Raw genomic sequence first — 72089 nt, forward strand, 5'->3', positions numbered from 1 at the left:
GGTATTTTCCCTAGAGTCCAAGTAAAGCCATGGATGTGTGACTCAGTGTGGTATTTGGAGAAACTGTGAAAGATTTAGTATTTCTAGACCTTAAATATGAGTCAGGGTGAAGTGGGAGATGAAGTTGGAGAGGTTGGTGAGGCAAGCTCGCTGAGGCAAATTATAAAATGTGAAGGAGCTTGGACAATACCTATGGTTGCAGGAGCCATTAGAGGGTTTTTAAGAAGGGGAATGATACGGGTAGATTTTTTTAGGCAGATTGTTTTGAAGAAGATCATTTGAGGGTGACAAGACTAAATAAAGGGAGACAGACATAGAGACTGTTAAGTAGACTGGCTTCTGATTACTAGGGCTTTAAATAAGGGAGCAGCGGTGGGAATGGAAAAGAGGCTACGGTATTCAATACAATTTTAACTGACTAAGTCAGAAATATTGGATTGACGTAAAGAATGAAGGGGGCAGTCAAGGATGATTCCCAAGTTTCTAGTTTGAGTGTCTCAAGGGATTATGGTGATATCAATGTTGAAAGAGAATATAGGAGGAAGAGATGGATTTTGGAGAAGATGATAAATGCCCTTTTGGACATGCAGTTTATGCTGGTCTACGGGACATCCAGGTAGAGTTGTTCATGAGGCAATTAGATGTATGAATCTGAAGTCTAGGGGAGAAGTCAGTGGCGAGGGTAGAGAACACACCCACTTTTGTGTGATAGTTGAAGTCACAAGGATGGAAGCGATTATATAAGGGCAGAGGGGGACTAACGCTCAGCGGGTGAAGAAATACCACTGCAAGAGTAGGCAGAGGAAGAGGAGTCCATGTCAAAAAGAGAGAAAGACTAGTCTGAGTGAAATGAAGAAAATCAAGAGAAGATGGTAGAATTAAAGTCAAGGGAGGATAGAGTTTCACTGAGGAGAAAGTAATTATCAACATAATTAATATGTTGATATAATTAATAATATGTTGATATAATTAATTAATATGTTAATATAATTAATATTATTATCAACATAATTCAGTGTAGCAGTGAAATATAGAACTATAACTACTGAAACAAGGACAGTTTCAGTAGAAAGGAGTGTTAAGAAAACGTTGCAGTGGAGCTGTGAGGGAAAATGAAACTGCTTTTTTGAAAAGCTTGGCTGGAGATATGGTGGGGGGAAGAGAGAGGCTGGGCCACAGCTGAGGGAGATTTAGGGACAAAGAAGATAGGAAATCAGGAGAGATCTAACAATTTCTTTTTCAAATGGGAGCAGCTTGAAGTTGTTTATAGGCTGAAGAAGAGACCGTAGGGAGAGAGGAGGTTAACTTGAGATATAGGTGTGAGAGAGTTCAACTGATTAAATGAGGTCCCAGAAGAGGGAGAGGAGTCTTAAAGAAAAACTTGTCTCATTCTCTGAGTCCGGAGGAAAAGGGTCAGTGCGTGTGGCTGTAGACACACACGTGGGCTGTGGTGGCTATGGTGGCGTGGAAATCTGGAGGATGAGATCATACCTACAGATTCAATTTTCCCAGTGAGGAGGGAGGCAACGTCAACTGCTGTGAGAGGTGCAGGGTTGAGCCTCTGAGGAGACTGGAGAAGTCTGGAATTAACAGTTACTTCCAGGAGTGGGAGAGGGAGATGATTATAAGCAGATAAAATGCTTATCAGAGCCAGAGGGCAGAGAAATTCAGAGACCATGAAGGTGTGTGATGCCCTGCTGCAAGGTTATATGAGGTTTTTTTCAGGCACTACTTAGCTGTCTATAATGAAGCTTGTATCTTAAATCCGCAGCCAAGTTTTTCATGTGTGGTCATTCAAATATGCATTTTCCTCTTTGGGTTCATTTCAAATGCAATTTTGAAATGAGACTTGGGAGGACTTCACACCGAGATGATGGCATTTGGCGTGGGCACTGTGGAGTCATCCTTACCTCTACCTCATATATTGTTTCATTTTCCAATTCATGCCATATTCTCTTGTGGAGAACATATATTTGGTGTTTAAATAAAGCAAATTCACATTTGGGGGGATATTTTAAGGAATTTATTATCATCTCTTGGGCACCTTGGATTATCCAAGAACCAAAATCATTGCTGCAGGTGTTGCCAATTGCTTCCTGGCAGAAAATATATTCAAGCATTAGCTCAGGCACCAACACCTAAAACAAGAGGATTTACACTATTTAACACTTGGGCCTAGCTGATTTGCTGGCTGTATCATCATCATTATCTGTGTTAACTCCTAAAAACAGAGAAATAATTTTGTATAAAATAAAGGCTTATCTGAAGCTTTGCTCTCAGCTCCAACTGAATGTCCAATTTCTCTGAATATGAAAATGCTAGCAGAAATCTTTTTTTTGTAAAAATGTATCACTTTTGTTCTCTTTTTGCCCTTCTGCCTTCAACCTGGACCTGGGAAGAAACGTCAAAACAGCTGTAGAGAAGTTGTGTCAGAGGTAGTAATGGCTCTTTTAACAGCAGAGAATAGAAAGATCTCAAAGTGAAGCCTATTGTCGGGAGACTTGCGCCTGTCCTGGCCGACTTCCAAGTTCGAGTTAGTTTGGATTAGACTTGGGTTGGGTAACATTTAATTTCTTAAGGGAAGATTTGAATCAAATTGTTAACCTCTCAAAATTTAACCACCCAGGTGTGATGATGGTGTTAAAAAAATTAAATGCCTGATTCTTGGTAATAATTATAATAATACCACATTTACTCTTCTCAAATTTCCTGTCTTTAAGCCTTTGCCTTAAACACTACTCAAAATTTTCACATGTGGCTATTTGGGAATAGAATTCTTTTTTGCTGTTATTGTGTAATAAAGTAATTGCATACATTACTTTTAGATATGCAGTTAGTTTGATTCGAAAACATTTACCAAATAATTTGCCTCTAGATTTCAATTAGCAGAAGACTTATCTACATTAGCCTTGCAAATAGAGTGGCCAGACTATATTGATTATCAGAATATAAGGAATTATCTATGACACAAAGACCACACCAAAACAGATAAGTGGCTTGTCATATAAACATTTATGAGCCCATGGAATGACAGTCCTCATTTGAAAGCATACAGTATAAATTCGGCCCATACCACAGTGGGTGTGAAAATTGCAAGGTAAAATAAAACAGACGAGACCATTTAAGTTTGAAATGGAAGAACAGATCACTGGCAACAGCTATTTACTTTCACAGTCACTAAAATAGGGTGTTTTGTTGTGAAAACTATCAATACAGGGTGATGGATACCCTGCTTAAAGTGCCAATATGATGCCATTCTGAACTGCAAAACGATTTCATTACAAGTGTATGGGGAATCTTTAAACATGACATTACGATACGACTATAATGTAAGATAACAATGGAAAAACAATTTCAGAGTAAGTGTAAGGAGACTCTAACCATGCAGTTAGAAGGGCACTGGAATGTGAGATTATAATAGCTCAACATTAAAATGGTGAAAAGGATATGGTAAATTGCTTTTTTTTTCTTTTAAAACTGGGATTATCATAGACAACATTTATACTCGTGAATAGTACAGTCATGGGATGTATTTTAGAGAGGAGGGAAACCCAGTACCAATATATCCAGTTCTTATCCCCATTCTGAAGCATATCTCCACATTTTTCCCTTTTCTGAGGTTAAACTGGAGATCCTTTTGTCTGACCTTATCATTCTCCTTCAACTTTACCACTTTGAGACACTGTTCCAAGTTCATAAACATTTTCTTTCTTACTCATGTCTAGCTCTGTGACTTGGTTCCATTAACCACTTATGGGGTAAAATCTGAGTTCCCTAAGGATGGTTTCCTACGGCCCATCTTACCTCTCTAGCCTCTAGTTATCCCTGGACTTCAGCTGAAATCTCATCACTAGAAATTTATTCTTTTGGGTCTAAATGGAATTTTCATTTTCAAGAGCATCTAATAAATTGAAGTTGAAGAAACACTGATGAATTTATAAAATGTAGCTATCTGTTTGAGGGATAACACATTAAACTTGAACAGTCTAAGAAGCACAGACTGTCCTCAGTCAGACTTGAGTTCATATCCTGGCTCTTCCACCGAGTAGTGTGTGAATCAAAGACTTTTTCTAAGCCTTGCTTTCTTCATCTGCATAGTGGGGCTAATAACAACACTTAATTCCTAGGCTAATTGTAAGATGAAAAAGATACAGTGTGTGAAATGCCTTTCACAGTACCTGGCCTATATGAGGGCTTCTGTAAATATTATCTCTGTAAAGATATAGAACAAGATAAAGGAATGGATCAAGACCCTGGAGAGTGAAGCAGAGGAGAGAGAATGGGGTTTAGTGACTAATTTAAATTTCTTTTTGAACCGCTTCAGTTCAAATTACAGTCTCTTAGTCTCGATTATCTAAGGCATACTTGAGTTTTCATAGCTCTTCCTGCTACTCTGACTCTTTAGGTTATTGTGTTTGTCCACAATTAACACCTCACTTAGTGCTGCTGTTTCTAGGGTGGTGGGAAATCTGTCTTTGGGACATGACTGCGGCCACTGCTTGAGGTGTCTGTCACTGGGCCTCTTTCCTCTAAGCTTCTAGCTTGCCTGGTGCTACCTTAAATAAAGTTATTTCATCTAGGATCACAATCTGGAGCTGTCATGTTCCAGTTGCTGAGGTTATACAAGTATGTAAACAGGTATTTTGCTGTGTCCTTGAGCCAGTTTTAAATCTATTTATCCCTGTTACACCTAAAGGACAAACTCACCAATAAGATCAAACACAATTTTGTGACCATAGAATAAAATCTTTTCTCCCCAGAGTTTTCTTCTGTTAAGGATCTTGATCTTAACTATGGTATTAGTTTTTGTCTAAAGCCCTTATAACATTAACAGAGTGTTCTCGTGAAGAAGTTACCTGGCTCTAAAAATATGTTCTTAGATGACTCAGGTTTAATGGCTTCATTCAGCATACCATTGGCTTATTTCCTTAAAAGTCCTTCCATAGGGATGAGTCATCAAAGGAATAACTCACTAAACTTGAACTCCTTGAGAGCAGGGCCCATGATGAACATACATTTATGGTCCTAGGCCCTAGCAGTGCCAGACATTGAAGGTGATTAATGAATGATTTTTGGAATAGAGTTTATGTAGGCTACAAACCAAGCCAAATTATCCAAAGCAGTATTATCTGGAGTGATCTGGAATGCAATGCAACTGCTTTGCACTCAGTGCATAATGGTCACTCAGCTATGTGAAAGATGTGAAGATAAATATTAAGGATATAACATGGAGATGGGATTGGGGAAGAAATATATTTGTTATGTGTCTATTGTATGTTAGACTTCATATGTCTTACTTAGTTCACTTAATCTTTAAACCAACTCTAAGATGTAAGCATTGCCATCCATATTTTATAAAGAACAGAAGCTAAGAGAGATTGGGACTCTTGTTTGAGGTCACATATGTGGAAGCGCTAGTAATTGAACATAACTACTTGTTTGACTACAAATTCTTTGCTATTTCTACTGTATCACATTGCTGCCCCACTGTGGGAATTTAATTACAATCTAATAGAGGAGAAGAGACAAGAACATAAAGGACTGACAGCAAGGTAATCCGTGGTAAGTATCATATGAGTAGAATGAAGCACACCAAAGGCTTTGAATGAGGAAAAGATCACTTCTGCCATTTACCTCCTTCTTGCATCTGCTCCTTTGGGGATGTTGTTTTTCCCAACTGGCTTGCCCTCTATCTCTATGATCAAGAGTCACCACTGACTTCATAACTTGCTTAAGCCAATAATTGTAGCCTAATAAGAAACCCTAGTCTCTAGGCCACTTGCTATGTTCCAGATCCCTTCTAGTCTCATTTTTTCCCCAGCCTGGATGATCTTTCTCTCTCCACCAAGAGTTCAAAGCATACATACTTTGTCAGGTCCCGGTCAATTCACTTTCTGGGAGTACCGCCCACCCCCCCATCAGAGTCAGTACCACCTTTTCACTTTTCTGCCAGCACATTGGTCATACATCTCTTTGGTACTTGTTAATTACTGTCAAGCATGGGGTAGTATCCTAGTGGCAGATCAAAGTGTGTCTTCCTTTGGGATTTGAACATTTCTGAGCATATGTATCATACTTGTGAGGTGAGCCTTTTAGGAGTCCATTTATCTAAGCGTTGGAGAAGTCTCAGGCACAAGGGATAAGGTTGGGTAAATACAGAATCAGAAACACATGCTTTGTGCAAAACACATTACCTTTGTGGTAGGAGGATGGATTTCCTTTATGAGTCCAGCCTTCCTCCTACCCCCATCCAGTTGTGTCTGAGATAGAAGGTGGTGGGATGTGGAAGAGGCTATAACTAAAACATCTGAAAACGGCTTTCATACAAACTCTCTGTGAGATTTCTCGGATAAGAAAGTAGTGTTGCTTGGAACTGACATACAGAGTAACACTGTGTGGACATGGTGTTATTCTAATGGCATAATTCAGCAAGTGCATCGGAACTGCAGAAATCACAGTCTGGCTTTAGTTCATCACAGGCTTTAGCAGAGAATCTTTGTATCTGAAGGCTGTAGATTCCTGGGTAAAGGGTTAAGCTCCGTGGAAAGAGAACCACAATTCCATATGCATACAGTGTATTGTAGATGGGCAAAATAGTATATCTCCCAAATGGATGCAATATTCTGTTTCAAATGTATGTAAACGCTATGATGAATACATACAAATTTATCAAAAGGATTACTAAATTCCTAGTAGCTTGTATCATTTTATATATTTGCAATTAACAGAAACTAAAATGTACTTATTTTTGAATAAATGCGGGTGAGTATGAAGATTTTTAGTGTTCGAAAGATGTTCTTATACTCACCAATGCTGGGAGGGGTGGAGTTAGTGACATCTGATGGTGGTTGCTCCCACTAGATGGATTAGCTCCATGAAGACTAGTACTGACTAATCTTTATCATTACATGCACAAACGTTGGTTCCTGGCATTTAGTAGATCAATATTGATGAATGAATAAGTGAATGAATGAATAATATTTGGGCTGACAAATGTCTATCCTTCTATCACTGCATCCTGACATGTTATATATTGATAGAACTCCAGGTATAAGCTAGTCTACATGAAAACAAACAAAAAGGTAAAAAAGAGAAAAGTCTACCAGTTTCAGTCAGTTGGTACATAAATACTATGGTAATTTATGTTTTTTTCAGTGATACAATCATGTGGATCAGCCCACATATGGTGTGTGAACTTGTTCCCACCCAATGAGTCAGTTGGGATGGGAATAATAATTTAATTTAGTGCACTTCACTTGTGAATTCACAATAAAACACCAATGTATGTTAGTTGCAAGAAAAAGGTGATCCATGTAATTTGAACTTTCTTTCACTAACTCTAAAGTGTGATTTGTAAAGAGTTTTGATTAAAAATGGAAAAACTCTGGTGAACTCTTCAAAGGGAGTAAATGATGTACTTGGGATGATTTTAATTAAATCATTTTACATAAAGCAGTGTCAGGTTGTGTGTGACATGAGCCAGGTCTCCTAATTGGCTTTCATCCATGGGCTAGAGATTTTGCTCCAAGCTCCATGGGTGAGATCAGTAAGGCAGTTTTTAAGTTTCACTTTTTCCTCACTTCTGGGACTGTCACCTCTCAGAAAATCAAGGCAGACCCTAATTTATAACATTCAATTTGCACTCATGCCATTGATGCATCATGGGAGAGGAAGTGGAATCATGAAATTCAAAGACTCCTAAGTTGTTCAAGCTGAAAGGGAGCTTAGAGATCATCACAGCCCAGTCTGTCCATTTTACTGACATACCTCAAAATATGAAGTGACTGGTATAAGTTCATATATCTAGTCAGTTCTAGAGTTGGGCCACCAAGCTTTATCCTGCCTCAAAACCTCTACTTGGCTGTAGTCTCCATTAAAAAAAACAAAAACAAACCCAAAACTCATCCAGGTTTTAGCTCCAATCCAATGATAACTCTTGACATTGGATGAGCTAATGATGCTCTATAAACATCTGCTTCATTCGCCCCTCTGGAGCCTCTTTCCATCTGCCCCAGGGAGGAAGTTGACCTTTAGGGACAACGTCTGTAGGCTCCATTGCCCTCTGGCTTCTGGTTGGGTTTGGCAGATGGGAGACTTGGCCAGGTATTGGCAGGCAGGAGGAGAGGAGGTCAGTGCCTTTGTTACTGTGGTGGCCTGGTAAGATGACTGCAAGTCATTGGTGGCTGTGTTCACTAGGGAAAACCACTGTTCCTGTGGGGAGACCCTCATTTAGCTGTAGCTTTCTCTTTGGGTTCTGGTAACTCTTCCCTTCCTTTGTCCAATTAGGCCTGGGGTAGTACTGACCCCACTTTCTATTAGCCCCAAGGTATTTCAATGTTCCTTATTGGTTTACCTTAATATTGCCCATAACTTCTAAACAGTCCCACTATTAAACCCTCCTGAATTACTCCATTAAGTATAAAATTGATTTCATGCTCGAACCCTGATTACTATACCCTATCCTCTATCGCCTTACTTTTTTTTCCCCCCATAGCACAAACTACAAGCTATAGTCACCTTTAAAAAATTTGTTTACTCATTTGTTATCTGGCTTTCCCTACCAGAATGTGTTTGCATGTCTTGGCACAGGGCCTGACACCTAGTAGGGACTCGATAAATGTTTGCTGAATGAATGGGTCCAGACTTACAAACTTTTAGTTAAAAATCTTTTGACAAATCACAATGAGAATAGCCCTATAGAGCTTTTAGGGATGAATCAATTTAATGGGGAATTTTAAATCATTTAAACTACAATATGGATTGTGTAGGATTTTTTGGCTGGTGGCTACTATTTAAACATATTGTTTCTATGGTAAAATGTACCCCAAATCAATCCATTATTTCCCATTAGATCGTAGTTTTATGAAGGCAGGGATCAGGTATATCTCATCCATGATTTGATGCCCTTGACTTTGCACACTGCCTGGTACAGCGGTAAGTTTTGCTTGTGCTGAAAGCCCAGCAAAGCACTGGTCACCAGACTTGAAGATGCATAAAGCATGGTTTCTACCCTGAGAGGCCCGTAGTCCTACTGAAGTGACTGACACTCAAAGTCATGATGTAAGGCAATAGGTGATAAAATGGGGGCTGTGGGAGAGTGTTTCAGGATCACCGAGAAGGGAGAAAGGCCAGTGAACTCTTGACAGATGATCTGGTGGAGGGAGAAGGGGGCCTTTTAGGACTTTCCTCTTCTGAAACTGCTTTTTCAGTGACATTTGTTCAAAACTACAGATTCTAAAGTGAACCTTTGCAACCTGGGTTTTTAGAACCTGGGTATTTCATGTAAATACGAAGCTTTCCTACTTCTTGAAGTTGGTTTCATATTTTCCTTCTTTCATCCTTTTATTTTCTTCAGAAAAAAAAGTGAAAGAAGTAAAGGTCATTTTTGAATCTGAATTTTCTGAGTGTTGGCCATGTTCAAAAGATAGTAAAATGTGTTCAAAAGATGATAAAATCTGGTTATTCAAGAGTACTTTTTTAGAGTATCCTAAAACTTATCTGACATTGACTGCAGGAAAAAAAATTACAGGAAAAAAATTACGAGTAAATAAAAGAAAGAAAGAAAGAAAGAAAAACTTGTTATATTCCCCACCAGAGGGAGACAATTTTTTTCCTTTTGCCTTTCAAAACCTAAATTCCGATTAACACAGATTTGAAGAGTATAATACAAGGTTTACTAGGGCTGATTAATACATAGGGGAAAAACAAACTTACAATCTAATTTGTTTACTTTTGTCTTTTAATATCAAATTATTTTCAAGATCTAAGTTCTGTTCTGCCAGCACAGCAAATGCTACTGAACATGCGTGGAACTTTAAGAGCTACTTGTTATTTCAGTGTCGACTTTATCTCTAATTATATTAGTATGGATTCAGATAGGACACTGATAATATAACAACATGGAATAATTTAGCATAATTATTTCCTGTAGTCAGATGTTTACAAATCAACCCTAAACTAATAGAGACAAGGGGCATGGTGGTGGTGGAGGAGGGGAAACTGGGAACAATATGTTGCTTTCTATTGGCAAGAAGGTAGATGTTGGAATAAGATGAAATCCAGTTAGTCAATTTTTTTTTTTTTTAAACATCTTTATTGGGGTATAATTGCTTTACAATGGTGTGTTAGTTTCTGCTTTATAACAAACAGTCAATTTTTAATATGCTGCAACTCTTTAAAAATTGGTGAAAGGAAATTCACTTACAGTAGTTGCTAATTGAGGAAAAATGATACATGAGCAATAGCTCCTATCTCTGCATATCTGTGCTTACAATAATTAAACATTTTATCAAAAATAGAGAAAATTGTCTAGAGATTTATAGTCTAAGACCTACTATACTTTTAAAAAGTCCAATTTCAGGGTTTCCCTGGTGGCGCCGTGGTTGAGAGTCCGCCTGCCGATGCAGGGGACACGGGTTCGTGCCCCGGTCTGGGAAGATCCCACATGCCGCGGAGCGGCTGGGCCCGTGAGCCATGGCCGCTGAGCCTGCGCGTCCGGAGCCTGTGCTCCGCAACGGGAGAGGCCACAACAGTGAGAGGTCCGAAAAGTCCAATTTCGTGCCCAATTTAATAGATAAAGCATTAGATCTACATGCAGTGTAACTCCTTGAACATTTCATTCTTCTCTATGGTTCTTTTTGAAAACCAGTTCAGATCTGACCTTGTGTAAATGTTTTTTAAATTACTCTGAAACATTTTACAAATCCAATTAGTGTGCGCAAATCTCAGCTCACCTCGTTTGACACAGGACGCTGCTGAGGCAGCCTTACTGCTTATTGTGATTCTTATTTACTTATTCTTTGTCACTTTCAGAATATGAATACGTACAGCTAAAACATGGAGTAATTCTCAGAAGCTCACATTCAAACATGGGATAATGTGGAGGCATCAGGTAAAATATTTGTCTGGTTAGGGGCATGAGTTTCTCATCATAATTCAGTGAAGGTAAATGGATGCTTTGGAAAAGCACACAGTGCCACTTAAGTTTCACTTGCCTCAGGTATCATTGAATCAGCAAGCACAGTTAACAATTCTGCTTTTCCATTTGTCAGGATCTCAATATTTTTTCAATATGAGGTCTGCTCCAGTGTACTTCACATGACACTTTATAATTAGTGGTACTTGAGAATTTAGCAGTTTTAAAAATTCATACAACATTCTTAGTTACAATTTATAAATAATTTTAAAGTATAATTAACATTCATCTTTACAAGTTATATGCAAACAAATATGCAAATTTAGAAATAAATATGCAAACATATAAAATGTTTTTGAATTAAGTAGTCCTTAACATTTTTGATGAAATGAATATTTTATTCATATTTTGCACACAATTTTGAGTACTTACTGATTTGAGGGCTACAGCATATAGGTTTTTGAATATTGCAACCTCTAGTAGCAACAGGAGGGAAATGAGAATGTGTTCCTTTTTGATGAAAACTGAAAGGATGATCTAGCAGACGAATCTAAAGGTGCTGTCTAGTGGATTATTGATGCAATCAGTGGCCTTTTTGCTCCGTGAACTCTTAACTCTACAAGGAACCTCAACTTCCTTAGATGAGACAAACCTGTTTGGATCTCAGAAAGATAAAGTTGAGGACACCAACAAAGCACCCCCAGCTTCTTGAATTGGTGACTAATACAGGCTAATAAGCTGAGTTGTGAACTATGAATTTTTAATGTACTAAAGTCTGAAAGGAGAAGAATGCAGGGTTCAATATGAGACGAACAAAGGATTACGGGAGAAAATGCAGCTTTGTTGGAGAAGTTACTCAGTGAGTATAGATTCATTAGGTTTACTTATAATTTTAAAAAAGTCTCTTCAAAAGGTTAACTGATTCAAAATCTGAGTTCACTCATTCAACAAGCACTCATCTTTCAAGGCTCAGCTTCTGTTCCTCCTCTTCATGGCAAATTTCTCACTACTAGGCTCTTCCTTCTCTGAATTCATATTGCATTATAAGTCAATCATGCAAAGGTTTTTATGTGCTCATTATGGGCAAGGATTATACCCAGTGCTATTGGACATACAAAGAAGTATGAGTTAATCAGTTAGCACCACACAGTTTAGCTCTAAAATGTTCTTCCATTTTTACAGATATGCATGCTTTATTATTTTTTTAAACGGCAAATTTCTTGAGGTAAAAGAACATCATTTATACAAGAGATGATGAGGATTTATTCCGAGTGGCATCTCTGATGAATTCATGGTTGTTCACTGGAATGTTGTGTAAAGAAAGATTCTGAGGTTGTGTCATTAGCAATACCAGCACAGCCATGTTTTTATTATCCTTGCTTAACTTAGAATCTTTTTTCATTAGCATTTCTTTCATTAGAGAATGAGAGCTTTATGATCCATTTAATTTTCCTTTTAGATGCTAGAAACTCAGGGGGAAGTTTTGATATAATTTCCTCCTCCTTTATTACTTGATTTTTTCTCTTATTTTGTGGACTATGTTACTGTAATTTGTTTTAAACAGCCAGTTGCTTTAAATCTTTTTGAAGGAAATAGATAACTACATATGCTTCTTTCTATAAACTTCGTGGCACCTAGCGTAGGTCCAGGGCCCTAAGGAGGCATAGAATATATGCATTTTGATTGAGTGGAGAACACTGAACTTGATGCTGTGAGAGTCTCATATGGTAGATGTACAATGATGCGTGAATGAGTGAGTGAATGAATGAATGAGTTCAGAGGGAATTTAAACCCTGAGAAAGATGATGATGAGATGTGATTTACTTAGGAAAGCATTGGACTGGAGATGAATCTTGGCTAATGCCTTTAAAAAAAGCATAGACTAAAGATTGGAACAGGAGGAAATGACTTGGAGGAGAATAAAGATTTAGCCAGAAGAATTAAAAATGACAAGAGCCATAATGCAATAATATTTGACTCTTCTATGTGGACCTACTGGCTTGGGTGGAATGTAAGATTTTAGAGAGAAAGTATTTTTAAAAAATTCAGGCCACATTAGTGTAGCCTTCCACAAGGTATTTCCAGGGTGCTTTGTTGAGGTTGTTTGATGATGAAGATGATCCTGCTACCTACATTTATTTCAAATTCAAAAAATAAAAGATACAGGGTGTGATGATTTAAGCTTGCTGATCTAGGGTAAAATAATTCATTTAGATGCATAACAAATTAATCTTCCTTCATAGACTCAGAATAAGCAATCGAAATTCTGTTTTGCTGCAAGCTGCTCCAGAATGTCTGTGGGGACTGGTTTTGTTTATTTGCTGCTATACGACAGTCTTAGGTAAACAACATATAGCTCTATCTATGTGCATCTGGGTAGGCTTCAACATTTTTATTATGCAACTTAAACATGAAAAAGCCCGATCTGCCGCATTAGCAAAATAGCTAAATCTCATTCAGTGTAAAACAAACCCCTACCACCTTCCTGTCAAGTAAACTTGGTCTTTAAAGTCTGTCCCTGCACAATCAGTCTCTTCCATATGCCTTTCATTCTTCCCTTATTCTAGGTTTTTTTTCTCAATGTTTTGTTTCTCTGGGCTGAATTTCATCTCAGTTGATTGCCCAATTCACTTTTCATTCAGTCATAATTGTTTTTTGAATTGTCTTAAATTCTCAAATGGATTATGACAATTTGAAAATTAACAATGGCGCCTTAATTGCATGGAGCTGTGTGATCCACAAAACCCTGCTGGCTGATGCTTTTCCCCCCACCTGTAATTTTTTTTAACCAAATGTGAAAAGGTAGAAACACACACACAAAAGCAGAAAATACATATGGTCGTGATTTATAAAAATGCTTGCTTTTCCAATATTTAGAATTCAATCACTGATACCTACAAAATCATTTAAATACAGGAATTAATAAAAAATTCATTCAGGTTTTCTTTCAAACTTAGTTTTTTCTCTTGTGGAAGTAGGAACATAGGCAAGCAGGACATTTTCTGTATGCGTATAGACATTAAAATTCAGGAAAATATCATTATTCTTTAATTATCTGACTTCAGTTGGGCTTTCAATGCAGCTTGGCAATCCTCTTACTTGTCCCTGGTTGGCTTCCTCTAGAATTCTTCATGAGGCATCTGTTCCAAACCTTTAAACCTGTGTCATTCTTCTCATCCTCATGAGAAGACCCATTCTCAGTCTTTAGCCTTACTCCATAATATACAGAAAACAGAGCAGTTTCTGAGCAGTCTCATTGGATTTTCCTCGCTTCTACCTGCAGACTCATCTACAGAAGCACACATATTTTAACTTCTTTTTCTCTTAGTCTTGAAGGAAGATGGTTGTACCTTCATTCTAATACTAACCTTCTGGGTGCACTCGATTCTGCCTCCTCTGTCCTCTCCTCTAGAGGCCAATCTCTTTCTTTCCCTCTCCTCTGCTTCCCTCTCTTCAGCCTACAGACATGGTCAAGTCTGGTCTTTACCATCTACTACCACGTTAACCTCCCCCACCTCCCTTCTTGTCTTATCTACTCTTGGCCCTCTGGGTTCAGCCAGCTCTCTTTTCCATCTAGCTGCTGCCCCCCCCCCCACCCATTCACTGTGTATTGGGTGTTAGGAAAAGTAGATCATACCTATTCTAGGTAAACACCTGGGAGCTCTTGACCATTTACTCTCCTTTTCTACCTCATCATCCTTGTTCTCTCTTTCCTCATTCTTAACCCTGCCTTTAGAGAGCTGTTTTTGGGTCTTCAATTTTTGGTCTTGTGTGTTTCCCTGGTTGTAACTTTCATGTACCTCCTCATTTATCCTAATCTGACCCAGTGGGCCGAAGTTTGGCCCTTTCTACCAGGGAAGGGGGTTTCAGACGTTTTCCTGGACTATGAAGCACTTTGAAAGCATGGTCTCTACTTCCTCAGCTCCCACTCACCTCTCATCCCATTTAACCACCTGGTCTTGCTAAGGTTACTGATGACTTCCTGATTGCTAGATCCAGTGGTCCATTTCCAGTTTTCAACATTTTATCAGCTTTTAACACTGTTGACTCTTTTGACTTTTTGATGCTTTCCCTCCACTGGCTTCCAGAACACCAATCCGTATACATATCTTTACTGAGCACCTACTGCTCTGATATTTGAGATAAAAAGGGAATAATACATGTCTTCTGCCTCCAAGTATATTACAGTGTAGGGGAGAAGAAAGGAAAGTACATAGGCAAGTACAAATCAGGAAATAAAGTCTACACATAGAAGAGTACTCATCCCTGTACCCATAAGGCCAAAGAGGACTTTACTTCTTTCTACTGGATGGGGCCATGGGTGAGAGTTCCAGGAAGAAGGAGTAGTATACACCAAGGTACAAAGGAGAGAGAACATGAATGTTCACATAACTTCAAGAAGTTCTGTGTGGTTGGAACAGAGGGTTTAGTATGTGTGTTGTGAGAAATGGAGCTGGAGAGAGCAGGGTCCAGATCATGCAAGGCTACATGAGCCATTTTAAAGAGTTTGGAAATTATGTAAAGACAGTGAGAAGCTGCTGAAAAGTATTATACAGAGGAGTGACATGATCAGAATCACAGTTTAGAGATATCACTCTGGTTGTTGAGTAGGTAATGAATTGGGTGATGGTAAGAATGGTGACAGAGAGATTGGTCAAAATGCTGTGGCAGAAATCTAGGCCAGATGGTCCTGTCTCAATACAGGATGATATTACATAGTACCATTGGGGAATGGTAATATGGATAGAAAAAGGTGAAAAGAAGTGATGGTTTTAGTGATATTAAGGAGAAATAATGGAAAAGACTTGGTAATTGATTGAACTATCCCCTGTAATTGTCTTCAGTTCCTTGCTATCCCATCATGGCATTCTTACCTACAGAAATTATAGCACTTCTCACATTTTAGTTTACTTTTCTATTATAGGATCTGTTACTAGGACCCTGTCTGATTAATCTCTATCTCCATTGCTCAGCATAATGCCTTGTGAATAGCAGATAGACAATAAGTGCTCAGTTGACTGAGCGACTCAACTTCCCTGGGTAATGTTAACTGTTAGTTTTTAGCATACACATCTGCCAGACTATCATCCCCACCCCTGACACCTGCCCATACATTTTACAACCACAGAGGCTGCTTCATCTATTGAAAGTTGAAAACAAAGTTACAAAACAAACTTTTTCTTACATTTAAGCTCTTTATAAATATTATCTTTAATAATGTGAAGGCAAACACTATATTGTCCTTTGACTAGCTTTCTACCGTTACTGTAAAAATTGCCACAAACTTAGTGGCTTAAAACAACACAAATGTATTATCTCACATTTTCTGTTGATCCGAAGTCAGGTAGACTCAACAGGTTCTATGCTCAGGGTACTACAAAACTGAAATCAAGATGTCAGTTGATATCTTGGAAGAGCTGACATGGACACTCTGGGAAGAATCTGCTTCCAAGCTCATTTGGGTTGTTGGTCAGGTCAGTTTTTTGTAGCTGTAGGACTGAAAGCCTGGTTTCCTTCTTGGCTGTCAGCCAGTGGCTGCTATTGGCTGCTAAAGGCCAGCTGCATCCCTTTTCACATGGCCCCTCCATCTTCAAACCAGCAATGCCAGCAGCGATGAGTCAAGTCCCTTTCTTAGCTTTATTGAGGTATAATTGACAAAGATTGTAAGATATTTAATATAATTAAATATAAAATTGTAGATATAAAATTATAGATATTTAAAGTACAATATGATGATTTGATGTAAACATATATTGTAAAGGGATTCCCCTCATTGAGTTAATTAAAGCACATTCATCACCTCCCTTTTTCTTTTTCTTTTGTGAGAACACTTAAATTCTACTCTCTTACCAAAGTTCAACTATACAATATAATGTTATCAACTATAGTCACCATGTTATACATCATTAGATCCTCAGGTTTTATTCATCTTATGGATGAAAGTTTGTACCCTTTTACCAACCTCTCTCTCTTTCTCCTATCCCCAACCCCAGCCCCTCACAACCACTTTTCTAATTTCTGTTTCTAGGAGTTCCACTTTTTCTTTTTAAAAGTTCCACACCTAAGTGATGCCATATAGTATTTGCTTTTTACTGTCTGGATTATTTCACTTAGCATAATGCGCTCTAGCTTCATCCACGGTTGTTGCAAATGACAGGATTTCTATCTTTTTTTAAGGCTGAATAATATTCCATTGTATCTATATCCCACATTCTGTTTATCTATTCATCCACTGATGGACCCTGAGGTTGTTTCCATACCTAGTCAAGTCCTTTTCATGCCTTGAATTTCTCTGACTTCCCCTTCTAACCCTGCTCTCAGCTTTTTAAGACTTATGTGATTACAATGGGCCCACCTGAATAATCCAGGATAATCTCCTTATTTTAAGTACATCTGCTTAGTAACCTTAATTACATCTGCAGAGGCCCTTTTGCCATGTAATATAATGTATTCATGGGTGTGATATTCACAGTCTGGGAATTAGGATGAGACATCTTTGGAATTCCATTTTAGAAATTTTGTCTACAACATCCTTATTTTAAATTGGAAAAAATTATATAATAAGTAGGAACCACTATAATGTTATATTACGAACTAATCAGTAGTGGTGGGCATAACTTTTTCTGTATGTGTCCCATCTATCTTATTTTTATATATATCTCATTTGTTACCTACTGAAAATTTAGATTTACTTGTTGTTTAACCTACCCACCCTTCTACCTGAAAATACTCTGTAAAATGGGGAAAGGATCAGGTCTTCAGTAGTCAAGACCAACTAAAGAATATCACTTGCCACCTGGCTTTGCAAGGATTGAGTCATTAGCCACTGCAGTCACTGACCTTCAACACACCCTGAAAGGAGTTCAGGGTGGAGATCAGGAATGAGGCACTCTGTGCTCTGGAAAAACTGGCAGAACAGACTTTCAGAGAGTTAGATATTTTCAGGAGAAAACTTTATGAACCCCAGAAAGTTATGAAACTTTCTTCCATCTTCCCATACTTTGAGAAGCAATAAAATCATTAACGAAGATATCTGTGCTTCATGATTAACAGTAAAATTCTATCAAGATGTATGCTTGTTTGCACATACCCCTGCTCCAGAATCCCGTATAGCCAACCTCCCCCTTTACTGCTTCAGAGCAGTTCCTCATAGCTCTCTGAGAGGCTGTCTCTCAGGCTATCATCCTCAGTAAGTCCCCAAATAAAACTGAAAGGCACAGGTCTCATGTTGTGCATTTTTTATTTCAGTCAACACAAAGATGCCTGGATAGTTATGTCCCAGTGATGCAGAAAATCTGATTTTTGGCCTGAAACATTTGTAGAAATGCTTTTAGCTATGGGGAAGGGAAGGGGAGGCAGCATGAGCCTGATATAATCATATCAATTACATGATTTTGTTATTTTGAGGAACGGGAATGACAACTTTTTGGATATCAAAATTCCCTGATAACCACCATATTCAGAGATGACTATCTTATTTATTCAGTAAGTATTTCTTTTTTTTTTAAATTTTATTTTTTTATTTTTGGCTGTGTTGGGTCTTCGTTGCTGCACACGGGCATCCTCCAGTCGCAGCGAGCGAGGGCTACTCTTGGTTGCGGCGCGTGGGCTTCTCATTGCGGTGGCTTCTCTTGTTGTGGAGCACGGGCTCTAGGTCTGCAGGCTTCAGTAGTTGTGGCACGCAGTCTCAGTAGTTGTAGCTCACGGGCTCTAGAGCACAGGCTCAGTAGTTGTGGCAAGGGGCTTAGTTGCTCTGTGGCATGTGGGATCTTCCTGGACCAGGGCTCGAACCCAAGTCCCTTGCATTGGCAGGCGGATTCTTAACCACTGCGCTACCAGGGAAGTCCTCAATAAGTATTTCATGAACGTCTGCTTGGTTCTCAGGCACTATCCTATGCACTGGAAACAGGGTCTTACATAAGGCATGCCAGATTCCTGTCTTCCCAGACCTTCCTCTTGTTGCCCTGTACTTTGGTGAACAAAGGAGTAAAATGGTAGAAAGAGGAGAGACAGGGTGTTGTCATCTCTACTCACAGGGACCAAAGTGCTCAGAAAGCTGTCCATACTAATTTTCCTTTCTTCCTGGAAAGCAGCCTCGAATTCTGGAAGGCTCAAGGAGGGACTCAAAGGAGCGATGCCTTGACCAATTTGACTCAGCGGGAATATAGCCCCACAGAGGTAGATAGGGTTGGAAAATTATTCTGATTAAACACTGGTGAATTTTCTTTTTTCAAAAGGTTTGACGTAAAGAAAGGGAGAAATTACAAACTATAAGCCTAAGGAGAAACTTTTAAAGATGACTTTAAAAATTCAACTGACAAAGTTCCAGTTTTTTGTATGGCATGTTGGGGACATACCTAGTGTCAAATAAACCATCAATAGTTCTTTGGTTTTGTGTTATCACCTTGTTTGGTATAACTGAGGCGCCGGATGAGTTTCCAAAGAATCTCAAGGTGTGAATACAAATTGCTAATCTTGAAAAATCAGTTTGACAATCAAATAAAGCAAATTCCTGACTTTGTCTTTCTTTCACACAATGCCATTGAGCTTGTTTGAGAATAAAGATGAGGAAATTGTTAGTCTTTAGGTGTAGCACTAACAAATGAAAACCATGCTTGAGAGGCCATTTATTACCAACTCAATTCAGCTTTATTGGTCGATACAAACATGTTATGAATATTTCTCAATTTCTTCTTCTTCTTTTGTTTTTCTTTCAAAGAAAAACAAAAGCACAAAGAAATCTACAACACCTAATATTATAGGGAACAGAAAACACTTATATCCATGAAGATACTGAGAAAAGGAAATAGATAAATTCATATTTGTGGAACCAGGAATCTTTATGATGACTAAGAAAGAGTAGACGTATAACCAAAAGCAGCATGCTTCTTGATGGGTTCATATTATGTCCACATCTCATAAGCACAAATTTGGAGACCAGTTTTCACGCAGGAGGAACAACTTTGCCACTTCTGCCCTTGAATCACTTATGTGTTAACTTGAGCAAGTTTCTAACCCTCTCCGAACCCTTAATTTTAAAAAAAAAATTATATAATTGTGATAATAAAACCTACTTCCATGAACTGTTACCCCAAAATAATGTGTCAAATACCTAGTACATTATGTAGCCTATGGTCTGTGTTTAGCTTCCATTAATGGAAGCTATTACTGCTATTATTATTGTTTATGTACAAAATAACACTCTCATATACTTCTCAAACTCTCCTATAAAAGCTCAAGACACTTTAGTAGCTTTATCATTAGTGTCGATGAACAGATTAAGAAATTGGAAAAAATATGCAGAAAATTGATTCCAAAATAGAGTTAAGAAAGAAAATCTCAGGTGTCCATATCCCTTGCTGTGTGATTTGTCCACTGAGCTCCAGTCTGTCTCCTACATGATGATGACCTTGAGGGGACTGCCTCAGTGTTCTGAGACTGTCCCATTCATTGTGTGGCATCTGTGAAACTTCCTGATCGAGTTAGCACATCTGTCTTTGTACTAAGCAGAAGAGTCCTTTCACTCTTCTGCCTGTGGTTCCAGGATTACTCATGCTCAGCCAAAGGGCAGATGAGAGCAGAGAAAAAAGTGCCCTTTGGGATGATGCTAATACCTCACAGGAGCAAACAACTCACATCTTCATAGCCCAATTTCTTGGACTCCCAGTCTCCCTTGGTTTGACTTTGGATTGTTAACTCTTTGCTCCTGCAGCTGTGTCTGACTCCCTGTGTCTTTGAAGTCTGAAATTCTTGGTGTATCATCTGCAGAGACCTTGGTTCCCGTTTCACAAGATGTGCATCTCACAGACCATTGTCTTGCACTTACTCATGATCCAGATGGCCAATTTCATCCTTAAATACTGGGAGTAGACTTTTCCATCTAACTTTTGCAAATTCAGGGGAAAGAAAGAGAAACATGGAAGTTCTTGGATGTTACTTCTTTTTTTTTTGGAATTTTATTTTATTTATTTTTTATACAGCAGGTTCATATTCATCATCAATTTTATACACATCAGTGTATACATGTCAATCCCAATCACCCAATTCATCACATCACCACCTCCACTCCCCACCGCTTTCCCGCCCTGGTGTCCATAGGTTTGTTCTCTACATCTGTTGTCTCAATTTCTGCCCTGAAAACCAGTTCATCTGTACCATTTCTCTAGGCTTCACATATATGTGTTAATATACGATATTTGTTTTTCTCTTTCTGACTTACTTCACTCTGTATGACAGACTCTAGATCCATCCACGTCTCAACAAATGATCCAATTTCATTCCTTTTTATGGCTGAGTAATACTCCATTGTATATATGTACTACATCTTCTTTATCCATTCATCTGTCGATGGGCATTTAGGTTGCTTCCATGACCTGGCTATTGTAAATATTGCTACAGTGAACGTGGGGGTGCATGTGCCTTTTTGAATTATGGTTTTCTCTGGGTATATGCCCAGTAGTGAGATTGCTGGATCATATGGTAATTCTATTTTTAGTTTTTTAAGGAACCTCCATACTGTTCTCCATAATGGCTGTATCAATTTACATTCCCGCCAACAGTGCAGGAGGGTTCCCCCTTCTCCACACCCTCTCCAGCATTTGTTATTTGTAGATTTTCTGATGATGCCCATTCTAACTGGTGTGAGGTGATACCTCATTGTATTTTGATTTGCATTTCTCTAATAATTAGTGATGTTGAGCAGCTTTTCATGTGCTTCTTGGCCATCTGTATATCTTCTTTGGAGAAATGTCTATTTAGGTCTTCTGCCCATTTTTGGATTGGGTTGCTTGTTTTTTTAATATTGGGCTGCATGAGCTGTTTATATAATTTGGAGATTAATCCTTTGTTCATTGATTCATTTGCAAATAGTTTCTCCCATTCTGAGGGTTGTCTTTTCGACTTGTTTATGGTTTCTCTTGCTGTGCAAAATCTTTTAAGTTTCATTAGGTCCATTTGTTTATTTTTGTTTTTATTTCCATTGCTCTAGGAGGTGGATCAAAAAAGATCTTGCTGTGATTTATGTAAAAGAGTGTTCTTCCTATGTTTTCCTCCAAGAGTTTTATAGTGTCTGGTCATACGTTTAGGTCTCCAAACCATTTTGAGTTTATTTTTGTGTATGGTGTTAGGGGGTGTTCTAATTTCATTCTTTTACATGTAGCTGTCCAGTTTTCCCAGCACCACTTATTGAAGAGACTGTCTTTTCTCCATTGCATATCCTTGCCTCCATTGTCATAGATTAGCTGACCATAAGTGCGTGGGTTTATCTCTGGACTTCCTATCTTGTTCCATTGATCTATATTTCTGTTTTTGTGCCAGTACCATATTGTCTGGATTACTGTAGCTTTGTAGTATAGTCTGAGGTCAGGGAGTCCGATTCCTCCACCTCCGCTTTTTTCCCTCAAGACTGCTTTGGCTATTCAGGGTCTTTTGTGTCTCCATACAAATTTTAAGATTTTTTTGTTCTAGTCCTATAAAAAAATGCCATTGGTAATTTGATAGGGATTGCATTAAATCTGTAGATTGCTTTGGGTAGTATACTCATTTTCACAGTGTTGATTCTTCCAATCCAAGAACATGGTATATCTCTCCATCTGTTGGTATCATCTTTAATTTCTTTCATCATTGTCTTATAATTTTCTGCATACAGGTTTTTTATCTCCCTAGGTAGGTTTATTCCTACGTATTTTATTCTTTTTGTTACAATGGTAAATGGGAGTGTTTCCTTAATTTCTTTTTCAGATTTTTCACCATTAGTATATAGGAATACAAGAGATTTCTGTGCATTAATTTTGTATCCTGCAACTTTACCAAATTCATTGATTAGCTCTAGTAGTTTTCTGGTGGCATCTTTAGGATTCTCTATGAATAGTATCATGTCATCTGCAAACAGTGACAGTTTTACTTCTTCTTTTCCAATTTGTATTCTTTGTATTTCTTTTTCTTCTCTGATTGCCATGTCTAGGACTTCCAAAACTATGTTGAATAATTGTGGTGAGAGTGGACATCCTTGTCTTGTTCCTGATCTTAGAGGAAATGCTTTCAGTGTTTCACCATTGAGAATGATGTTTGCTGTGGGTTTGTCGTATATGGCCTTTATTATGTTGAGGTAGGTTCCCCCTATGCCCACTTTCTGGAGAGTTTTTATCATAAATGGGTGTTGAATTTTATCAAAAGCTTTTTCTGTATCTATTGAGATGATCATATAGTTTTTATCCTTCAATTAGTTAATATGGTGTATCACATTGATTGATTTGCATATATTGAAGAATCCTTGCATCCCTGGGATAAATCCCACTTGATCATGGTGTATGATCCTTTTAATGTGCTGTTGGATTCTGTTTGCTAATATTTTGTTAAGGATTTTTGCATCTATGTTCATCAGTGATACTGGTCTGTAATTTTCTTTTTTTGTAGTATCTTTGTCTGGTTTTGGTATCAGGGTGATGGTGGCCTCATAGAATGAGTTTGGGAGTGTTCCTTCCTCTGCAATTTTTTGGAAGAGTTTGAGAAGGATAGGTGTTAGCTATTCTCTAAATGTTTGATAGAATTCACCTGTGAAGCCATCTGGTCCTGGACTTCTGTTTGTTGGAAGATTTTTAATCAGTTTCAGTTTCATTACTTGTGATTGGTCTGTTCATATTTTCTATTTCTTCCTGGTTCAGTCTTGGAAGGTTATACCTTTCTAAGAAGTTTTCCATTGCTTCCAGGTTGTCTATTTTTTTGGCATAGAGTTGCTTGTAGTAGTCTCTTAGGATGCTTTGTATTTCTGTGGTGTCTGTTGTAACTTCTCCTTTTTCATATCTAATTTTATTGATTTGAGTCCTCTCCCTCTTTTTTTTGATGAGTCTGGCTACTGGTTTATCAATTTTGTTTATCTTCTCAAAGAACCAGCTTTTAGTTTTATTGATCTTTGGTATTGTTTTCTTTGTTTTTTTCATTTACTACTGCTCTGATCTCTATGATTTCTTTCCTTCTGCTAACTTTGGGTTTTGTTTGTTCTTCTTTCTCTAGTTCCTTTAGGTGCAAGGTTAGATTGTTTGAGATTTTTCTTGTTTCTTGAGGTAGGCTTGTATAGCTATAAACTTCCCTCTTAGAACTGCTTTTGCTGCATTCCATAGGTTTTGGATTGTTGTGTTTTCATTGTCATTTGTCTCTAGGTATTTTTTGATTTCCTCTTTGATTTCATCAGTGATCTCTTGGTTATTTAGTAATGTATTGTTTAGCCTCCATGTGTTTGTGTTTTTTATGTCTTTTTCCCTGTAATTCTTTTCTAATCTCATGGCATTGTGGTCAGAAAAGATGCTTGATATGATTTCAGTTTTCTTAAATTTACTGAGGCTTGATTTTTGACCCAAGATGTGATCTATCCTGGAGAATGTTTGTGCACACTTGAGAAGAAAGTGTAATCTGCTGTTTTGGGATGGAATGTCCTATAAATATCAATTATATCTATCTGGTCTATTATGTCATTTAAAGCTTCTGTTTCCTTATTTATTTTCATTTTCGATGATCTGTCCATTGGTGTAAGTGAGGTGTTAAAGTCCCCCACTATTATTGTGTTACTATTGATTTCCTCTTTTATAGCTCTTAGCAGTTGCCTTATGTATTGAGGTGCTCCTATGTTGGGTGCATATATATTAATAATTGTTATATCTTCTTCTTGGATTGATCCCTTGATCATTATGTAGTGTCCTTCCTTGTCTCTTGTAACATTCTTTATTTTAAAGTCTATTTTATGTGATATGAGTATTGCTACTCCAGCTTTCTTTTGATTTCCATTTGCATGGAATATCTTTTTCCATCCTCTCACTTTCAGTGCGTATGTGTCCCTGGGTCTGAAGTGGGTCTCTTGTAGACAGCATATATATGGGTCTTGTTTTTGTATCCATTCAGCAAGCCTGTGTCTTTTGGTTGGAGAATTTAATCCATTCATTTAAGGTAATTATCGATATGTATGTTCCTATGACCATTTTCTTAATTGTTTGTGGTTTGTTTTTGTAGGTCCTTTTCTTCTCCTTTGTTTCCTACTTAGAGAAGTTCCTTTCGCATTTGTTTTAGAGCTGGTTTGGTGGTTCTGAATTCTGTTAGCTTTTGCTTTTCTGTAAAGATTTTGATTTCTCCATCGAATCTGAATGAGATCCTTGCCAGGTAGAGTAATCTTGGTTGTAGTTTCTTTCCTTTCATCACTTTAAGTATATCATGCCACTCCCTTCTGGCTTGTAGAGTTTCTGCTGAGAAATCAGCTGTTAAACTTATGTGAGTCCCCTTTTACGTTACCTGTTTTTTTTTCCCTTTCTGCTTTCAATAATTTTTCTTTGTCTTTAATTTTTGCCAGTTTGATTATTATGTGTCTCGGCATGTTTCTCCTTGGGTTTATCCTGTATGGGACTCTCTGTTTTTCCTGGACTTGGGTGGCTATTTCCTTTCCCATGTTAGGGAAGTTTTCAACTATAATCTCTTCAAATATTTTTTCCTGTCCTTTCTCTCTCTCTTCTCCTTCTGGCACCCCTATAATGTGAATGTTGTTGCATTTAATATTTTCCCAGAGTTCTCTTAGGCTGTCTTCATTTCTTTTCATTCTTTTTTCTTTATTCTGTTCAGCAGCAGTGAATTCCACCAGCCTGTCTTACAGGTCACTTATCCATTCTTCTTTCTCAGTTATTCTGCTATTGATTCCTTCTAGTGTATTTTTCATTTCAGTTATTGTATTGTTCATCTCTGTTTGTTTGTTCTTTACTTCTCCTAGGTTTTTGTTAAACATTTCTTGCATCTTCTCGATCTTTGCCTCCATTCTCTTTCCGAGGTCCTGGACCATCTTTACTATCATTATTCTGAATTATTTTTCTGGAATGTTGCCTATCTCCACTTCATTTAGTTGTTTTTCTGGGGTTTTATCTTGTTCCTTCATCTGATACATAGCTCTCTGCCTTTTCATCTTGTCTATCTTTCTGTGAATGTCAGATGTTACTTCACTTGATGGAAGCAGGAGGGTATAGGTTGATTTATTGCACTTCCCCTTCTCTAATCTACCATCATTATTAGCCCACTGCTCACCTGGCTTTTGACAGTCAAACTCATTTTTATCTTCAGAAAAGAGCTAAGTACAGTATGGATAATTGAAAACCACATTCAGTTGTCTTATTTCAGCCGAAAGATTCAACTTTTTTTTTTTTAAAGCTTACTGAGCCAATTGCGCAAGTCCTGCTGTAAAGTAAACCTGACATGTCTGAGCACATTGTGTAGCTGTGACACACACAGGTGTATTTCCTCCCAACCACACACACAAACACACATTGCCATCAGCAAGTCAGATTCATGGTATTTGACATTATTTTCCCTTCAGAAACTGGTAGAACATTTGTGTAAAATATCAGCTCATGTTTTGTGAAACATGACAAATTACTCAGAAATCTCTGTTCCTCCCTTTATGTGTACTTGGGATGTCCCAAGAAGTTCTGAGATGGCCTTAGCAATACATCTTACATTCATGTCAAGCATTTTGTTGACATCAATAGGAATTTTACTCTTGGGAAATGTCCTGGATTAAGACCCCAGACACATAGAGAAGACAAGAAGCATTTTAAAGGTACCAGGGAATCAAGATGTCAGGTAAGTGTCCACCTTGAGAGCAAACACCCCTGGGTATCCATCAGCTGTAGTAAATGGGGTGCAGTCAGCAGTGTGGCATTTGACATAGGATTACAATATAGTTTGCCCAAATTTTCCTGTTTCTGGAAAGAAAGGAAAAAAAAGGAAGGCTGGTGGATAATTGGATAATTGTATAAGATTGTATAATAGTGATGGGTCTTCTGTTATTCAGGATGTGTGTAGTGCCCAGAGGGAGCCATTTGACAGGGAAATCAACCCTTCTCTCACCCTCCTACTAAGTATTGTCTTAGACAAAACCAGTCCTGAGACTTATGGCCCCATTTTGAAGTAAATAACCATTGTAGATAACCATGTATATAGGTATAAGCACTTCTGATGGAAATTTAATTTAGCAAACTATAAAAACACCCTGTCCTTGGAATATATCTTATAAACTAGGGCATTGAGACTGTCTAAAACATATTAATTTAATATCCCTTGATTGGTCTTAAAAAAACTGTTTAAAACCAATGTCCTTTTATTTTTGTCTTAGCATTTAATTTCATTTGCATATGACTAAGACTGTTTCTTTTTGGTAAATTTAATTTGCTAGAGTTTGGCACCCAACACAGAAAGAATGGCATCCTCTGAGATAGGGCTGCTAACAACGGCAAGTAGCATTGCAAATAAATTTGATCTATAGGCTTTTCAAACTTCTCAGATGTGATCCCTGACATTTGGCCTGATGAAGGAAACCCTGGGGACTGGAAAAACACAAAGCATGCTACTGTAGTGGCATGCAAAATGTCTTATAACCTGTCTTTATCTTTCATGGCTGTAGTGGTCTGGATTGAGTAGACCAAATTGGGCTAAACACTATCCTTGGCTACTCTCACAAAGCTGTTTTCAAAAGCTAATAGGAGCTGTGTGTGCACATTCAAGGACAATATTTGGCCCCTTTTGTTTTTGCACAAACAGTTGATTTAGTTGAGATGATTATTCCTGACTGACTGTTTTATAAGCAGCATTTTGTCCAGTTTAAATCTCTTTTCACTTTATTCTTCAGAGTCAAGACATTTATGAATATGGAAACATGTAACTCAAAATCTTCAGTTTCTGCAAAAATAAAAATCTCCCCCATAAAACCTGTGAGTATTGCAAATGAACTGGGAAGTAGGTAAATCAAGTCATGTTAATGTGGCAAAAACAGAAGTAACACTGAGAAAAAGTGTTAATACTCATTAATGGTAGCAATCTGATTTAAATTTTTATAGCACATTGATCCTTGATCTTTCAAAACAGAAATGTGTTGTTAAATAATATTTTCAAGGCAAATATGGACTATCAATACATTTATTTATTTATGCAAGAAAAAGTTTGAAATTAACCCTCAGTGCAATTCTTTTCTCTTCCCTGAAAAGCATATTATATAAATCTCACTTTTTTTTCCAAAGGCCAAACCTTTGAAATGGAAGAGAATCAGTCTAATAGAAAAGTTTTTATTATTGGAAATTGGGTCATCTTTAGAATTTCCTACTAGAAAATCACACGTTTAACCAGGGCCTTAAGGTTTTGGAAGGGACATATTGCATAAATCAATACAAGATATAAATAATATGAAAGACAGTCTAGAATTTCTTGACTCTTTGAGGCACTTACAAGAGTTAGCTCATTTCTTTTGTGCTTGAAGCAAATCTTTTATTTTTATGGTTTCTTATTGCCCTTTTTCTGAAGATCATCAATTTAAGAATGTATTTAGTTATAAGTTGGAATAAGAATTTTCAAAAGTCACAATTATATACATTGCCTATGCATTTATTAATAATTGCAAGTTAAATATTTTCACTTTTTGCAGGGTTAATAATTTATGCAAGAATAATCCCACCGAGTTCCTTGAGTGGTTGATGATTTGTCTAAAATAGTGGAGATATATATATATATATATATATATATTTTACCCTACCTGCCAATGTGAACAGATTCCAGGTCTTTGAGACCCATCATATCTCTGTTTGAAACATTTTGAATACCAACTCCGAAAACTTGACATTAATAAAACATTAAAGTTCCAACTTAAGCCCATAAAAGTCAAGAAATCCAGAATTAAGATCGGCCCAGCTCTCTTAACTCTGTTCTCCTGCATGTATGCACGGGTGATGGGACAACGGTGCAGGCTGTTGCTTAAATCAGTCTCCCTGCATAATCTGAAAATGTAATTGAATTAGTGTGTAAAGTATTTACATACCCTGCAGTGGAGAGCCCCACGCACTATATTATCCACATCCCCTCTTCAGGCCCTCATTTTAACTCCTCACTGCAGTGTTCCTGTGAGGCTTCCTCAAACATTCAGAAATTGGACTTGCAAATACAATTTCCCTTCTTTTACGAGGCTTCAAGATGAGTGATGCATACTCAGTTTTCCTAGTTGCCTTTCAGCTCCTGGCCAGACAAATAAAGTTTAGGTTACATTCTTCTTTTTGGTTAACATTCTCAGGGTTTGCTAGGTATTAAACAATGCCATTCTGTGGTTAAGGATTATTTTATGCTCTAATTCAACTAGTTGCAGGACAGTTTGCCATATTAATATGAAAATTAGAAACATCATTTTGAGTTTAGGAACATATAGTTGTATAGCACAGTCTTCAGAGCAGGACTTTGGTTTCTGATAGACCCATGTTCCAACAATAGTCCCTGTTTTGGCACTTAACTGTCACTTAAACTTTCCAAGCCTCTGTTTTCTCCTCTGTAAAATGGGGATAATAAAGATCTTTCTGATCGTCAAGATTCAATGATATTGTGAGGACTTAAAGAGATGATGTATATAAAATGATTGATATGTAGTAAGCACATAATTATTGGCTGCTGTAATTATTATTTCCTATTTTGGTAGGAAATAATAGCGTATTTCATTCCTTTTTCTTCATAGAGTGTGAGACAGGGGCTTCAAATAGAATTTGAATGTTCAGAAATGTTAAAAGTAAAATTTAATAATAAGCATGAAAAGGATATTTTTCCTTAGCCCTGATTCAAGAAATGTACAGTGATATCAGTTTTCAGATATCAGGTCAGATTGGCAAAGATTTTTCAAAGAATGATAATATCCAATGTTGGGTATGGGGAAACAGGCTTTCTCTGACACTGCTAACTAGTATAAACTGGTATACCATTTTGACAGGCAATCTGATGATGTGTACAAAAAATTTAAAACATGTATCTTGTTTGACTCAGCAATTCTACTCCTAGAAATTTATCTGCATTTTCAGGAATATTCGTGAAAGTCCTACTGAAAAATTAGAAAGAATCTAAATGTTAATATGGGGCTTAAAGTAAATTATATTGCAATCATACAGTGGGATACTACAAAACCATTAAAAATGAATGAATTGTGCATGTGTAATAAGTTTGATTGAGGAGTCATAGACTGCAGGGCAGACATTTGAAATGGTCTCCATTTTTCCCAATAACTGTTATCATTGCTCTCTGTGGAACCTATCTTTCTTTCTGAGCAGTGGGCTTCCTTAGCTACTTCTCATTCTTTTTGCAGAACTTTCAGTCACTTTTCGTTATTTAAACAGTCTCATTCTGTTTATTGAGACCCAAAGCTAGCTTCGTGGGCCTGTGACCTGTGCCATTGCACAAGGCCTGCACTCTGAAGGGCCCTCAACAAGGTTTAATACTCGGAAGTTGTTTTCTTGGAATTTTTAAGAACTTTATTTTCGAATTTGCATTTTGTATATGAAACATGTGTCTGTATTTTTTGCTGCCCCATCAGCATATAGCACTCTTGATGCCCTGAACACTGAATTCCAGTTAACCCACCATATGTGGGAGTCAGTGAGACTCAAGGTAAATACAAGGTAAGGGAGTTCCATCAATAGCTGAGTGAGCGGGGTCCCTGACAGCCCCAAAGGCTGTGCTTTCCATTCAAACCAGAACTTGTTCTGAATGCAGAAACAAGGTAACGGCATTCTAAGAATCGCGAATGACCAAGACACCCTGTCATATCCTTTCATATTTCTGTTACTTCTGTGTGTTTGCCAGCCACTTATGCTACAGATGATGATATAGAAGTAAAGGGAAAGAAGAGCAACGCATAATGTCTTGTCCTTTCAGTCTTTCCTAACTCAGCAGTAAGCCGAAGGTAGACAATGTTGGACAGGGTGTACCTTCAGGAGGGGAAATTAAAATGGTTCAGTTAGTTTCCACTGCTCTGCTAAGAACGAAATACATATGCACGTGTGAGCTACAAAATACAAATCGTGTAATTTTGGTGACCCATATATGAGCTAAAAGCTTTGTATTTGCCTTTAAAACTGAGATAGAAAAATATATATGTGAGCGATAATATTCATGGCAATAATTTGAATTTTTAGTTTTTCTTAGAACAACATTACAGAGCAAAAACCAAATACCATGACAGGTTGAAGGAGAGGTTGCAGAAGAACAAAAATAATTTTATATTTTAGTACCATTAATGCCACTTTTTTACTGCTCTTTGAAGAAGGAGCCCAATATTTTCATTTTGAACTGAGCCTCACAAATTAGGTTGCTGGCCCTGATACCAATGGTGAAAGAAGCAAATGTATGGGGGGCATCTGTTACTTTTGTTTGTCAGCTTTCATTCACTCTTCTGTCAACAGTCCCTCATTTTCTGGAGGCATCGCCCACAGTCCGTGTGTTTAGGAAGGAATTTATTTCACAGGTGGCTGCAGGGGTAAATGTGAGACTCAAGCCTTGGTCAATCAGAATATTTCATTTTCCTGGTCATATTAAGAGGTTTGGAGATGAATATTTGAGCCATGTTGACCCATACAAATCATAGGACTTGTGTAAGAAAGAGCAGGAAGAAATGATCTGCCTTTTCTTGCTAAAATTTACCTTGAGGACGGGTGAACCTGGAGCTACTGGTGGACAGCATATGGAGCCCGAGAGTAATACCAACATGGAGAATGGCAAGGGTGAGGGATGGTTAGAAACCAAGTCCCGGTGATAACATTTAAGTCCCTGGATCAAGCTATACCTGAAGCTCTAGATCGAGTTTTTAAATCTGTGAGAACTTTTATGCTCAAGCTAGTATGAATTCGATTTTGCCACTTACAATAGAGTTCTGACATAGCATGTACAGATTGCTTTCATTAGTTTTCTGTGCATAATAGATATCTCTAAAGATATATACCAAACTGGTAACAGTGGATATCCCATTCAGGGAAGATAATGAAAAGGACTTTCATTTATAATTTTGTACTGTTTTCTTGAGTAAGGATTTTGTAAAACAGGTATTATTTACTTTAAGCCCAGAAAAAGCCATAAAAGTATTTCCATCTTGGGGAAAAAAAGGTCAATGATGCTTAACGTTAACGTAATAATTTTCCATACTGACAAAAACGCAAATGTCTTTAAGTAGATCTTACATAGATTATTCAGTTACGGGGGCTAGTATTCCCACGCCAACTTCTCTACAGAATGACATGGGAATGCAAGGCAGCCACAGAATCATCCCACAAGCCTTTAACCAGCAATTTTGCTGGTTGGTGCCATGTAATTATACTGTAGAAAACAGCAAATAGGAGAAGACTAATGAGTTTGGCCTTACTAACCACTTAAAGGTGAAATGGTTAATTCTCAAGTAGGCAATCTTTTGTCTTACCATGTTCTAACCTGTATGTGTGAAGAGAAGGAGAAACTTTGGATTTGAGGCAGTATCAAAATGGGGCATTGAGAAGGCAGAAAGGAGTAAAGTCAGGCAGCTAAGGAAGGTTAGAGCAATCTCATGGAGAGTGTTCAAAGAACCCTGCAGGGCTTCCCTGGTGGCACAGTGGTTGAGACTCTGCCTGCCAAGGCAGAGGACACGGGTTCGAGCCCTGGTCTGGGAAGGTCCCACATTGCTGCGGAGCAACTAGGCCCGTGAGCCACAACTACTGAGCCTGCGTGTCTGGAGCCTGTGCTCCGCAACAAGAGAGGCCGCGACAGTGAGAGACCCGCGCACCGCGATGAAGAGTGGCCCCTGCTCGCGGCGACTAGAGAAAGCCCTCTCACAGAAACGAAGACCCAACACAGCCAAAAATAAAATAAATAAATAAATTAAATTAAAAAAAAAAAAAAAAAAAAAAAGAACCCTGCAGAACATATTTTCACCAGCCCAGGGTCCTGCTAGGTGGGATTGCTGTACCACCTTGAAGATACCCAGTGGTGGTGTTTTACACATATCATTGCCTGAGGGCTCCAGCAGAGTCGGGAAGGGCTGGATGCAAGGATCCTGTTTTCTAAGCATCCTGCCCAGCAGTGTGGTCAGTCAGGACCGGCTGTGGGCTGTTCTCCAACACGGCATCCCATACACTTGCTAATCCTTCTGCTTATGATCTCAGCACTACTTCCCTTCCCCGACGAGATATCCCTCTTTGTCCCCAAACAGAGCACACATAGACATCTTCCCCAACAGTTTAATCTAGGGAAATTTGTTTCCAATGTTATCACAATAGATTCGAATGGTTCCTTTCTGTCTGACTTTGCTCTTTTACATATGGGTATGAAAGCAAAACTGTTATCATTCATTTGTATACAATAGATCAGATGGTTTCTTGGAAACTATCTTTGACAGGGTGAAAATCTAAGAAGGACACTGGTTGAGGCTACGAGGAAAGGTGGGTGGAGGCAGGAAGAGGGACCCTCTTGAGGGATAAGGAGGAAAAGGAGTGAGGGGCTGGGCCTCTGGAGGGTGACCCTGGCTACTGCGCTATTTCACTAGTGCTGAGTTTTGGAGTCAGTGAGGGTTATCGCAGTGCTTGGAGGGGGCAAATATTATTTAGTCATTTGCCAAATACTCTTTAAAGTAATACGAACATCAGGTAAAATGTTCAAGTGGAACAAAAGAGAACGCAGTGAAGAGTAATTCTCCCTGTCACCCTCACCCCTCCTCTTCTGTTTCCAGAGGCCACCACCCCCGGCTTCTGCATTCTTCTGGACAGCCTGTGCCCGTTTAAGCACGCTTGTTTGGTTCTTCCCCTTGGCTTGACCTTGACTTAGACCTGTTAAGTCAGTACCTAAATTGCAATTTGAAGATGACACTCAGCTTTGCACTTTGGCATTCTTTCCTTAAGCTAAGTAATGAATAAAGAAGCATATTCAAGAGCTTGAAAGCCCTCACTGTAGGTACGTGATTAACTCCTGTACCTGTCTTTCAAATCTTTTGTTGCATAAAGCCGAGCAGGTGACTGGTGCATTCTCTCTTTCAGCAGGATGCGACATTTCCAATTCACTGCAAAACCAAGTTCAAACTGCTAAAAAAGCTAGTTTTTAATTACCTTGAGATACAAGTTGCGAGGAGGCAGCCTGACAGCTCTCATCCATGAGATCAGTAAGCTGTGAAGACATGTGGTCAGATATGTCTTGTCATTAATATATGCAGTGTGATCAGATGTCATCATAACTGTAATTGTTACAGGATCATAAAGCTGCAGAGAAACAGAAAAAGCAAATACCTTTCTTTGAAAGGTCAGCCAGGAAAACAAACTGAGCTCATCAATAAAATAGGGGTGCAAAGAGAGATGAGTATTTATAAGGAATTCTCCTGAAAATCAAGTGAGCAAAGACTTTTACAATAATGTTCAATTTAAATTAGGAGGTGGGCAAATGAGGTCCCGGTCGATTACTCTACATTGAATTAAATATTGATGTAAATAACAGCAATGATTTTCTAAGTTCTGTAATTAGCACTGGCTAGCAATATAAATTGGCTTTCTCAGATAACTCTGTGTATTTGACTAAATTTTCAAGATTGATGTTTTATAAATTTAAGCAATGGGATACATGTACCTCTAAAGAAATGTTTTCCACATAAAGCAATAGTGATGCATTTCCTTTAAAAAAAGTGCTTGTGTGTGTGTGTGTGTGTGTACATTCCACATACTTTGCCCACAGATCATCATGGAGAGGGCTTTCGAGAGGATCTTTATCTTGCTGTAGTGCCAGATCTTAAAATAAGATTTAAGGGCTGGGAAGTCTGATTGAGTGGGACTGAGATGTGATTTCCAGTAGTACCGCTCACCAGAGGGGAGAACAGAAACTGCTGTTTCTGTATATGGGAGGTGAGACATTTTTGGACAGACATATTTTAATTCAGCCTTTTCTTTTGAAATCAAATATATGCTGTGTCTACCATGAGATGTGTGGTTCCTTATTATAGCTAATGGATTGTTCATCCTCTTTGTCCTTGAGGTAATCCTAAGTATGTGCAAAAAACTGAGATCAGGTTGCCCATAAAAACCAATCAGCGGGGAGGTGGTCCACAAGGTGTTGAACATTCCCTAGAGCAGATGGGAAAGATAATGTTTAATCAAGAGTTGGAGGATTAGGTAGCACAAATCAAGCCAAGAGAAAGGGAGAACTTCATTTCGGGAGAACCTCTGTGACATTTCTTGTACCCAAAGACAGATGAGAACAATCCCACAGCCATGAGTTCTGGCTACTCTCTCCCCACAGCTGACCCTGCAGACGTCGTCAGCTTTGGCTTTGCCAGCATCGTCGCCTGAATCTGTGAATTACTCAGACGGTGGTTTCTCAGGTTTATGAAGATGTATGAAGTGAGTCATTCACAAATGAAGATACCTGTGAGGAAATGACAGAATTCTGCTAAATATGTTTATATTTGCACAACTGATACATCTGACCGTGATTTAGAAAAGGATGCGTGTAAGTTTATAGAAATGACAGTTAAAAAGATAACTGTCACAATGTTTACTGATGAAGTTTCTATTTATCTTAATGTTTAGAAGTTCAAGGAAAAGATGGATTGTGGATTACAGCCTAAGCGTTTTTGAGCCTGAATCTGTTATAACAACTTGTGGCAAATGAAGGCAGCAGGAGGGTGGAGTCAACTAGTCAAGAGTCCTCTGCAGAGGTAAGATTGTGAGGCCTTTGACAGCTGAAATACAACCTCATTTATCTTTAACCATGTTTACTGAAACAATTAAGTGCAGGATGGAGAGGTGGGTAAAGTCGCTGTTTGTGGCCTGCTGGGCTGGGTCCTGGCGTTCACTCAGAAGGGCTGCAGCTTCAAGATGCAGCCATGGGCCCGAGACAGCATCACTGCTCCTGCTTCGTCCTTTGTTCTAGGCCCTGGGCTGTGCTCTTTGCTCTTCTGCTTAGTTTGCTGCAAACGTCGAGAAGCACTTTTCATTTTAGCTGCTGGCAGCCTCAAGTCTAATAGCCTGGAGGAAGTTGCCAAACAAATGTAACCTCTTCTGTTGGCCTGGAGGCTCTTTACCTGTGTTTGCGGCAGGGCTGTCTGGCAGTGCACTTACACACTGTGGAAATGTGCTCTGGGAGGTGTTAAACTGAATTGGGGAATATTTCAAACCATTCCTTAAATACTAGAACTGAAATGTTGTGTTGCTGAAGTGGCCTGGGCTGGAAACTTTTGAGTGAAAAGTTAGATCCTGGTTTTTCTTGAAGACGAAATGGAGCCCTGGGGTATGTGGTTTTCAGGTTTCCTCTATTTGCTAATTTTGGAAATGGACTTTTCACAGTTTTCTTCTCTTTTGTGTTGAGACTTTGGTTTTGCTTCTACATGCAGCTCTGGATAGAAAACTGAGGATTGCGCTTTTTACTTTGATTCTAGTTAATTGGCACAGAGGCGAAGCAACAATGGATACAACTATTAAGAACCATAAATAAATATATTAGTTTTATGATATGATCAGTGTCCTTTGATATAGTAACAAACATAAAAGAGCAGGGTACTGGGCAAAGGATCCTGCAAATTGTCAGATATTCACAAACCCTGGATCTCAATTAAGAGGCCTAGTAAGAAAAAGATCCAGCTTTTTAAAAAAAATATTCTGAATGGATTTTATTTTTTTAAAGCAGAGAAATATAACTTTTAGAGAAGGACAAGCACACAAATTCCCTGCAAAGATAATTTAGATCTACTATCAAATCTTTCTTTAAGGTCTCAGAGAGTTTGTCCTAGTTATGAAGGCAAATGTCTTACTAAAAGACACCAGGGCTTGTATCTTTGAATACAGATACACAAAAGAGTCCAAGCTTTACGGTTTCCAGACACAGATAAAATAGAAGAACCTTAATTAATCTTATAGCAATAAATCTTTGTTGCTATAGAATAATGTTTATCGTTGAACATTCCCGGTGTTTGCCACGACTGAGTACCTGTAGTGCTGTTATTAGTAATTTTCTTTAGGTTGATTTAGCTTGAGGGGTCCACATACTAGGGCTCAGAGAGCAGCCCACAAAGAGGACATGGGTACACTTTTCACTCTGGTCTGGAGTTAACTTGACTTGGTTCATTTTATTCAAGGCATAGGGAAGCTGCCTTCTTGGAGGACCTGCACCTGAATCTGGGAATTGTTACATGTGCTGTTACCTCTGAAGCAATTACAACTCTTCTGTGAGCCCAGTGGCAAGAATTCCTTTTATGCACTTAACCAACTATGGAATAGTTGCTCCAATTCAGTCTTCCATGGTGGAGCCATGGAAGGACTTAGGGAAGGTTTCCATCAAATTGCATGCAGACAGAGCTGTACATCTCTACATACCAATACCAGATGCTGTGCATGTAGTGGAACCCTCGTTAAAACCTGAGCTGATTTTTAAACTGTCATCTTCCCTCTTGTTATTTTTTAAAAATTTTTGATAGTTTAAATCCAATACTATTGTCCAGTTTAATTTCCCAACCTTGTGTGACAGGTTTTACAATACTGGTATTATCAGGACTATAGTCTTCTAATCCTCAGATCAGCATCTCAAAGAAAAGTATTTTTATCTCACATAGTCCAACTTCCAATAGCTCAGGGTAAGAATTCCCTCTACAGCCTCCTGATCGCCCTATATAGCCTCTTATTGAATGTTCTCAGTAAAGGGCACTCACTTGTTCTTTCTAGTCTTTCTGTTTTGGTGGCTCTACTTTTTTCCATAGAAGAAAGAACATCTTTCCATAGAAAACTCAAATTCTGCCTCCTTGTCCCCTCGCCCTTTTGCCTCAGTTCTGCTTTCTGGAGCTACAAATATATGTACACCCTCTGTTAAGTTAGAATTCAAAAATACTAAAGAGAGTTTTTTTGTTCTCCCTAAATCTTCTCTTTTCTAGGCAAAACTTACATCACTCATTCATTCAAAAGATGTTTACTGAGTAGATACATGAGCAAACGCTGGGTTAGATGCAGTGGGTGATGTAAGGGTGATTCAGACAACTAGTTCTCATTGACTTTGCTTACAGAACTGTCAACACACACACCACCTTCTTCTGGATAAACTATCCTATCGTTTGTTTCTAGATTGAGAGCTTCTTGAGAGCTGAGACCATGACATCACTTGAGTATCCCTGAAGCAGACACATAAGTGGATATGCAACAAATGCTTTCTGACTTTCCTCCATTCCTCTGAAAATGAGGCCCCTAAGCCTTGGTTTGATCAGCACAAGCATATCACACTGCTTGATCTGATGCTGACATTGTGTACGGGCTCACAAGTCCTCGGTCCACACAGACTGCTGTAAGACTCTGTCTCACTTGCTATCTCATTTAAAATGCCCAACAAGGCTGAGAGGTAGATACTGTTTTGCCCAGTTTTTAGATGAGAAAACAGAGAGAGATATGAGATTTAAAATGATAGTAGCCACAGGTGTGCTCTAAATCTATGTTTGGGATTTTTAAAAATAGGGATCCTAGTTCCTGGTTTCCCACCATTTTCTAATTTTGTACCTGAGTTTTTGATCCTGATGTAGAACTATACCACTATATTTATGAAATTATATCTTGTTGGTTTTGGCCTACGCTTCTAGCCTGTTGAGTCCTTCTGGATACTTAATATGGTTATTTTATCATCTTAGCTATTCCTTTCAGTTTGTGTACTTGTCACTAATATGCTAAGAATATTCTTCTTTCATGTAAGTTATTGATGAGAAATGCTGATAGTCCAAAGATAGAGAGCTGTGTCACCTATGAGAAACCTTGCTCCAGGATGATATCGATCCACTCATCGCTGTTGTTTTGGGTACATTTGTTTAATTATTCTATCATGCAGCCCACATATTTCCATTTTGACCATAAAGATAACATGAAAAGCTTTGCAAATTAAAGTGTATTTTGTTTTAAATCAGATGTTTCTCTACATGAGTTGAGTTGTTTGCCATGTAGTAAGCAGACAACAATTAGTTTTTTATTTGCTATTCCAGAGTCTGTGATTTGGTTCATACTGTAGTTTAATGTATGTACTAATGAATAGTGTTTTTGAAAGAGCTTTATGCACACATGTAAGTTTTATCATCTATTTCTCTCTCACGATATTTTTCCTTTCCTTCCTGCCTCCAAATATTTCTATGTATTATATGTTTAAAAATATGAGGAAAAGGTGTGTTTAAAAGAAAATGAAAGGCTTGTTGCAAACTAATATATTTTCCCAACAGAAACACTCATTTAATGTATACATGCAAAACTTTAACACCTGATTTAAAAATGTATGAAGAAACTCAGGAGCTGAATTACAGGATTTGCCTGTCTCTCTTTTTCTCTTGCCTTGGGCAATCTAGTCTAATTACAAAACTTGCCTTTCATTCTGTTTAGTGTTTCTCAGCTATGCATGAAAAAAGTTAATCAAAAAATAAAATGAAAAACTGTGATGGCTAATCGAAGTCCCATAAATTTCTCTTCTGTTGCCTAGTTTGTCTTTGGGGATGAACTCCAAAATGCTACCTTTCATGCATCATTAGATGCACTGTGACTGTTGGTCTCTGCTTCTTTTAAAGAAAAAGATTCCTTTAATTTTAGAATTTTTCAAAATCAGAAAATGAAAAGAAAATCATGGCTCTTCCTATCTTCATTTATCCCTTATCTGTAATTGTTGGGAGGTTTGTAACCATGAAAGACACTGGACCAACAAGCTCAAAGATGGGTAATGTCTCTGATTAGAGCAGATTAGAGAGAAAAGTGATTTACACCCCTTCTTGTCCTCTAGTGTGTTTTGTAGGGAAGTAAAGTGACTCTTTTTCCTTCTACCCATCTTAGGGTGGTTGGCTGGGACCCTGTAAATTATACTAACAAAATAAGATAGATTAACAAGAGAAAAAGAAACAGGTTTATTAGCATGTGCATCATGCATTCACATGTGAGAACTCAGTGATAGTAACTCAAAAGGGTGGTTAGAACTTGGGCTTATATAGCATCTTAACAAAAGAACAATAAATTTTTAGAGAAGTGACAAGATAGAGGAAAAGGGCTTTGAGTTTCTAGGGTGGCAAATTGTGGGGGAACTAATGGAAGATGAGGGCAAGTTAGTAAATTTGCTATGTGGATTCTTCTGATGACTTCTCTGGGCTGATAAAGGTCTAAGGTTGTCTTCGGTAAAGTCTGTCCTTCCTGGTAGAGTGGGGAGCGGGGATATCTTTACAAAGTTACATCAGGTTTTAGGCAAACAGGGGGATGGAAGAGAGCTTTTCTTGTATCTGTTTCTTCTCAGTTGGCTTCGTCTCAAAATGATTCTTATGCCACAGAGATATATTTTGAGGTGGCACATTCTACTACCCTTCATTTTGGAAGGACATGATTAAAAGGGTTATTGATTCTTGGCCTATCCTCTATCTGGCTGTCTTGTTTAGGGTGTAGACACGCATATCAACCGCTAGAACCAGTGGTTGTGAGGGTTATTCCTCAAGGGCTAACATGTCATCTTAGTTCATTTCAAATCCCCTTCGTGACAACACTACTGCAAACCAAAAACAATCTGTTAAAGTTAGTGCCTTTAATAAATATCGTTACTTAAGCCTGATAAAATCGTAGACCAGTCTCTTTGTTCTTTGGGAGGCAAAAGAAAAGGTATAGGAGAAGGGTGGGAGATTGGTGAGGATATTTGAGAGTCCTGATATTGTTTTGAAGGGTTGATGGCAATGGTAGTGGGTTGATGATGGACAAAAAGAGCATGTTATAATGCAAGTTTGTGGCATTTTTAGCTGAGCCTGTCACACAAAAGGAGATTTCTGGATGGTGTGTATCTATTGCTCCTGTGGCCTCAATAACCCTACAATTCTCAGTTGTTTGAAGTGAGTGCTGTTGAGAAGCAACATATGCTTCTTCCCCTCCATGCAGAGAAATGAAATTTGGAAAGATGTGCTGAAAGGAAAAACATAGTTTCCTATGGCAAGTTATCTCCAAGAATGAACAATTTCCTGGGATTGTGATAATGGTTGCTAAAACCTCACTGAGAAAAATAATTCAATTGCCCAAATTTGGGCTTAGATCACGTTGCAGCTGGCTCAGTAGAGTGGCAAGGGACCATCAATCTGCTTTGGAGAGAGGTGTCATGCTTGGGAATCATGTGGAGGCAGCCTGCCTTCACTGATACTGGATATGATAAAAGAGTCCTGGGGTCTTTCAGAGAGAGTATACCATTCACATAACACAGCATTGTGTAAGTCTCATGAAGTTTTCTTTTTTGTTTGTTTTCTTTAATGCTATTTAAACTTGCTTTCATAACAACCTGAATAAAATGGAAAATATGTTATTAGAGTTTGTTGAGGAAATCTGTGGATGCATTAACAATAACAGCAATGTGACCAAAGTCATGGGCACTTAGGTTTTTTTGTAAACATTGAAGGCCAATTACTTCAAGGTATTAAACATGTAACCCTCCTATTTTAATTTCCTGGCTGAGACAACTTTGGTATTCCAAAATTTAGCCAGCAACTGACTCAACAATTGGGAAGCCAGTTTTCCAGAAGTCCCAGCTTTGATTTGATCATTTCAAGGTCATCTATAAGATGTGAGCAATAATCAGAAGTGTCAGGCCTTAGAGAACAGCCAACAGCACAGAGTGAAGTACAGTGTGGACCTGTTGAACATGACACAAGCGGGCATATTTGTGAATTCAGAACCAGTGAGTTGCCCAGGACTCCAGTAAGTTCTCTTGCTTTATGATTGTGAATTTTCAGACACACGAAATTAGGATAATGCTGCATTACAAAATCAGCAGTTAGGTGTATGAAAAGATCACTGCCTCAGGAAATCAGGAGACCTGAGGCTTAGTCCCAGGAAATAATCTTAATCTTCATTTGTGAGCAATTACTGTATTACTATATGTGGGGCATCTTTTAATACCTTTTCTCTAGCTTACACAATAATTTAGCTTGGAAGATATTATCCCATGTGAAGAAATGTGAAGAAAGAACTTCAGGAGAGATTAAGTGAGTTTCCCAAGGTCACTAAGCTAGTAAAGAGCCGAGTTAAAATTCAGACTCAAGGCTGTCTCCTGAGGCTGTGTCTCTGTTGAAAGCTCCATGTTCTTTCCTGCATCTTTGTCTTTCCTTCAGATGTTTCTTTTTTTTTTAACTTTTTATTTTATATTGAAGTATGGTTGATTAACAGTGTTGTGTTAGTTTCAGGTGTACAGCAAGGTGATTCAGTTATACATATTCATGTATCTATTTTTTTCAAATTCTTTTCTCCTTTAGTTTGTTACATAATCCTGAGCAGCTGTTTCTTCCTGGAATAAATACCCTTGTTGCTCATCTCAGTCTGTATGACTTTAAGTTCATACAGCCCGACTCCAGTCTACCATTCTTAGGAAGGAATGTCCAGGGACATTCCATCCATTGGTCTCTCCTGAGTGTAACCTCACTGCCCTTCTTACCGTGCTGCTCATTTAGCACCTGCTTATATCTCTGGCATGATCCTCGTGGCCTTTTGTACTTCCCATCTATTGTCAATCACACTTCAGTGTGATGCTCTCCCTCTTCTCTCTCTCTCATTTATAAATTTGGAAGATATTAGGGAAAAAATTAAAGCATAGAAAACTACCATGTACCCTACTACCCCAAATTAGCAAAATTTACCATTTAAAAATATTGGCTTCAAATACTTTTCTTTAAATAAAGAAATAGCACCTTATGATCAAAGTGATATTCACATTATACACTTTCCAATCCCATTCACCTTCTCCCTCTCCAGAGGCAACCACTAATCTGAGTTTGGTGCCTAACCTCTAAGTCTAGGCTTTTTTTGCTTGTTGTTGTTACACATTCTTATATTTGTAAACAATATATAATGTCATTTTGTAATTTTTTTGGTAAGAGAACATAGTATAATTACTGCATATGTCTTTTGAAAATTTGCTTTTGTAACTTGGTATTTAAAAAAATATTGTCACATTTATGCATTTAAATCTAATTTATTCATTTAAATTGTAGCAATTCATTTCATGATCCTAAATGTCTTATTTATCTAGTCCTCTTTTTACAGACATTAGGGTTCTTATGAAACTTTTAAGTTATAAAAGTTATAAAGCTTTTTCAGAGGCTTGGTTTCTCCTTTGCCATTAGACACTAAATTCTCTGATCGAAGGACTGTGGATTATACTTCTTAATGTTTAACATTGTAACCACAATTCAGTAGACATTCAGCTGAATGAGTTGATAAAAATATCTGGGGGAAGTGAAGGTGTTCAAATCTGAGAAGGTTAACATGATTAGAAGCAGGTAGAGGCTGACTTCAAGGAAGTTAGTTGGAATGATATTTTTTTCTTGTATTTATGGAGATGGGAAAGTAGGGTAATAAAAAGCTGCTTGAGATTATACTGAGGGCTTCCCTGGTGGCACAGTGGTTAAGAATCTGCCCGCCAATGCAGAGGACACGGGTTCGAACCCTGGTTCGGGAAGATCCCACATACCTCGGAGCAACAAAGCCTGTGCACCACAACTACTGAGCCTGAGCTCTAGAACCCACAAGCCACAACTACTGAGCCTGCAAGCCACAGCTACTGGGCCTGCGTGCCACAACTACTGAAGCCTCTGTGACTAGAGCCCGTGCTCCACAAGAGAAGCCACCACAATGAGAAACCCACACACCACAATGAGAAGCCCATGCACTGCAATGAAGAGCAGCCCCCACTCGCCACAACTAGAAGAAAGCCTGCATGCAGCAAAGACCCAGAACAGTGTCTGCCACGTAGCCAAAAATAAATAAATAAAATAATAAAGAAGAAAAAAAAGAAAAAATAACATTTGAAACCTTATATAAAAATTAATTTAAAAAGAAATGATCCTGAGATGAGCATGGGTAACCTAGTACCTTTTTTTGTCACGCTAATCAATTTTGTAAAAGACTAGTAACAGAAAATATGGAAAATAATTGATTAAACTACAAGCAAAAATACTTAGAAATGTGCTTAGGTGTATTTGGCAAGTCAGTGCTGACTTATGGCTGGACTGCGCAAATTCTACATCCATTTCTAACTAGGTCATCTCCGTGATTCACCTTGGAGAAATCTAATTGCCCTTGAATATTTGACCTTTAATGTATCAACATAAACAGTTTGTCATCCTGGCTTCATAGCAATATGACAATTGTGCTTGACAGAGATAACAGTTTTCTTTAGGAATGTTAAAGGCCATGGTCTACTTCTTCCGTTTTGTATCTTCCTTTCTGACCCATTTGCATTTTTGTTGCTTTCTGAATGTTGTCTAGATGGATCACAACCAATTACTGGGAGAGAGCTGTGAGGTTGGGAGGTAGGGGTTGTTGCTTTCTGAATGTTGTCTAGATGGATCACATCCAATCATTGGGAGAGAGCTGCGAGGTTGGGAGGTAGGGGTTGTTGCAAGGCAGGAATGAGTTTATGCCTGTGAAGCCCTAGAACAGTGTCTGCCACGTAGTTAGGTCTAAGTAGCTGTTAACTCTCATTCTTCTCTTTTGTACTTCTTACAACAGAAAGGTGAGATAGTTATTTTATAAGCTTTGTTGTAAATCACTCAGGATGGGTACAGAGCTCTTCATGTCTCTTCAGCCCGAGATTGTAATTTGTTCTGAGGATTCTGGTAGGTGAAAGTCTAGGGTCTGCACAACAGGGAGATGTGAACTCCAAACACTCTCTATCCATCAGGGGCATCAAATGATCAGGAAGAGGCAGCAAGATTGAGCGTTGATTGGATAATTAGAGTGAGACAGTATTAGGTTTATTATTTCATATATAGCTTCTCATGATGTTCGTTATAATCTGATAGCTATAGGAACAGTCCTACTTATTCATACATCTGCTCAGTGATCTATTGGTTTATCATTCATTTAATAGTTCCAGGTACTTGAAATACATTGATGAACAAACAGAGAAAGATTCCTGCTCTCCTGTGGCTTACATTCTAGCATGGGAAGACAGAAAATAAGCAATAAATATATTAAGTAAATTGTATACAACATTGGGAGGTGATAACTGCTATGGAAAAAGAAAGATAGACCCAGGTAAGGGGGATCAGGGGTGCCTGATCAGGTTGGATGGTCAAGGGAGGATTCATTGAAAAGGTGGGAACTGAGCAAAGACTTGAAGGAGGTGAGGGAATTGGCCATGGAGTTACCTGCAGGCAGAAGAAGAACTAGCACCCATGCTGTGCCTGTCATGCTTGAGGTAAGAAGACCCGTGTGACTGGAGTGGAGTGAGCAAGGAGGAGAGTTGTAGGCGGTGAAATCAGAGGGGTTATGAGGGCCAGATAATGTTAGGCCTGTAGGCCATTGTGAAAACTTTGGTGATCCAGTAAAGAGCTTGAGTTAGTCTTAAAAGGCCACTCTGACTTCCGTGTTGAGAACAGAGTCTAAGGGGCAAGGATAGAAGCGGGGAGAACTGTTAGGAAGCTACTGCAACTCCAGGGCAGAGATGGCCATAGAGATAAGAAGTAGTTCAATTCTGATATATTTTTATTCTAGAGCTAATATCCTAGAGGATTTGATGTAGGGTGTGAGAGAAATAAAGAGACCAAGAATGCCCTGAAGACTTTTTTAACAGTTGGAGTTTCCTTAAGCTGAACTGGTTGGATTAGGTTTGGGCAAGAACATTAGGGATTCTTTTTTTAAAGGTCTATTAGCCATCTGGATATACAAGTTTGGAGTTCAGGAACGACGTCTTGGCTGGAGATATGAATTTCTGTTTTGTTTTTTTTTTTTTTTTTGGCATATAGATGGAATTTCAAGCCATGAGGTTGGATAGGATCACCAGAGGAGTGAGTGCACATAGAAAAGGGGACCAACAACTCAGTGTTCAGGAGGCTCAATATTAGGGGGTCTGGTGAAGAAAAGAAACCAGCAAAAAAAATTGAGAGGGGGTGACCAGTGATGTAGGTGGAGAAATGGGTGAGTCATGGATGCCCAGTGGAGAAAATGTATTAAGGAGGGTGATCAAATATGTCAATGCTAATGATGGGCCAAGTAAGATGAGCAGTGACAGTTGACTATGAGATTTACCTCTGTGAAAGTCATTTGGTAACCTTGATGAGAGTGGTTTCATTGGATGTGTAGGAATGAAAGCCTGCTTGGAATGGGTAGAGGGAGATGGAAGGGAGTGAATTGGAGACAGCAAACAGACTGGTGGTCAAAACTAGTCTCTTACATGGAATTTTATACCCCTCTCCTCAGGTACTCCTCCGTTGGCCCATTAATGTGCCAAAAGTACCAAAGTTAGAATTTCCTTACTTCCCTTTAGGAGAGCCTCTGTATTCAACCACTGAAAATCTAAATATCCTGAAATTGGTATCTCAAAGTTATTAAACACTGTGGTATGGATTTGTCTCTTTGCACTGTATTCCTGGGTGACAATGAAATTGTAGAATTTCAGAACTGGAATGGATCTTAGACATGACATAGTCCAACCCTATTAACAAAGGTATACATAGGGAAAGTGACTTGCTCAAGGTCACATACTTGGTGTATGACAGAGTTGACACTATAATCCAGGGCTTCTGTTCTAGTGCTTTATCAACTGCATAATATTTTCTCTTGGATTTGATTCACCATGGATGTAGGACAAGTAAAGGCTTGAGGAGATGCTATGTAAATGCCTGTTAAGTGAAAGAAAGAAAGCGTGAATGAACTAACAGATGAGTGAAGACAAGACAATATTTGAATTGTATGGGAAAACCAGATGAGGATCCAGAAGGCTGATGATTGGAGATTTGCTCTGAGATACAAGAGAGGAAAGTCAGGGTGAGGAACTCTAAAAGCTGAGGGAGAAATAAGTGAGAACTGCAGATTGCATTGTGAGTGGTTTTTACCTTGAAAGTCTCAGTGATGTTTAAAAATTCTTTTAAAAGTAAATGAAGAGACTTCCCTGGTGGCACAGTGGTTAAGAATCCACCTGCCAATGCAGGAGACACAGTTTCAAGCAGTGATCCTGGAAGATCCCACATGCCGCGGAGCAACTAAGCCCATGCACCACAACTACTGAGCCTGTGTGCCACAACTACTGAAGCACTCGCGCCTAGAGCCCGTGCTCCACAAAAGAAGCCACCACAATGAGAAGCCCACGCACTGCAACAAAGAGTAGCTGCCACTCGCCAGAGCTAGAGAAAGCCTGAGCACAGCAGTGAAGACCCAATGCAGCCAAAAATAAATTTAAAAAAATATATTAAGAGAAAACAGTAAATGCAAACCATTAATGAAACTTAATGGAAGGGACTGAAGATGGAGAGCTTTTTGCTAACGAGAGTTGGAATGATGGCATTTTTTTATATACTTGCTGACAACTACTGACTTGGTTGCAGCAGGTTTACAACTTCCTGAAAATAACCAGATACAAGAGGTTTCAACTTGCTGGAACTCTTATTATATGCTTGAATGACTCCTGGAACAAAAGAAAGCTGTGCATGATTGTTTAGGAAAGTATAAGATAAACAAAGCATATGTTTTCTAACATCTGACTGTAATCTGATAGTCGTGTTATATTGGTCTCTGCTCATTTTAAGGTTATGTGATGAAGATGACTTCAGTGGTTCAGTACATAAATAAATGATGCTAAGACTCCACTTTAACTTATGCCCCTCAATTTTTCATACATATTTGCTGCTTTTCTTTCAGAAAGGAAAATGCATGTTACTTGTTCTCTTGGAAACATTCCACATCCTTTTATATGTTTTTCCTTTCTCTTTTGAAAGATCCCCCTCACACTGCATAAATAGAAATGTCCCTGAGAGTCATTTGATTTCATGGATGGCAGAATACTCATTTCAAATATATTTGGGAGAACCAGATAAAATAGCTACACTATCCTGCATTACCTAATTTAGCGCTGGGGACTGTGGAGGGCTAGGGGAAATTGTAATGGGAAACTCAAGTTAGTTTTCACTTTAAGTTCAGTGTCTTGAATCCAGTGGAGCTGAGGGTAGTCAAAAGTTATTACTATCTGATTTGACTGTTCACAGTTCCAAGTGAAATAAGTGAGTTGTGCCTCTGTTTTGCTGGTAGTAAGGAAGATGCTCCTATCACCTTGGTGCTAAATGGCAGTTCTTGAGCAGTGTCGGCAGAGAACTGGCTGGAAAAGGTGACTTGTTCTTTTTTCCTTGCAGCCATTGCTTTGTCAGGGCGAAGGCATATTGGTGAAGCAGTTGGGGCAATCTTACATCTCTGTTTATCGGGCTGCATCTATTCTTGGGAGAAAAAGAAGCCATCCATTTCCAAAGCTGTCAATCTGGTAATCCCAGCCACCACTAAAAGCCGCTTCAATTCATTTCTTCACTTCTTTACACTTTGCAGAGAGTTTATTGTAAAGATGCATTAACCAGAAAGATGCCTTTAGGGTAAGTTGCACTCCGTTTTGGGAAGAGATGGCAGCTTTTGCAAAGGTCCCAAGGGTGTTTTAAGTAAGAGAAAAAAATAGTAGTAAGACTTCTTCGGGAAGCATCATTATCTGGATCTCCACCATTCTTTTTATTTCTATTAGCATGACGTTTTCATCTTTTATTTACTCTTCTTCCGACCAGCTTCCTTCCCTTCATATTTAACTTTGTTTCTGCTTATTTACTCTTGCTTTGCTTTTATTTATTTATCTTTTTTGTTCCTGCTCCCCTGATTTTTCCCACCCACAAGGAAGAAGCAGGCGTTCATATAATAATATTGGATCTTTTCCTCGATGTTCCATCATAGGCAGGGTGGGCTAGCATTCCCAGGACAAGGACATAACCCTTGATCTTACTGGCTAGGATTAGTTGATTTCCCGTGGCTTCAAGCTGTTTACATAGAGTTCCAAGGGAAACTGAGTAGGGCCAGTTTCCCTTGGCAACCAACCTTAAGCTTGAGGCCAAGAGGAAAATAACAACATTTAGTCCCCTTCTCTTCTGTAAATACAGGAATCATTCATGTTAAGTCTTATTATTTAAATAAGTTTAAATGAGCCCTTGACAGTATTCTAGGCACAGACAGTATTGGGAGGTCTGACTGAGCCATATCTCCAGCCTAGAATGTTACTAGTATAGGAAATTCAGGGATGAGAATCACTGGGAAAGTATTAGCTGTTCCTTAAGAACTATGGATAATGTGGTCAATAACCAATTTCTCTTTTTGCCAAGTGGAACAATATAAAATTATAAAAAAAAGAACTTGTGTGCTTTGGCGAGCAATTTTGAGTCTGCTACTTTAAAAATGATGGATAAATTAGAAAATGACACAAATATGCTCAGGTGACTTTAACAGTTGAATGCTGAGCAGTAATTATATATCAAGCCTGGAATCACCAAACAGAAACATAGGCTTGGCTCTTGTTTATGTGCGTAGTCAGGTTTGTTTGAAATTCTGAAGCATTTTACAAATTATTGGGAAATGGCTACATGTTGTAAAACATGGTTCTCATAAGAGAACCCTAAAATGGACCATATTTAGATTTATTTATTTTATTTATCTAAATCTTTATTTAGATATTCTTTAGGTTCTTAAAGAACTTCTGAAGAATTTTGTTTTATTATTTCTTCCTTATGTTGCTGAATATGCTAGTAGACTTAGAAAATTGTCCAAGGGCTACATAACATGGTCATGACATTGAAATCCTTCCGCTATTTTATCCCTTGGGACTCCAAAAACACCATCTGGTAGAGATTAGTTTCTTTAATGCCCCTTGAATGAGTCTCAACCCTAGGATTAATGCCCCTGCATGGAAATTTTTCTTAACTTTGCTTCACCATTGACATCTTCTGGTCCTTTAGGCCTCTGTTTAATATTTGCTTCCTCCAGTTGCTCCAAAGTTTGTATCCTCTAGATTGATATTTGCAGTCATTAAGATCTCATTTCAAGGGCTACTTCCCCCTGCTTTCTCTCCTCTTTTTTTAATGAATAATTACAGCATTTAATGTTTGTATCATCCATTAAATAAAATCACATATGTCCTTACATTTTTGCTGAATAGTTTTATGTTCCCTCTATGATAAAAAAATCTCCCAAAGGCCAAAATGATGTCCTGTAAAATATCTATCAGATACTCCACCCCACACTCAGCCTCACATAGTTCTGATTTCGTATTAATTTGTTCAGAGAACAAATTTTTTAAACAAACCTCAGCCTAGAACTGTAACTTGGTACCAAAATACCTTTCTTTCTCCTAATTTTTTTCCCATAAATTGGTCCTTTTTTCTTTCCCCCTTCCCTCTTTTTGATTCCTGATGAGAATAAAGTATTCAACATCTTTTATTCATTCAATGCAATATTTGCCACACTGGATTTTAAAAGCTTCAGTGAATAAATGTAAATTCTATCTAGAAAACAATCAAGAAATCAAAGACCATTTAAGTGAGCCTGCCATGATTTAAGAATTAAAAAAATATGCTCATCTTGGTTAGTGGTGCTGAGGTGAATAAGAAGAATAGGAAATGTTCTGAAAAGTACTCGGTTTGGTGCAAAGAACACAAGCTTTAGAACGTAGTGGGAGAACGTGAATCACGTTCGAGTATCTGTAATATTCAAGGCACTATATTAGGGATTTTACATCAACATATCAACCCTCGGGTGAAGGTGCAATTAATCCCATTTTGTAAGAAGTAAAACTGAAGCTTATAGAGTTTAAGTAGTTTGCCTAGGGTCACACATCTAGTGAGTAGCAGGACTGAGATTTGAACCTAAGTTTGATTTCAATAACCATGCTTATTTTACTGTATTATAGTCAGAACTATATTATAATTTCTATGGGAATCAGCTGGACACAGGCTGACTCGAGCCTACCACCGTTACTAACTTACACCTGTTTAGCCTGATGAACTCTGTATATGGATACTGAGTGAACAAGAATAGCTTTTAATAATAAGTATTTAATATTCTGTATACCTGACCGGGGGAACTCCTAAAAAATTCTGCTAGCATATGCCAGACTCAGAAAATTGGAGAAATTATATATCAGAGTAATTCCCAATGGTCTCACCAAGAGCTAAAGACAAAAAATGTCATACAGAGTTCTACCTTCTCCTATGTTGATTCTGCCTAGAGTCAAGTCTTTGTTACAGAAAAAAAACTCTCTTCCTCTGTTTTCTGTTACCCAAAGTCATAATGTGCTATGTAAGTGATATAAGACATATGAGTGACCTCCCTTAGAGAATCTTTCTTTTCATGAATGGCTGTGGGCTCACAAGAGGTCATCATCAATGAATAGATATAGGAACCACGCTTTACTAAGGTCAGGGAACAGTATAAATTAAACGTGCTACAGACTGGAGAAATCAAGTTAAGGTTACAGTGCTATGTTGGGAGCACTAGACAATCTGGGCTTAGGCTTGGCTAACATTTGCTCACTTCCTGTCTCATATTTAATTTGATGAATCCTTGAGGGGAAAGTTCTTAGTGGCCCCATTCTGTGGGACTCTTCTCTGTGAAGTCTAGGGAAGTCAAAAAGATGACCACTTCTGTGGTTCTGGATACTTTAGCTACCTGGTTGAAATTTTGATTTGGTCAAAATGTCAGTCTGTTTTGAGGCTGCACTTTTTGTTTAGGGTTTTAATCAGTTTTGTGCAAAAACATATGGGCCATTATGGACTTGGTTCTGAGATGTCTTACAGGGGGTGGTAAGGAATATATTCTTTTCTGTTTTCATGTTGATCTTCAGTTTCTAGTTTGCAAATAGAGGGATTTACACCACATAAGTAGTTCTTAACCTAAGGCCAGAAGCTCTTTTTAGAAGCTGAGGGAATCTATGGCTGCTCTTCTCAGAAAAATGTGCATACCTGCCATTTCAAAGGGTTGATGTACCACCTAAAAGACTTCTGGGAGCCCAAGAATTCTTGGTTAGAGAATCCCTGTACTAAATGATCTCTTGGGTATCTTCTACTTAAATATTCTATTATTTCACATTTTCTATGATGATTTGGATGATTGTCATGTTGCTTGTAAAAATAGGATATGAACTACTTAGGAAGATTTAACTTTTGCAGCTATAAATGACAAAATGTCATCTGAGAGTTTCCTTTTTTTAAGTCTTTCTGAACCTTGTCTGTTCTTTAGAATCACCTGGGGAGCTTTTAAAAATTCCAATGCCTGGCCACACCCTAAATCACTTAAATCAGAATCTCTGGGGTTGTATTCCAGACATCAAGTTTATTAAAGCTCCTCAGGTGGTTTCTTTGTGCAGCCCGGGTAAAAGTCAGTACTCTGGCAGGACTAAAACATCTTCAGAAGTTTCAGATAACAGGAATATCAACCACCAGCTGAAAATGAAAGAACGTTCCATTCTTTCTCTGCTTTCAAGTGTATGGTATTGAACACTGTATTTCCAGCTCAAAATAAGTGTTTGAAAACTCTTGTGTGTAATCATGCCTCCCAATGTGTTATGCTCTTTGGTAAGCTGGCCTAGGTTACTAATACTGAATGGCCTTCCTGGTACTGTTTATAGATGTGGGAAGGGCTCTATTAGTACATGCCCTGTTCTGCCACAAGCACACATTAGGAAAAAGTTGTTTTCAACATAAGAACAATTACCATTGTCATATTCCAAACTGTGTGCAAATTGTTTTATTATAAACTCGCTGTTGGTCCCCATTTAACTGAGAAATCATTTGCTCTAAATTTATCTAATTCTCTCTGCATGGCATTGACATTTGCTGGCAATGCCAGACTTGCTTCACTTATAAGAAAAAGATTCCATAGAGAACAGGCAATGCTCTCATCTAACTGATTAATAATCTCTAGAGGATCTTTGGAGCCTTCTCACATGTTAACTCTTCCTGCTCTCTTGACAATTTTGGCTTTTCTCTGAATTCAGAAACACAAACAATGGTTTTCATGAAATGCAGCAGGAAAACCTTTCTTCATCAGACCAGCTCTCCAAAGAAAGGATGCTCACTGCCAAAGCTGGTAGATGAGAAATGAGATGTGTAATGAAATGTTGTTTGTTTTCAAGAGTTTTACAAGTCAATTTGGGTTACTTCATCAGCCCAGTTTTATCCCTGTACTAGGCAACCATTACATGTTTTCAATTTGAAAAAATGTCCATCTTTGCTTTCCATGGCATCTGTACTATATTCAAACCACTCTCCAATTTAATGCAGACAAAGACTTTCCAAGTCACATGGTCTGTTTAAGTAATAGGAGTCCATTAAGAATGAACAGAGACAACCTGTATTATAGTGATTTCTGCCGTTATGGGTTTTGCAATTTTCCTACCTAGCTTTGGTGTTTGAAGATGATATTTTGAAAATTGGATTTAACTACCTGAAAACCTATGACACAGAATTTTCAGCAGCCAGTTGGTAGCCTGAAAGACCCTGCCTTAGTGATGGCTATCTGTTTACTACTTCTCTTCAGGATAAGGATAAATTTCTTCAGGAAGATGTCTTGCTTTACAGACATTCTTTTGTTATTTTCTTTAGAAGTGCTATTCAAATCTAGAGCTAAGGGAAAAGTCAGATATGAATTCTGAGTCATTACGTAGCACAATCTGAATGTAAATTTCATGGCACCAGTGAAGACTCCTGATCTTGGTAGCGACTGTTGCTAACACGAATATTGCCCCTGAGAAAAGGGCACCCATTAATAATTACTCTTCTAAACATAGGGAAGCACCTGGGAAATCTTTGCTTTAGTCATGGTATTTTTGACTACAAAGGATGATGGCATACATATGTATGTGTAATTATTTCCTACATACGTTGCACTTAAAAACTGGCTAAAATTTATGTTGCCTAGTCTTGATAGAAACTAGAAATAACTAAACAATTTAAACAAAATGCAAGCTAGTTTAACACTGACTTGCCAAAGGGCTCACTTTTGAATAGGTATTGTTTCACCAGAAAACAAAATAACCTGCTATTATTTGGGCTTTGGTTCCAGCACAGCACTTAGTAGGCTCTTAATATTAGACATGGACAGAATAAAATGAATGAATGAGAGTATCTATATCTATATCTATCTATCTATACATTATATGTCTATAATGTATATTTGAACATAAGAATAGATATGTGCTTTCTTTTCTTTAAAAATCTAAAAAATTTATATCAAACCTCACATTTTATTGAAAGTTTTCATGATTAAATTGTTGCCCCATCTATTCAGGCTGCTTTTAATATTGTCTTTTTCATGTAACTATGGCAACATCTTTGGTATCTATACTTCAGGTCTTGATCTCTCTTTCCACAATTGGTCACTTCCCTCTGCATCATTCATGACGGAAATCACCTTAAGGCACAGGCAGTCTTGGAATGGGATTATATTTTTAATGTCCTTTCTGTTACAGGCTGAGTTGCATCCCCCTGAAATCCATATGTTGAAATCCTAACCCCCAGTACCTCAGGATGTGACTGTATTTGGAGATAGGGTCTTTAAAGAGGTAATTAAATTCAAATGAGGTCATTAGGATGGACCCTAATCCAATACGACGGGTATCTTTATAAGAAGAGGAAATTCAGACACAAGGACACAGAGATGGAAAACCATGTGAAGACACAGGTCAAAAATGTCCATCTACAAGCTAAGGAGAGAGGCCTTGGAAGAAACCAACCCTTGCTCTTGAACTTGCAGCCTCCAAAATTGTGAGAAAATAAATTTCTGTTATTTAAATTATCCAGTTTGTGGTATTTTGTTATGGCAACCTTAGCAAACTAATACAACTCCCTTGATTTTCCAAATTGTTACTCTTCGTTTCCAAATATCATTAGCCCTTGAAAGTTTGAAATATATCCTAAGTTTTGTATTACATGTAAAGCTTCAAGTCTTTGCTTTCTCTGCACCTCTTAGACCACATAAATCTGACCATATGATTTTTCCCAGATTACCTCCTTCTCTGTTATTAACAGCTGTGTATTTCCTAGGTTTTGCAGCATATCAAATAGGAGATCTTTCAGGAAGCTCCTGTAAATCAGAATGGTATTTATCCTAGTTTTAGCTATGTCATCGGAAGAGGAAGGTTTTCCATCTATGGCATGAATCCATAGCATTTAAAATGCAACCTGGGGAGAAAACACCAGTAGATCTAGATTCATATAGACTGTGAATATGCATAGATTGCACATTATTTTTTTTTCTGCCTTATCAACTTGCCTATTCTGACCCTCTGTAGCAATGCAGAAATACAAAGATATCGAAACAGAAATGATTGAAACTTTGTATTTGGCACGAGATCGGGTGTCCACCGAGATTCAATTTTAGGGTGCGAGAAATCAGGTTCAGCTGAGTGGAGCAGGCAGCTATCCAAATGCTAGGAAGAGCTGAGGAAGCCCAGGGAGGCCTCTTTGTCTTCCAAATTGCTCCGCAACTCACAGCCAGGGCTGGAAAGACTAATGTTAGAGCATCTATGTTTTGTGTCCAGAAAACTTCAATCATTAAGAACTTTTTAAAAAATCCAAATTCCACCTAGAGGAGCTGAGCAGTATTTGGTCCTAGGATGGTAATGTGATAAAAGTGACTTTGTTTAAGGTTATCTTTAGTCTGACAAATTGGAAAAACAAAGGAAACAATCTTTTCCTTTGGGTGATGTTAGGAGCTACTTGAGACCATCCCCTAATTAAAGATGAAAAACAGTAGCTCTCTGGGAATTTGGATGTTAAGCTTGGACCTAATGTGCAACGAAGTTTAAAGGGCAAGTATGATGAGGGGCATGTCATGCTCTGTGCATTGAATAAGTTCTAAAAGCTTCATGTGAGGGCAATGTGCAAACTATTCCATATAATCATGCTTAATGAGAAATCACACTTTAATGTACAGTCATGAGTGAAATGGTTACTCAGATAGTCTTGGAAGTCTGAAATTTGTCATGTTCCTATAGAAAGAATGTACATGTACAGGTATATTCCTTGTCATCCATTCATCATAAACCTCTGTTAATAGGCACTTCTGATATATTGATAATGAAAGGATGACTAAGCTTCTAATGGTGACACAGAGGCATGACAAAATTCTTAAATGCTTTTGAATCTTCAAAGGGAATAAATTGTATTTCTCATGATCCAAATTTTAGTCATAGTATAATTCTCTGGAAAGTGATCATTTGTAAATTGTGTGACGTATATGTTCAACGTGGCAAATGAAAAAGTAGGGGCTTTGGAATCAAACAACTTGATTTACATTGCAGCTCTTCATTTGCTAGCCCAGTGATTTCAGAAGAGTTATGTAACATCACTCACCCTTGGTCTTCACATCTGAAAAATGGGCATAACAATGCCTACCTTGCAGTGAAGTGAGGACTAAATGATATAAAATACATTGGACCATGCTTGCCACATATAGGTGTTTGAAAATGTTTAATTCCAGTCTCCCTGGTGCAACACATTAATCAAAACACCCTATTTCCTGACCATGTCAGATAAAGAATTTACTATGCATGTCAACAGATTTAGGGGCTTGGAAAAAAGATGATAATAAGAATAGTAAGAGAGTGTGTCCCTTGTAGGTGGGGCTGCCTTTTACCTACGCTTGTTTTCAGGGGGCTGGCTGCTGTGGCTTTAATTTGCCTGCTTATTTTCTTTAGGGTAATGAATTTTTATTTAAATTTGGTGAATTTCCTTTGAGCTCCTCTTAAGTCATCCGAACACAGGAAACACTTTTTCATGCTTTTAGAGTTTTTCTGATTGACTTTGTTCTCCCAAAAGTTCTGATTTTAATATTCTAAGTGATAAAAAGTGCCTTGACACGACTGAAGCAATTTAATTAGTAAATCCGGAAATTATAAAGGATTGGAAATCACACCCTCCATGCTTTTAATAAAACAAGTAGTGAAACTTCTGATAGGTGCATATCATGTGTTGAAAGAATTCTGTACCACACACATGGAGAGAAATGAAGAAATTGAGAGAACTTTGCAAGAGACCTACTAAGGGACTTACATGACAAGGCAATTAAGTGATCAGTATACCTCATGGATCAAAACTTCTGAGACCATCACAATTTATGTAAAATACATGTTGAGTATTTAATGATGCAAAATAATTAAAACCACACATGGACATTCAACATATTAAACAGGAATAAGGGGCTAGTGTAATTGTGAGGCAGTCTAATTTTTTAATTAATTGAACTCAGAGCATCTAATCCTAGAGTAGGTAATATACAAAGGATCATTTAATGTTGTTACTAATAGGATTTTTAGTGTCAGAGTGTCCATCTCATGATAATAGTGTGTGAATTACTTCTGGTCAGTTTACTATGAGTACTCTCCTATAGTATGTCATCACTAAACAGGGAACATTGCTGTAACTGCTAGGCATATACATAATGACATGTTCAACTGTGAAACTATCTACAGTATATAAATACTGATGCTGTACTCAAAAGCGCCATCATTTTTTATTGCCCTGGTAATGGAGTGTTCCAGAGAGACATGTATATGGATGATTAGTGATTGGTAGATTTTGGTGCCGGTATCTTCAAATGTTTAAGAGCAACCTTGATCACCAGCAATTGGAGGAATCAAAGAGCAGCTGATTCTTCTTTAGAAAGCAAGTTACAGGGTCAAACTCTGATAATGTTTCATCCTAAATCATAGGTAACAATAAGAATATCAACAAGTACATTTCAAATATGGTAGATAAAATCAGAGCATTATTATAGGAATTGTAATTTGTACTCATAATAGCAGTTTACAAATATTTGGGATAATTGGGTAATCCACATCTTTTTTTTCAGTGTTACTTTAATGGTCCTTTAATTCAAGGTAATAGTGAACTGTAGTTGTTGATAACATATTTGAAAATGTTAAGTGTGGTCAATGGTGAGGTAAGTTGAAGAGAAACCTGGCAATTTGGCTCTCTTTTCACGTATGGAACAACCACTTGGAAGCTAAAAAGTTTAACCAGAGGAAATTAAACATGTGAATGTGGTTGAGAATCAGAAGAAAATCATACTGATGAGGATAAGACATATTAGCTCTTGACTCAGTTCTCATCTACAGTGATTTTTCCATATTTTTTTCTTTTGCACTAAACTGACTTTGCAAAACGTGAGTATTCGGAGATGGAGAATCTTTCAGAGAAAGTCTGAAATGGGTGGATCAGTTCTGAGAGTTGAGCAAGGCTTATGAGTCACAATCCAACTCGCTAAAACTTGGTGAGGTCAAGTGGACCTTTGTGACATGCCTGCACATAATCTTTTTTGCCTCTGTTGTATGCTGATGAGAGCTGGTGCATGATTTGCTCATTTGAAGGGTCGTTTTTGGTTTCATCTGAGCAGAAAATTCCTTTGGATCTTCATTTTTGTTCAGAGGTGCCACACTCTCTAGCCAGTTTCATAATATGTATGAAAATTATGACCCCATTAGATTATTATTAATATTGGAAGAAGGTAGCTTTTGACCTATTACCAATGTTTCAAGTTTTGATATATTTTTGGTAATTGCTAAAAATCTCAGTTGTTGTCAAGATATATAGGCCAACTACTTCGAATGTTCTTTGTAGGTAGTTAAGTTTTCCAATATTGGCAAAATAAAATGTATCATTTTCCTGAATTTCAAAAAGAACATTGATTTTTGGGCAGTGTAGCAAATAATGTAGAGGTCTTTTAAACATGTGAGTGTAAAGCCACTATAGAACCTACCTCTATATCACTGTACAAATTTTGGGGAACTCACACTGAGAATAAAGGGTTATAATCTGTACATATCACTATTAGGATCTTCGCTGTAGAAATTAAATTCACTTTAATGTATAGCTATAGTTCCATTAATACAGATTTGGAATGGCACATATGGTTTGCCTAGAGGTGGTTGTTTCATTACTTTCTTTCTTTTTAATTTTTTTTTAAGTTTGCAATGAGCCCTAGTCCTAATTTGCTTCAGCTGCTGTAAATTGGTTTCCAGTAATTTTCACATCTTCTTCAACTTGCATTGACATCTGTAAATATAAGGGCACATATTAAATCCTTAGTTATATTTGTGGAGCTCACAATCTGCTAGGAAGTTTTAGTCAAAGATATCTCAGGCATTATGCAACAGAAATCAAGAAGATCCAAGTAGGAATAAACATTGTCCAGTTGGGAAGAGATCAGTTTCAGAGAAATAGACTCTATTTTATGCACTACAGTGCAATTATGAGACATATGATGTTCCATAAAATGTCTTTATGTTGTTTTCTAGAGGCCTGAGGGCACTAAAATGACATGTAGGAAAAGAGAAGAGAGTAGCCTCTTTGTGAGAACTCAGGGGCAGAGTTAACTCTCAGTAAAGCTGTAAAGTAAGATAGTATTTATTTTTGGCACTCTCTTACTTCTTTTTTTAGTGCCCCATTTCTCTTTCTAAGTGTTCTCTTTTCTGCTTTCAGCCACAATCAGTTAAAGTCCACTAAGCTTAGCTGAAAATGGTTTATATTGCCTTTTCGGAGAGGTATCTGCAATTTGGTTACAGTGTTTTGATGACCAAAACTTTAAAATAGAAAAAAGTATGAATTTCTGATGGTGGAATTTTAAACTTCATGCTTGAAATTCATGCTTGGGTATAGATGGCGATAACTGTCTGATGAAATCACACTCCAAATGGGCCCTACCCATGGGGAACGCAGGACACATGCTCTAGAATAGGCACAGCTACTGAGGGAACTGAAGAGTTTGTTTCTTCTGCACTGATTGTGGTAGATCTCAGGTAGGGTGACCAGGTAATTTATCATGCAATTTCTGAAAGTCTGGCCATCTCAGCCCACCTGAAGATAACTCTAAGGGCCATTTTAGACCCAGAGCCCTGGTGGAGGTTGGTTAGGTCTGCATCACAGCTTGACTTCCCCCTCCGCCCACATGTGCTTTCGACCAGTCCTTTCCACCTGTGCTGGTCCCTTGGGCACTCCTTAATAAACATCCTGCACACTAGGCTCTGTATCAGAATAGGCTTCCTGGAGAACTAAGCTGCCATGGACAAGAAACTGATCTGCCTACTCAGAAATCCAGTTAACTTTTCCCAAAGTTTGTGGTAGTGGCTGACAAAGGGAGTACTCAGTGGGGCAAGGGAGGCTGTCACAGCAGACTTCCAGCAGCTCAGATAGAGGGCTCAGGGGAAAGAAGTGGGGATGCTGTGTAGCCCATTTAGAAAACTAATGCACATGCTCTGGAACCAGACTTTCCAGGTTAAAAAATTGGCTCTGTCACTTACTGGTCTGGTTACTGGCTAAGTTACTTAACTTCTCGGTGCCACAAGTTCCTCATTAGTACAATGAACATAATAGCAATAATGATGATGATATGAGACTTAAATAAATTTATATATATATATATATATATGGATTTATAATGGTCCCTGGCATAGAGGACGTACTAAATAAAAGTCTGCCAATATTTAATATCAGTATTTCTTCATAATGGTTCACACTAGGAAGAGTTCCACAGAAGGAGAGCAATTCCTAGGGGGTAGTTGAGATTCCTGAGCTTTTTTTCTTGTTTCTACAAATAGATCACTCAAAAATGTTACCACTGTTATATAAATCAGTAAATGTTGAAGACATCTTATGAGGATACAGTGTTGATAACTCTGATGCTTTCCTCAAATGCTACTTCTCAGTTATTGATCGTGTTTTTATGTTTTATTTTAATGAGTTTTAAAAAATTAATTATTTTATTTTTGTCTGCGTTGGGTCTTTGTTGCAGTGCACGGACTTCTCATTGCAGTGGCTTGTCTTTGTTGTGGAGCACAGGCTCTAGGCACACGGTCTTTAGTAGTCGTGGCTTGTGGGCTCTAGAGTACAGGCTCAGTACTTGTGGCGCACGGTCTTAGTTGCTCCTGGTCTTCCCGGACCAGGGCTCGAACCCGTGTCCCCTGCATTGGCGAGCGGATTCTTAACCACTGCGCCACCAGGGAAGTCCAATAGTGGGTTTTTTTTTTTTTTTTTTTTGCGGTACGCGGGCCTCTCACTGTTGTGGCCTCTCCCGTTGCGGAGCACAGGCTCCGGACGCACAGGCCCAGCGGCCATGGCTCATGGGCCCAGCTGCTCCGCGGCATTTGGGATCTTCCCGGACCGGGGCGTGAACCCGTGTCCCCTGCATCGGCAGGCGGACTCTCAACCACTGTGCCACCAGGGAAGCCTCTGATAGTGTTTTTATGTTGACTTAACCAATAATATGTGCTAGAAAAAAGAAAATCAATTAATGGAAATAGTGTATTTTACTCCTGGTTCTCTTAGGGTCATTTCAAAAGATTTAGGAGACTTGTGAATGCACATTGTTTTCTTTTTTTAAGCTAAAGTTCATGTTTTAATCAGATTTTCTCAGTTTTTACCCCATGTCCGTTTTGTGTTCTAGAATCCCATCCATTATACCACATGCATTTAGTCACTGTGTCTACTTAGGTTCCTCTTGGCTGTGATACTTCTTGGACTTTCCTTGTTTTTGATGACCTTGACAGTTTTGAGGAGTGCTGGTCAGGTATTTTGTAGATTGTCCCTCCACTGGGACTTCTCTCATGTTTTTCTCATAATTAGACTGAGGTTATGGGTTTTTAGGAAGAAGACCACAGAGGTAAAGGGCCATTCTCAACACATCATTTCTCAGAGCATCGTCTCAAAGGTGCATACTATCAGTATGACTCAACACTTTTGATGTTGACCTTGATTACCTGACCTGGCTGAGGTAGTGCTTGCCAGATTTCTCCATTGTCAAGTTACTCTTTGGTCTACTTCCCATACTCACTCTTTAGAAGGGAGTTACTATGTGTAGTCGACACTCAAGAAGTGAAGAGTTATGCTTCGTCTCCTTGTGGAGAGAGTATCTATATAGATTATTTGGAAATCTTCTTCATGGGAGATTTGTATCTTCTCCCTCATTTATTTATTTATTTAATCATTTATTTATATAGCTATGGACTCATGGATATCTATTTTATATGTTGGATTATAATACAATGCTGCTTTATTTTGTTCCCCAAATTTATTTTCATTTTTGATTTTTGATTTTGAGACACAGACATTTATTTTTATTTTTATTTTTATTTTTATTTTTTTTTTTAACATCTTTATTGGGGTATAATTGCTTTACAATTGTGTGTTAGTTTCTGCTTTATAACAAAGTGAATCAGTTATACATATACATATGTTCCCATATGTCTTCCCTCTTGCGTGAGACACAGACATTTAAGTGAAAATGAGATGATTTATTTTCTCTGTGGCTTGTGGATCTCAAAGAACCCAGAGAGAGAAGGTAATTCATGTCGGCAAGTTTTCATTTTATCTCTAGACAACTAGAATTTCTTTTTCTTTCTTTTTAAAAAATTTTTATTGGAGTATAGTTGATTTACAGTGTTGTGTTGGAGAATTTTTAAATAAAGAAGATGGATTCTTTTAATTAGTAATATTTCTTACTGAATTAGAAACTATTTGTTTTTTCTCTTCTATGACCCCAAGGTTTTGCCTATTTGATTTGAACTGTATTTGAAAGTAGCTTTATTGGTGTACAGACATTTTTATTATTTGGAAGAATTAAGTAGCTTAGGCTTTAGTAAATATTAGGGCAATGATTATGAAGTAGTATGACTGAGCTGGCTGTCACCCAGGGGTGACTTAAAGTTAAATGTTAAGAGGGATGCTTATGAATTTGATTATGCTTAGTACAATTAACAGGTTTAGCTGCTACTTTAGAAAGCGTATTATGAACACTTAATTCTAGTTACAGTGGTGCAGCAATTCTGACACAGTCTGTACGTTTGAACATTTTTGTATTGATAGTGCAGAGAATGTGCATATTTTTAAATGACCCGGGTGGACACATTGCCACTTTATCAGTGTCAATTTTTACTGCACGTTTGCAAGGTTTGTGGAGCACCTTTCAATGCTGGTTTTTATTAATATGTTTTGAACATGGCAGACATATATTCCTGGGTATTTAAAATTAAAAGATATTCTCACAGGTATTTGAAATTAAATATGAGTATCTGCTTCTATGAGGAGATAAAGCAAAACTCAGTTTTGGCACTGTAGATAAAGTGCCTCAAACAACAAATATAATGATAATACTAATATTTACTTTTTTTGAGTGTCTAAGATGTACTGGGTACTGCTGAGGGACATTGTGAACAAAATCTCTACAATAATCCTGCAAAATTGGCATTACTGTTATATCCATCTCACATCTGAAGATATTTGTCTCTCAGAGAGAGTAAGTCTTATTTCTTTACTTTAAACATACCGTACTTTTTCCAACTCGGGACCATTGTCCTGTTCCATTTGCTTCGAATAATCTGCCCCATCCTAGCCTTTGTGTGACTGGCCCTCCCTGTCTTTGGATCTCAAGTGGGGCATCATCTGCTCCTTGAGGTCTTCCCTAACACGTTTCCCCACTCCAACCGTCACTCCACTCGCTCTTTACGACTTAACATTATCTGATGTTATTTTGTTCCTTTATTTATTTTCTTCTCCCCATCTAGAGAATTTAACCTTCATGAAATAGGGACTTTGTCTTACCACCACCACTATAATCTGTAGCCCAGAGTAGCTGTTAAATACATATTTGTTGACTGAATTAATAGATAAATCCTATCGAGCTAGTGAAGGTTAGAGCTGGGATTTGAACCCAAGTTTGGCTTCCCACTCTTTCACTTTGTTTTCCAGCTGGGTCTATTGGCTGATATCTGAATAAATATCAAATATCCCGCCTTGAACTATGATATTTGATCAGAAACACATTTAAGTTTTGGCAAATAATTAATTCTACTAAAAATAAAAGAGCTATTGCACCAAAGTTTCCATAATATTATGCTTCTCTTTGCTAGTGAGGATGTGACCGTAGTTTGCTGTCAATTGTCATGATAACGCTAAGTATTTGTTACCTTTTTATAAACTTACCATATATTTCACAGACTCTGAGCACCTCAAAAAGGGATTCTTTGTTAGATTAATTTGAGTTGTTATGGATATACAAAAGTAGGGAAAAAACCCTACTTTGTATTTAAAAAAAATCTTTCACAATTTAGAGTTTTCACAAATTTGGGTAATCCTCCCCAACATCTAGGTGGAATTAATGAGGTTTCACTGAATTTCTAAATTCTTTTTTCTCACCAACAGATGTGTACCACTGTCTCTTTGGGAGGAATGTAAACCATCATGGTTTCAGGAAACTAGACCATGGTTGAGACATTTGAAGGAAAATGAAGTGTCAAAGAACAGCTGACAGCATAACTAAGAAATCAATCAATGTCCAGGCTGCTTTATTGGCATAATTGGCAATGATTTATAGAATAATGGCAGGAGTCCAACTGGGCATGTGTATCCTTAATACTATTATAGCTCTCTGCTATGAAATCTTAGTTAAGAAGACATAATTAGACTGAGGAAGAAGTTTTAGAGATACCTATTTAAATTAGTTAATAACCAACAGCAAAATATTTTCCATGAATCTATTTTGTCTAATAGTGTGAAATTTTGTGAGATAGTTTAATGAAATCCTGAAGCTAATTATACTCAGTGCTAATAAATCAGAAAATATCTCTCAAGTGCTTGCATAATATCTAGTGTTTTGCATGTGTCTAGTGTGATATTACTTTATTAATCAATATTGTCATATAAAAAAAGTTGTGTACAGAAAATAATTATGTCTTTTGTGTGCTGAAGGTATGGGAAGGGGCTTAGGGGCAGCAAGTGTGCAATTGGCCAACTGTTAGATTTGGTTCATTTAAAAAGGAGTAATGTAAGGTTTATCTACTGTGCTGCATCTTGTAACTTACTTATTAAATTTATTCAGGAAAGATGGCTTTAGTGATTTTTCTGGAAACTAACTGGTGGGTTGTGAGAGATAATGAACAAAACTTCCTGTTTCTTCTCTTGGAACAGACAGATATTTTTGAAATGCAGCAGAACACTGAGCTCAGTTTGAGGGCATGAATAGTTGAGTTGCTTCTATTTGTATAATGAGGTGCTACTTGCTTATATTCAGAGGTCTACAGCCTTTCATCTGCAGAGTCATACAACTTGTTTCCATGGAACTAAGCAGCTAAGCGCAGCAGCCAACATTGGCTTTAGAACTAGACTTTTAAGGATACTGCCCCAAACAGTTTTTTTTCCCCCCTGTTGTTTTGTTTCTACCTGATAAAACACATCTCGTCTACCTTATTATCTCAGCTATCTCGGTGCCAGCGTTTGAAAATGGCCTCCCTCTCTGGGTAGAACTTATTGAACGGATAGATATGGAACAAAGGTCCATTGCTAAAATGCTGGGGACTGGAATCTGGAATCAGTAAATAGTTAAAAGACAGGGAGTGAAATGGAGAGGAGAGGCCATGCATAAAAATTTTCCTATTGATTGAATTTTCAGATGAGAACTGCTCCCTGTGACATGTCAAGGTTTTGGAAAATGCAGGTGATTATGGAAGAAAGCAGGGGCTTTTAACAGTCCTCCATGTTTCTGATATATTTTTTATACCCAAGTGGCCAATGTAGGTATAATTTTATTGATAACTCTTGAAAATACAATACATTGCATGTTTAAATATTTGCTCTTCACTAGAGGAGAATTTTCCCATGAAACTAATAAAGCTTGACCCTTTACTTGTAAGGACACTTCCCAAGTTCTTCCAAGGAAGAAACCTAGGAATTTGTATATATAATTTTGTGTTCTATTTTCTTAAAGAGTCCTCCTCCCTCTCCCAAATGAGTAAAGTCCGTGTCCACACAACTGAATCTGCTCATGTTTGTGAGAAGGAGGTAGAAAGGGATTTTTGGTTTTTAGAAGACAAATGGTATTTTAATAGTTTCTGTGGGAGAAGGAATATTGGTTAACTTAAACCACTGCCTTTAAGTTGATTACTAAATGAGAAGCCCAGAGAAGGGGATGGAGAAACGTAGAAAGAACCATGGGCTTACCATGAGATTTGGTGCCTATCCAGTTTCACCATCCTTGAATAATAACAGAGAAAAATATGATGGGGGCTTGTGAAATCCACTTTTGGTTGTAACTGTAGACTGTGAGCTCCTTGAGGGCAAGTTGAATAAATGTTCAATTTGAATTTGGAGAGAATGCTGCCCAGGGATCAATATTTAAATTAAGCCATAGCAGGTCATTTAGACAACCCAGGTCCTTAATTAACTAAAAGAAAAGCAAAGCTTAAATTGCTTCAAGTCAAGTGATATATTTCCTGACATGTATAATAAAGAGTAGGAATACACATTTTGGGTAAAACACACATGCAGTCAGGTCTCATCCTTGCTCAATAAAACTTGGGTAGCATATTTATTATGTAAAGTCTAAATCCTTACTATAATGTTAGGCTATTATAAATGTAACATAACATTTCAGTTTTATCTTCTACCACCCCGTGCTTCTGCTATATATGTTTCCTTCTCCTCAGAATGTTTGGGGCTATGTAGCAGTGACCTATTTTCACATTAATTCCTGAGGTTGAATGCTTTTACTTCCTACCTGCCAGGTATAGTATCTTGCACACAAAATTCGTAATGAAGCCTGTTATGAAAGTTTGTCACATTATTACCTCATCTGTAGAAAAAAATCAGTCCTTGCTCGAAGAGAGTGTGAAGGATTAGAGCCCATACTGAGCATAGTTCTCTCTGCTGGTTTTAAGACAAAGTTCACCTTCTTTGATATGGTACATTGAAAACATTTTAGAGTCTGGCCTTTGCTTCTTTCTTCACTTTCATCTCCTGCCATCTTTGTTTGTGGTTCACGACTGGTCCTGCCTCCTGGCCTTCACACATATTGTTCCAAACACCTGGAATGTTCCATTTATCCTGTCTACCTCAACTTCCTTCCCCTGGCTAATTTGTGCTGGTCCTTTGAGTTTCAGGTTAGGAGTCACCTTCTCAGGAGGCCATCTCTTACCTAAACTCCCCATCCTTTACCATGGGGTTCACTGTTCCTTTTATATGATCTTATGGCCTCTTATGGTTACTCCACAATAGCACTATCACATGTTTTGGAAATTTGCAATGTAGTTATTTGTATCCCTTCATTATACCTAATAGCCCCTCAAGGGCATACTGTCTTGTTTACTGTGGTATCCCTGGGCAAAATATAGTGCTCAGCACAAATATTTATTGAATAAATATATTCTAGTCATCTATAAACAGCTAGTTGTGAGAGTTATAGACATATAAAAATATGTTTTGCTTACATATCCTTAAGTTCATTAGAAGTCCACTCAAGTGTAGAAATGTTACTGTAGCACTTATACTGTCAAGAGCATATAAGTTAGATGTCAAGGAAATTCTCATACAGAGTGTAGGCACACATCCCTTCCATCTCTCTTGAGGAAGGAAAAAACCTGTCTCCTGCTGTTACAACTCTTATAGTAATACGTTAATATCACAGTGGGTAACATGTCTTAAAGAAATCAGAAATGGTCCAAGGACACAGAAAATCTCTACTGAACATCATTTAAGCTTCTTCACGTAGAAGCTTTTAAGATATCACCTAAATTTTAAAAATTGTTTTAGAAGCAATATAAGTTCAAGAGCTACATTCTACATGAAAATGAAAAATAACAGAAGAATAACACTCTATTCATTGTTTTATTTTCTAAGAAAAGAAAAGCTGTTTGTATTTTGCCCTTCGTATCCTATTTTACAATGATAAAACACTCAAATACTTAAACTTGTGTTTTGGTGTTACTCAGGTTGTCCAACACATGCTTGTATTTAAAAATAGCATTGCTGAGAAATTGGTGCAGCCGTTTTATGTCAACTCTGTCACCTAAGGTAAACTTAAAGTGTTCTGGGAAGATGGCAGACTGAACACAAAGGTCTGAAAAGAAAAGAAAATATAGGAAATACAAAGGAATAAAACAAGAGAAAGAGAGGGATGCCATTTGTGAGTGAGGTATTTCAACAAATTTGTGGAAGCTGGAAGGAAAACAGAATCCTGTTGATAGGTTTTTTTTCTTTTTAATTGAGAAAATGCCAGCCCAGGACACTGAAGCAGAGACTGCAACAATGGAAAGAACTGTCCTGCCAGGAAAAATGCTAAAGGAACTTCAGTTGAGTTGGCAGATACAGTGAATCCAGCCAGATATTTAACCTTAACTAATAGGTGTACAAGAAAGAACAGAGGAAAGGACATGATCAAAACAATAGAAGAAAAATATCCAGAGCTGAATAGAAAGACACAAATCTTTCTTATTGAAAAATCCCACCCAGTGTTGAGATAAATAAGTACAAGAAGAGCTCCACATCCAAACGCAGCATCATGAAACTTCAGAAATCAAGAATAAGCAGTATGTCTGAGAAGTTTCCAGAGAGAAAATACAGGTCAAAATAAGGGAACAAGAATCAGGCTGACATTTGACAATCCCAAATGTATGGGATCTTGAAGACAATAGAACAAAACAAAGCCTGCAAAATTCTATGAAAAAGTTACAATCAATCAAAGTATGAAGTGAAAAGCAGACTTTTTCAGACCTACAAGGACCTGGGACATTTACTTGCAGGTGCTCTTGCTTAGAAAATTACTTTATGGTGCACTCTGGACCAAGGAGGATAAAATCCATGAAAGAGAAAAATGGGGCATAAAATAAACTATGGAACTCAACCAAGAGTCCAAGGAAAAGACACTGCAACAGGACAGTTATCATAAAAGCTTCTGAATCCCACTTGAAACATGGCTCAAAGTAGAAGAAAGGAACAGATTCCAAAGATTAAGTAGGATAGGTTCAAAGCTGATGTCATGGAAGACAGGGTGAAGCAGGTATGTTTCTTCTCTTTTAAGAAAACAGAATTAGAAAAGGAGAAACAAGCAAAAAACTGTACAGGGATGTCACACTCCAAATAGAAAGCAAGCGAAAATGTAGCATGATTTTGAGCAATTACTCTAGAGATAGAAAACAGTGCATTTGACTTAGATGCATGGAGTATTTTCCTTTGAGCTGCCAGGGGTTATAACACTGGAGCTTGTATCACTTAAGATTTGGACTCAAGTAACAGATATCTCTAAATAACAGAGGCTTAAGATAGATTTATTTTTCTCCCACATGAAAGAAGGAGCTTCAGGGCTAATATAGTGGCTTCAAGATCATTGAGGAACCCAGGATCTTTCCATCTGTTGCTCTGTCAACCTCCACCTGTGGTTTTCGTATAATGATAATTGTCAGAAAAACAAAAATCATAGACTATTAAAAGGGGATGCTTCTGAAATTGGAGCTAGGATGGTGTGGGTTAGGGCAACAATTGTTTTTATTATCAACTTTTTGGTATACATATATATTTACCATATACAAGCATTATTTTGATTAAAAATAATACAAAGGATAAGAGAAATTGTAAAGGACAAAGATTCATTTCATATTCCTTTAGTTCAAATGTCACCTTCTCAGAGAAACCATGCTGATCACCTTTCTAAAATTCCACAATCCCTCTTCTCACCCCCAAGAAACTCTCCAGTTCATCATCTTGTTTTTAGTTTTCTTCATTAACAGTTATCATTATCTGCAATCTTGACATTTATTTGTTTATGTGTAAATTGATACATCCTTTAACTAAATGTAAGTTCCATAAGGCAAGGGACATTTAAAAAATTATTTATTCATTTTTTTAATTGAAGTGTAGTTTATTTACAATGTTTCAGGTGTACAGCAAAGTGACTCAGATATATATATATATATATTCTTTTCCTTTGTAAGTTATTACAAGATACTGAGTACAGTTCCCTGTGCTATTCAGTAAGTCCTTGTTTATCATTTTTGTATATAATAGTATGTATCTGTTAAACCCAAATTCCCAATTTATTCTTCCACCCCTTTCCCCTTTGGTAGCCATAAGTTTGTTTTCTACAAAGGGATATTTTAAAATTTGTTCATTTCTCTGTCTCCAAAACTCAGGATAGTACTTGGAGAATGAGTAGGTCTGAAAAGAAAAGAAAATATAGGAAATACAAAGGAATAAAACAAGAGAAAGAGAGGGATGCCAGTTGTGAGTGAGGTATTTCAACAAATTTGTGGAAGCTGTGGATGAGAAGGAAAATAGAATCCTGTTGATGGGTTTTTTTCTTTTTAATTGAGAAAATGCCAGCCCAGTACACTGAAGCAGAGACTGCAACAATGGAAAGAACTGTCCTGTCAGGAAAAATGCTAAAGGAACTTCAGTTGAGTTGGCAGATACAGTGAATCCATCCAGATATTTAACCTTAACTAATAGGTGTACAAGATATTTGTACACCTGGATATTTTTCTTCTATTGTTTTGATCATGTCCTTATTAAATCATACTAATTTAATAAGTATTTATTGAATAAATAAAGCCCCCAATAAATGATTAGATGTTATTAGAATCAGAGAGGGATAAATAAGAATCTTGGACAGGAACTCTATAATTAAGAAATGCATAGTTTATACTGGTATGAAGAATATTATAAGAAATGACTTAGGGCTTCCCTGGTGGCGCAGTGGTTGAGAGTCCGCCTGCCAATGCAGGGGACATGGGTTCGTGCCCCGGTCCGGGAAGATCCCACATGCCACGGAGCGACTGGGCCCGTGAGCCATGGCCGCTGAGCCTGTGCGTCCGGAGCCTGTGCTCCGCAACGGGAGAGGCCACAACAGTGAGAGGCCCGCATAACACACACACAAAAGAAAAAGGAAAGAAAAAAAAAAGATATGACTTAAATTTGTGTTCTAGTTTGTTGAGGCATTTTTGCAAAATGGCTTCCATGACTGAAACAACTTTGAGAAATTATACAGGCTATATAACCCCTAGAAGATTTATAATGTATACTGGTATACAAAAATTCTGATGAGAATAACAATAAATAAATTTGTTTAACTCAGCATTGACATGACACTCTTTCATGTCATAATAATTTTATTAACATCTTATGGAGCTAGACTTCCACAGAGCACACTTGCAGAAATGCTGATAAATGTGTTACCTAAAGATAATATAGAGCAAACTACATATAAGTTTTGAGGAATTCAAAGAAATATGAACAGTACAGATTCAAATGTGGTGGGTGAGATAGTGATCATGGGGTTCTTTTCACCACCTGTGAAAAAATAAGTGTGAATTTTTTCTCCTACTTCTGTCTTTGGACAAACTGTTGTGGTTGGAGAGAAGAATATTGGGATGAAATTGTATGGCTGGGTACAAAAAACAGCTAGCCTTCTGCACATACTCAGAGGGCTATGCTATTAGTTACTTGCTGCACTTGGAAGAGAAGTTTAGAGTAGTATACTGTGCATATTAAACTCCATGCAATTTTTATCCTTTCATTGTTAAATTACTCAACTAGGAGCACATCAAGTAGAACTGAGGCTTTATAAAAAGACATGAGAAATGCTAAAATTTAATCAGAAACATTTAACCATTCTGATAAACTTTGTACTCCTCCAAAACACTCACAAAGGCCTTATCCTAAACTCATGTTTATTCCCAAAGATATCAAATGAAGTTAATGTGTTTTAAAATTATACATCTCTAAGACGCTGATGAAAGAAATTAAAGATGATACAAACAGATGGAGAGATATACCATGTTCTTGGATTGGAAGAATCAACATTGTGAAAATGACTATAATACCCAAAGCAATCTATAGATTCAATGCAATCCCTTTCAAACTACCAATGGCATTTTTCACAGAACTAGAACAAAAAATTTCACAATTTGTATTTAAACACAAAAGACCCCGAATAGTCAAAGTAATCTTGAGAAAGAAAAATGGAGCTGGAGGAATCAGGCTCCCGGACTTAAGACTATACTACCAAGCTACAGTAATCAAGACAGTATGGTACTGGCACAAAAACAGAAAGATAGATCAATGGAACAGGATAGAAAGCCCAGAGATAAACCCATGCACCTATGGTCACCTTAAGTTTCATAAAGGAGGCAAGAATATACAATGGAGAAAAGACAACCTCTTCAATAAGTGGCGCTAGAAAAACTGGACAGCTACATGTAAAAGACTGAAATTAGAACACTTCCTAACACCATACACAAAAATAAACTCAAAATGGATTAAAGACCTAAATGTAAGGCCAGACACTATAAAACTCTTAGAGGAAAACATAGGCAGAACACTCTATGACACAAATCACAGCAAGATCCTTTTTGACCTACCTCCTAGAGAAATGGAAATAAAAACAAAAATAAACAAATGAGAGCTAATGAAACTTAAAAACCTTTGCACAGCAAAGGGAACCATAAACAAGATGAAAAGACAACCTTCAGAATGGGAGAAAATATTTGCAAACAAAGCAACTCACAAAGGATTAATCTCCAAAATTTACAAGTAGCTCATGCAGCTCAATATCAAAAAAAACAAAGAACCCAATCCAAAAAATGTGGCATGGACATATATACACTACCAAATATAAAACTGATAGCTAGTGGGAAGCAGCCGCATAGCACAGGGAGATCAGCTCAGTGCTTTGTGACCAACTAGAGGGGTGGTATAGGGAGGGCGGGAGGGAGGGAGATGCAAGAGGGAAGAGATATGGGGATATCTGTATATGTATAGCTGATTCACTTTGTTATA

This window comes from Delphinapterus leucas, chromosome 1, assembly GCF_059928025.1.
Source record: "Delphinapterus leucas isolate spDelLeu-1000000601 "Yukka" chromosome 1, BTC_Dleu_Yukka2, whole genome shotgun sequence".
NCBI lineage: Eukaryota > Metazoa > Chordata > Mammalia > Artiodactyla > Monodontidae > Delphinapterus > Delphinapterus leucas.